Raw genomic sequence first — 72,089 nt, 5'->3', positions numbered from 1 at the left:
GCTTTTCAAAGGGACCAGCGTAGTCCACATTAATTCTCTGCCATGGCTCTGCGGGCCATTCCCATGGGTGGACTGGGACAGGAGCAGGCATGTGAAGGGTTTCCAAACATCCACTACAGTTCTTTGCCATATTTTCTATCTGTTGGTCCAGACCTGGCCACCAGAAGTGGCTCCTTGCGAGCAGCTTCATTTTGACAATTCTAACATGACCTTCATGTAGTTGCTGCAAGACTAGATGTTGGCATTTCTGGGGTATCATGACTCTCATTCCCCACATCAAACATCCTTGGTGCGTTGTAATTTCGTTTCTCCGCTGGAAATACGGAGTCAGCTCCTTTCTGCCAGTAGCTGGCCATCCTGACATGGTGTAGGTGTACACTTTTGACAAGGTCACATCTTTCCTTGTCTCATGTTTGATAACTGTGCTTGTGACCGGTAGTGCCTCGAGCTGAGCGGTATGGAACATGTCCACTGCATCCACCCTCCTTTGCCTTTCTCTTGTACACGGCAGTCTGGATAATCCATCTGCATTTGTGTGGAGGGATGACGGCTTAAACTCAATGTCATACATATGACTGGCAAGGAACAGGGCGTATCGCTGTAACCTGGCTGCTGTCATTGCCGGAATGCCTTTCTTTGGACTGAAAATGGAAAGCAACGGCTGGTGATCTGTAACCAGTGTGAAACGCTTGCCATATAGGTATGCGTGGAATTTCTTGACGCCCCACACTAGTGCCAGTGCTTCTTTGGCGATTTTTGAGTAGTTTTTCTCTGCATCATTCAATGTTCGTGACGCAAATGCAACTGGCCTCTCTGACCCATCTTTCAGTGTGTGTGAAAGGACTGCCCCTAATCCATAAGGGGACGCATCACAAGCCAACTTCACTGGCATTTCAGGGTCGTAATGCATCAGGACCTGTTCAGATGTTATGAGCCGTTTTGCCTCCAGAAATGCATTTTCACACTGCTCTGTCCACCGCCATGTCCTATTCTTTTCCAGGAGCTGATTTAGAGGCTGGAGTACTGCTGAAAGGTTTGGGAGGAATCTTCTGCAGTAATTGATCAGTCCAGTGAAAGACCTCACTTCTGTGATATTTTGTGGTCGTGGTGCCTGTACCACTGCCTCAATTTTGTCCTGTGTTTTGTGCAATCCATTACAGTCAATCTCAGGTCCACATACTCTTTCAGTCTTTTCAGGACCTCTTCCAGGTTAGCCAGGTGCTCTTTGTCGGTGCGTCCTGTTATGATCATGTCATCCAGGATACACTGGGTTCCTGGGATTCCTTGCAAAATCTGGTCAATAGTTCGTTGCCAAATGGCTGGGGCTGATGCAATGCCAAACACCAGGCGGTTATACCTGTATAGACCTTTGTGTGTGTTTATTGTCAGATACTGTTTGGAACTCTCTTCAACCGGTAGCTGCAGGTAAGCCTGTTTCAGATCGATTTTACTGAAGTGTTTCCCACCAGCTAGTGCAGCAAAGATGTCATCCAGGCGTGGTAGGGGTTATTGGTCCACATGCAACATTGGATTCACAGTTACCTTAAAGTCCCCACACATTCTAACAGACCCGTCTTTCTTCACAATAGGAACTATGGGTGTGGCCCATTCGCTTCTGTCCACTTTCGTCAGGATCCCTGGATCCTGCAAGCGATCGATTTCCGCTTCCACCTTTGGTCTCAGGGAGTATGGAACAGATCTGGCTTTGCAGAATTTTGGGGTTGCGTCATCTCTTAGTACAGGTTTTGCTGTGAAGCCTTTTACTGTTCCCATCTGATCACTGAAAACTGTGTTGTATTTATTCCGTGTTCCAGTGTTTGGTCTGTGCCTTTCTCTTTGGACTGGAACATGTGGAGCATTTTCAAGTCACACCAATTCAGCTTTATTTTTGAAAGCCATTCCCTGCCAAATAATGGGGGGCCAGTTCCAGGCACCACATGCAGCTGTAACTGCTGTGTTTGCCCCCCATAATGCACTCTGACCTGCAACGCCCCCATTGGGCTCAATCTCTCTCCTGAGTATGTCTTCAGCGACACATTTGTGTTCTTCAGCTTGATAGCCTTAAAGTGCTCAGTGTAGACAGTAGTGGAAATTATAGACACTGCAGATCCTGTGTCCAGCTCCATTTTGGGGGGTTTGCCTTCGATATCTGGTGTCACCCATATTATGCTACTGCTGGGAGAAGTCACTGTGTTTAACTCCATTGTACCAATTAATCGTTCATCTGAATCACTGCCACTGTTCTCTGCTAGTGCATTCACAGACCCTTTCATTTTCTCAGTTTTCCTTTTGTGACTGAATTTGGCTTTGCATGCTCTTTGAATGTGCCCCCCCTTCTACTGCATTTGTGACAAATTTCGTCTTTGAAACGGCAGTCCTCTGCTCTGTGACCATCTCTGTCACACCTGTTGCATTTTTCGGCCACACGGGGGCGATGTCGACTGCGTGAAAACTTGTGCAGGGAAATTTGTGACAGGTCGGTACTTCTTTTACTTTGCAACTCAAAAGTATCTTTAGTCACGATTTCCATAGCCACAGCAATTTCAACAGCCTTTGCAAACGCAAGCTCTGATTCTGTGAGCAAACGTTTTTGAATGTGTTCATGTTTCAGTCCACAAACAAATCTATCCCTTAATGTGTCATTTAGGTTCTCTCCCAACTGGCAGTGTTCAGACAGTTTCTTCAACACTGCTACATATGTACTAACACCCTCCCCCTCATTCTGATCTCTCTTGTGGAAACAAAAACATTCCGCGATGAGGAGTGGTTTAGGTGATAGGTGATTTTGCAATATCTCCACAATCTCTGTCAATGTTTTATTTGAGGGCTTCAGAGGGGCAGTCAGATCTCTTAGCAAACTGTATGTTTTTGGGCCAATTAAACTCAACAAAGTTGGCACTCTCTTGTTATCAGCAATGTCGTTTGCAATGAAGTACTGTTCCAGTCGTTCAATGTAAGTTGCCCAGTTTTCTTGCGTGTCATCAAACACATCTATTTTCCCGATGCTAGCCATTCTCTTTACCTCCGGCTCCACGGGTCTTTGATCTGCCGCCTCGTTCTCGTCAGCTCTCCCCTCGTCCTCACTGCTTGCTAGCTGTTGTGCTACAGGGTCAAAATCTTCCCCTCTTCCTACGAACTCCATCTGTATTCGTGATGCACACTGCAGGTAATCATCCTCGTTATAACAATCATCCTCGTTTTAACACTTAGTACTTATTTATGTAATAAGAAAGACTCTGAATACAAGCAATTGAACTGGAGCTTCACATTTACTCAAACTAGTTAGTACCAGAATAACATAGAACAATACTTCGCATGACCAAGGGCGCTTCATCCTTAAAAGGGACATCAGTAATTAACAGAACATAACAGAGGTAGTAGCCAACCCTCTCAAACCTAACACCCTGAATTTCTCTCTCACTTCAATCGCCTATCAATCACCCATCACACCTTTTCCAATTTCCAACCAATCGGTGCACATGGATGCACTTCCGGACGCTGTCTCTCCACCTCCATGTTAGAGCATGCTTTCTACCGGCCTGAGAGGTAGAGGACCGCGGTTGGATATGGAGGAAGGCAGGAGGACGTCATCACCCGGAAGGGAGTTTCAAGAGGAGTAATGGCGGCTGGTAGAGCTTGTTGAGTCGATGTGACATTCTTAGCGTTCATAGTCATGGTTATCAACTGCACCACAGAAATGGAACGTAAAATCACTGAAATGTCATGCAGGTGAAAGAGGACCCAAAAGCGACTTAACAGAAACAGAGTTTATTCAAGTCCAAACAGAAAACGACAAATCCTGAATCCTTAACAGGAAATGTCCAAACAGGGAATAACAGAAATCCTCTAGTCTGTAGAGGGGAATAACAGGAGAAGCGGCCACAGACTGCAGGTCGCTTCGGGTAGGCGCAGGCCGTAGCTGACAGAGACACCTGCTCACACGCAGCATCTGATGAAGGCAAAAACACGACAGGACAGGGCGATACACAATCACAGCACGGTGAATTCTAAACAAGGAACCGACAGGACAGGAACGGAACACAAAGGAAGAAATAGGGACTCTAATCAGGGGAAAGGATCGGGAACAGGTGTGGGAAGACTAAATGATGATTAGGGGAATAGGAACAGCTGGGAGCAGGAACGGAACGATAGAGAGAAGAGAGAGCGAGAGAGTGAGAGAGGGAGGGGAGAGAGAGGGATAGAAAGAGGGAAAGAACCTAATAAGACCAGCAGAGGGAAACGAATAGAATGGGGAGCACAGGGACAAGACATGATAATAAATGACAAACATGACAGTACCCCCCACTCACCGAGCGCCTCCTGGCGCACTCGAGGAGGAATCCTGGCGGCAACGGAGGAAATCATCGATGAGTGAACGGTCCAGCACGTCCCGAGACGGAACCCAACTCCTCTCCTCAGGACCGTAACCCTCCCAATCCACTAAGTATTGGTGACCCCGTCCCCGAGAACGCATGTCCATGATCTTATGTACCTTGTAAATAGGTGCGCTCTCGACAAGGACGGGAGGGGGGAGGGAAGACGAACGGGGGTGCGAAGAAAGGGCTTAACACAGGAGACATGGAAGACAGGATGGACGCGACGAAGATGTCGCGGAAGAAGCAGTCGCACAGCGACAGGATTGACGACCTGGGAAACACGGAACGGACCAATGAACCGCGGAGTCAACTTACGAGAAGCTGTCGTAAGAGGAAGGTTGCGAGTGGAAAGCCACACTCTCTGGCCGCAACAATACCTTGGACTCTTAATCCTGCGTTTATTGGCGGCTCTCACCGTCTGTGCCCTGTAACGGCAAAGTGCAGACCTCACCCTCCTCCAGGTGCGCTCACAACGTTGGACAAACGCTTGAGCGGAGGGAACGCTGGACTCGGCAAGCTGGGATGAGAACAGAGGAGGCTGGTAACCCAGACTACTCTGAAACGGAGATAACCCGGTAGCAGACGAAGGAAGCGAATTGTGAGCGTATTCTGCCCAGGGGAGCTGTTCTGCCCAAGACGCAGGGTTTCTGAAAGAAAGGCTGCGTAGTATGCGACCAATCGTCTGATTGGCCCTCTCTGCTTGACCGTTAGACTGGGGATGAAACCCGGAAGAGAGACTGACGGACGCACCAATCAAACGACAGAACTCCCTCCAAAACTGTGACGTGAATTGCGGGCCTCTGTCTGAAACGGCGTCTAACGGGAGGCCATGAATTCTGAATACATTCTCAATAATGATTTGTGCCGTCTCCTTAGCGGAAGGAAGTTTAGCGAGGGGAATGAAATGTGCCGCCTTAGAGAACCTATCGACAACCGTAAGAATCACAGTCTTCCCCGCAGACAAAGGCAGACCGGTAATGAAGTCTAAGGCGATGTGAGACCATGGTCGAGAAGGAATGGGGAGCGGTCTGAGACGACCGGCAGGAGGAGAGTTACCCGACTTAGTCTGCGCGCAGTCCGAACAAGCAGCCACGAAACGGCGCGTGTCACGCTCCTGAGTCGGCCACCAAAAGCGCTGGCGAATAGACGCAAGAGTGCCTCGAACACCGGGATGACCAGCTAACTTGGCAGAGTGAGCCCACTGAAGAACAGCCAGACGAGTGGAAACAGGAACGAAAAGGAGGTTACTAGGACAAGCGCGCGGCGACGCAGTGTGCGTGAGTGCTTGCTTAACCTGTCTTTCAATTCCCCAGACTGTTAACCCGACAACACGCCCATAAGGAAGAATCCCCTCGGGATCAGTAGAAGCCACAGAAGAACTAAACAGACGGGATAAGGCATCAGGCTTGGTGTTCTTGCTACCCGGACGGTAAGAAATCACAAACTCGAAACGAGCGAAAAACAACGCCCAACGAGCTTGACGGGCATTAAGTCGTTTGGCAGAACGGATGTACTCAAGGTTCTTATGGTCTGTCCAAACGACAAAAGGAACGGTCGCCCCTCCAACCACTGTCGCCATTCGCCTAGGGCTAAGCGGATGGCGAGCAGTTCACGGTTACCCACATCATAGTTGCGCTCAGATGGCGACAGGCGATGAGAAAAATAAGCGCAAGGATGAACCTTATCGTCAGACTGGAAGCGCTGGGATAGAATGGCTCCCACGCCTACCTCTGAAGCGTCAACCTCGACAATGAATTGTCTAGTGACGTCAGGAGTAACGAGGATAGGAGCGGACGTAAAACGTTCTTTTAGAAGATCAAAAGCTCCCTGGGCGGAACCGGACCACTTAAAACACGTCTTGACAGAAGTAAGAGCTGTGAGAGGGGCAGCAACTTGACCGAAATTACGAATGAAACGCCGATAGAAATTAGCGAAACCTAAAAAGCGCTGCAACTCGACACGTGACCTTGGAACGGGCCAATCACTGACAGCTTGGACCTTAGCGGAATCCATCTGAATGCCTTCAGCGGAAATAACGGAACCGAGAAAAGTAACGGAGGAGACATGAAAAGAGCACTTCTCAGCCTTTACGTAGAGACAATTCTCTAAAAGGCGCTGTAGAACACGTCGAACGTGCTGAACATGAATCTCGAGTGACGGAGAAAAAAATCAGGATATCGTCAAGATAGACAAAAACAAAGATGTTCAGCATGTCTCTCAGAACATCATTAACTAATGCCTGAAAAACAGCTGGCGCATTGGCGAGACCGAACGGCAGAACCCGGTACTCAAAATGCCCTAACGGAGTGTTAAACGCCGTTTTCCACTCGTCCCCCTCTCTGATGCGCACGAGATGGTAAGCGTTACGAAGGTCCAACTTAGTAAAGCACCTGGCTCCCTGCAGAATCTCGAAGGCTGATGACATAAGGGGAAGCGGATAACGATTCTTAACCGTTATGTCATTCAGCCCTCGATAATCCACGCAGGGGCGCAGAGTACCGTCCTTCTTCTTAACAAAAGAACCCCGCCCCGGCCGGAGAGGAAGAAGGCACTATGGTACCGGCGTCAAGAGACACAGACAAATAATCCTCGAGAGCCTTACGTTCGGGAGCCGACAGAGAGTATAGTCTACCTCGAGGAGGAGTGGTCCCCGGAAGGAGATCAATACTACAATCATACGACCGGTGAGGAGGAAGGGAGTTGGCTCGGGACCGACTGAAGACCGTGCGCAGATCATGATATTCCTCCGGCACTCCTGTCAAATCGCCAGGTTCCTCCTGAGAAGTAGGGACAGAAGAAACGGGAGGGATGGCAGACATTAAACACTTCACATGACAAGAAACGTTCCAGGATAGGATAGAATTACTAGACCAATTAATAGAAGGATTATGACATACTAGCCAGGGATGACCCAAAACAACAGGTGTAAACGGTGAACGGAAAATCAAAAAAGAAATAGTCTCACTGTGGTTACCAGATACTGTGAGGGTTAAAGGTAGTGTCTCAAATCTGATACTGGGAAGATGACTACCATCTAAGGCGAACATGGGCGTAGGCTTCTCTAACTCTCTGAAAGGAATGTCATGTTTCCGAACCCATGCTTCGTCCATGAAACAACCCTCAGCCCCAGAGTCTATCAAGGCACTACATGTAGCACCCGAACCGGTCCAGCGTAGATGGACCGACAAAGTAGTACAGGATTTTGATGGAGAGACTTGAGTAGTTGCGCTCACCTGTAGCCCTCCGCTTACAGATGAGCTCTGGCTTTTACTGGACATGAATTAACAAAATGTCCAGCAACTCCGCAATAGAGGCACAGGCGGTTGGTGATCCTCCGTTCCCTCTCCTTAGTCGAGATGCGAATCCCTCCCAGCTGCATGGGCTCAGTCTCAAAGCCAGAGGAGGGAGATGGTTGCGATGCGGAGCAGGGAAACACCGTTGATGCGAGCTCTCTTCCACGAGCCCGGTGACGAAGATCTACCCGTCGTTCTATGCGGATGGCGAGAGCAATCAAAGAGTCCACATCTGAAGGAACCTCCCGGGAGAGAATCTCATCCTTAACCACTGCGTGGAGTCCCTCCAGAAAACGAGCGAGCAGCGCCGGCTCGTTCCACTCACTAGAGGCAGCAAGAGTGCGAAACTCAATAGAATAATCCGTTATGGACCGTTCACCTTGGCATAAGGAAGCCAGGACCCTAGAAGCCTCCCCACCAAAAACTGAACGGTCAAAAACCCGAATCATCTCCTCTTTAAAGTTCTGGAACTTGTTAGAGCAATCAGCCCTTGCCTCCCAGATAGCTGTGCCCCATTCTCGAGCCCGGCCAGTAAGGAGTGAAATGACGTAAGCAACCCGAGCTCTCTCTCTAGAGTATGTGTTGGGTTGGAGAGAGAACACAATCTCACACTGCGTGAGAAAGGAGCGGCACTCAGTGGGCTGCCCGGAGTAGCAAGGTGGGTTATTAACCCTAGGTTCTGGAGGCTCGGCAGGCCAGGAAGTAACAGGTGGCACGAGACGTAGACTCTGGAACTGTCCAGAGAGGTCGGAAACCTGAGCGGCCAGGTTCTCCACGGCATGGCGAGCAGCAGACAATTCCTGCTCGTGTCTGCCGAGCATGGCTCCTTGGATCTCGACGGCAGTGTAACGAGCGTCTGAAGTCGCTGGGTCCATTCCTTGGTCGGTTCCTTCTGTCATGCAGGTGAAAGAGGACCCAAAAGCGACTTAACAGAAACAGAGTTTATTCAAGTCCAAACAGAAAACGACAAATCCTGAATCCTTAACAGGAAATGTCCAAACAGGGAATAACAGAAATCCTCTAGTCTGTAGAGGGAATAACAGGAGAAGCGGCCACAGACTGCAGGTCGCTTCGGGTAGGCGCAGGCCGTAGCTGACAGAGACACCTGCTCACACGCAGCATCTGATGAAGGCAAAAACACGACAGGACAGGGCGATACACAATCACAGCACGGTGAATTCTAAACAAGGAACCGACAGGACAGGAACGGAACACAAAGGAAGAAATAGGGACTCTAATCAGGGGAAAGGATCGGGAACAGGTGTGGGAAGACTAAATGATGATTAGGGGAATAGGAACAGCTGGGAGCAGGAACGGAACGATAGAGAGAAGAGAGAGCGAGAGAGTGAGAGAGGGAGGGGGAGAGAGAGGGATAGAAAGAGGGAAAGAACCTAATAAGACCAGCAGAGGGAAACGAATAGAATGGGGAGCACAGGGACAAGACATGATAATAAATGACAAACATGACATGAAAATTGATGTTGTGGTGGCAGCTGCAGAGAAGTACTTGGATGTACGAGATTTTGCTGCGGCGGAGTTCGTGTGGGTTTTAAATGATAGTGTCCTGTCCTATAACCAGGCCGCCGGCCTGTTGTACGATCAGTGGAACAGTGGTGAGGTTTTAATGGTGTAGGTTTAGTTGGCAGGACAATTTTTCTTCCCTTTTCCCCCCATCCTGTTTCCCTTCCCTTTTGTGTCACAAAGTGTAATGAATTCCCAGTACAGAACAGTATGTCAAAACCACAGGAGGTTGGTGGCACCTTAATTGGGGAGGACGGGCTCGTGGTAATGGCTGGAGCGGAATAGGTGGAACGGTATCAAACACATGGTTTGATGCCATTCCATTTGTGCCGTTCCAGCCATTATTATGAGCCGTCCTCCCCTCAGAAGCCTCCACTGGTGGAAACATTGAATGCTCGGCATTCAACACCATAGTACCCTTCAAGCTCGTCATCAAGCTCGAGACCATGGGTCTCGACCCCGCCCTGTGCAACTGGGTACTGGACTTCCTGACGGGCCGCCCCCAGGTGGTGAGGGTAGGCAACAACATCTCCACCCCGCTGATCCTCAACACTGGGGCCCCACACAGGTGCGTTCTGAGCCCTCTCCTGTACTCCCTGTTCACCCACGACTGCGTGGCCACGCACGCCTACAACTCAATCATCAAGTTTGCGGACGACACAACAGTGGTAGGCTTGATTACCAACAACGATGAGACGACCTACAGGGAGGAGGTGAGGGCCCTCGGAGTGTGGTGTCAGGAAAATAACCTCACACTCAACGTCAACAAAACTAAGGAGATGATTGTGGCCTTCAGGAAACAGCAGAGGGAACACCCCCCTATCCACATCGATGGAACAGTAGTGGAGAGGGTAGTAAGTTTTAAGTTCCTCGGCGTACACATCACAGACAAACTGAATTGGTCCACCCACACAGACAGCATTGTGAAGAAGGCGCAGCAGCGCCTCTTCAACCTCAGGAGGCTGAAGAAATTCGGCTTGTCACCAAAAGCACTCACAAACTTCTACAGATGCACAATCGAGAGCATCCTGTCGGGCTGTATCACCGCCTGGTACGGCAACTGCTCCGCCCACAACCGTAAGGCTCTCCAGAGGGTAGTGAGGTCTGCACAATGCATCACCGGGGGCAAACTACCTGCCCTCCAGGACACCTACACCACCTGATGTCACAGGAAGGCCAAAAAGATAATCAAGGACAACAACCACCCGAGCCACTGCCTGTTCACCTCGCTATCATCCAGAAGGCGAGGTCAGTACAGGTGCATCAAAGCTGGGACCGAGAGACTGAAAAACAGCTTCTATCTCAAGGCCATCAGACTGTTAAACAGCCACCACTAACATTGAGTGGCTGCTGCCAACACACTGACTCAACTCCAGCCACTTTAATAATGGGAATTGATGGGAAATGATGTAAAATATATCACTAGCCACTTTAAACAATGCTACCTAATATAATGTTTACATACCCTACATTATTCACCTTATATGTATACGTATATACTGTACTCTATATCATCTACTGCATCCTTATGTAATACATGTATCACTAGCCACTTTAACTATGCCACTTTGTTTACATACTCATCTCATATGTATATACTGCACTCAATACCATCTACTGTATCTTGCCTATGCTGCTCTGTACCATCACTCATTCATATATCTTTATGTACATATTCTTTATCCCCTTACACTTGTGTCTGTCTATAAGGTAGTAGATTTGGAATTATTAGCTAGATTACTTGTTGGTTATTACTGCATTGTCGGAACTAGAAGCACAAGCATTTCGCTACACTCACATTAACATCTGCTAACCATGTGTATGTGACAAATGAAATTTGATTTGATTTGATCCTCCAATACCAACATTTTAAGAAGAAGAAGAAGTAGGTGAAGAAGAAGTGAGTTCGGTGAGAGTGAGTGGAAGACAGCAACAACAAAATTGTAAATTGACATCGGTTTCTTGTATGATGCGGTAATAGTGATTTATTCTAGGGAGATCCATTTAAGGTCACAAAGAAGGTAAAAGATTCATTAGGAAAGGTGGAACAAGAGTGAACAGGAGTGTTTTTTAGATGTTTTATTTCCTGTGTCTCGGGAAGAGAATTGTGGAGTGAAGAGCTTTGGTTTTTGGAAGCAGAGGACCAATAAAAGGTGTTGTATCGGGAGTATTGTTGGACATTGAGGCTTCAGAAGCTGAAGATTCCAGCGTCGGTTGGAGCACGTCACCTGAACCCTGTAGTGAATGGAAAGAAGCAGGAAAGGGTGATTCTTCACAAAACTTGAACACGTTTTTTTTCACAACATTTTATTCACATGAGGGTCTTTTGAGGGAAGGATTGTTATTATTATTTGACACTTGTTTAAAGCATAATTGAGAAATAATTCATTTAAGTTGGAATACAGGACGTCGCCTGATGATCCACTGTGCTGGACATTTTTTATGTTTTGAGCTTTTCTAATAACTCATTTCCGTGTTCTACTCATGTGCTTTTCTGTGTTCATGCAAGTGACTGACTGGACGAATCCTCACGATCAGCAGCTGCAATTTGGCAGCATGCCCAGACCTTTGTTTTGAGAACCAAAGATATCTCTGTTTCAAGGCCTCAGCTTAGGGAGAAGAAGCCGCATGAGCTATTGGTCTGTCACATGTTATGAACCAGTATTTGTCGGTCACATGAAAGAACCAAAATGGTAATGATGAATTAATTATGCTAAATCATGTAAATAGAACTTGTCTGTGTATAGCCGTGTACAAGACAACTGCTGGGACTGCCCCAGCAGAGCTCCCGATTGACATGTGTGCTATGGTGCATTGAGTTGGTTGGAACCTCTCCAGCGCTCTGATAAGAAAGGATGATTTATTTCAGATTGACTTCACGTGTCCCTTGTGGTAATTTCCACAGCGTTGGCGGTGAATTTCCACTGATCCATTCACCACTCTTTCACTGTTGCCAAGGTTAGAGATACTCACACACGGTGATTTTAACATACAGTGTTTTCAACATACATATACTAGATTGTGCATGTTCATTTACACAATAATTCATATTCAACAGTCCTCAACTAGGATTTGACCTCCCAACCTCTTTGTTTACGGTACACGAATCTTCCTGCTATGCTACCATGTCCGTGTCATGTGTCAGTTAATCTGACCCTACTCATCATTGATTTGATTGACTTATTTCAGCAATTTAAGGGCTTTCAGTGTAGTTGTCTAATGTTGATGGGGCATGTTAACATGCTTTAATGATACTCCTGAACACGGGTTGGAACCGGCTCAGGGAACAGAAAAGCGGAAAATAACAACATTATTTAAGGAACAGAACCAGAACTAAAAGCCGAACGTGATCTATACTGTTCCGGAACAGAACCGTTATTTTAAAAGCATTGGAACCGGTTAATAACATTCTTTAACATTCTAGGCATTTTTTCCCCATACTTTTTCCAGTCCCACAGTGCAACAGCGCAAAGCCGTCACTCTGTCACTCAGAAACTTATTCCAGCGCCTGCCTGCCAGCTGGAAGTCTTTGCCAGTGGGTGTACGTGTGTGTAAGCTATGACCTGCCCGTCGCCTCTGAAGCATAGGCTACTGTAGCCTACTGACTAAGTAACAAACATTCATTCAGAAATTAGGGAGATGTTTAATTAGAGAATAATGGATTGACTTTTTTCAATGCTAGATAAGGATACTATAGTTAGTTATCACGTGTCACATTGGATTTATTAACTACAAAAAGGTTCATTCTAGTGCTGCTCTGCACACACAAGCTTGTTAGCTGGTAGGCCAGAACTGGTAGGCCAAAGAATTGCCTAATTGCCAGGTGAAAAGCAGCCTTTTTATTCCATTTTTTTACACGAACACCAGAATGAGAAAAGGCTGACCTGAGAACTGGTAAACTAACACTAACTATGGGTGAATAACTGCTTATTGTAAAGTCTACACAATGTCCCCCCCTTGTGGGAGCAAGAATACATTGTTTGTTTTTTGTTGGAGAGGTTAATAACGGGATGGAAATCCTTTTGAGTTACATATCCTTAGGAAAAGCATATATTAGCATAACAAGGTTGTTGGTTGAAATGCATGTCTTTATCTCTTTGTTCAATTAATGTCAGGGGTATTCATAATTTACTCAAACGTAAGGCTATTCTCCTGTAATTGCAAACGATTTAATGCAGACTTTTACTTTCAACAAGAGACTCATGCTTGTTATTCCGATCTAGCGTTTTGGAAAAAAACAGTGGGGTAACGATATCGGGTTATCATATGGCAACAACCACTCTGCAGCTGTAGCAGTTTTAACAGGTGCATTTAAAGGGAAGGTCATCAGTACTATGACTCACCACTCTGCAGGTGTAGCAGTTTTAAGAGGTGCATTTAAAGGGAAGGTCATCAGTACTAAGACTCATTGGATTATTCGATATTTGGAGATCTATATATCCTGATAAAAAGGACTTCACTTGGAGTAACAAGGACATGTCCAGACAGTCAAGAATTGACTTCTGGTTGATTTCTAATTCATTATATAGTACTGTATGTAGTCAAGGTATCCATTGAACCATCGATTCTTACTGATCATAAAGTTATATTCTTATCTTTAAATATTAATGGATCTGAAGTTAATAAAAATAATCGGAGTTATTGGAAACTCAATAGTAGACTGTTGGAAGATGATCAAGATGGACTTTCAAGATGGATGCCAAAGATATTATCCAAGACAATTGGAGGAAAGCCCAACTATTTAAGTCTTATGGGAAATATTAGGAATTAATGAAATAAGACAAACAGCCATGAAGTGAAGTAAAAAAATTGCTGACCTTAAAAGATTGAGGGAAGATAAAGTATTTCCTTTTCCCTCCTTTCCTTAACTTGATCTACTCTCTATGGAGGACCTTGATGAGGAAGGAAAGGGTCAGTTTTTCTCTTTACAACTACAAATGGACTGAATGTATGAAGAGAGAGCAAAAGGAGCATTTGTAAGATCAAGAAGGAGATGGTTGGAGGAAGGTGAAAAGAAAACACAAAATACTTTTACAATTTAGAGAGAAAAAATTTGGAATTTACAAAGAAAATGAAAACCCCAAAGATATTTCAAAATATGTTTCAGAATTCTATGGTAACCTTCATACCAGTAATGCCTGTCATACTAGTGACATATCTGCCTTTCCCGACTCTGTCAAAGACTGTGCAAAATTCATAGATGAAGACTTCCAAAAGTCGTGTGATGAATTTATTTCTATTAATGAAATAAAAAATATGTATCAGCCAGTTAAAAGAGAACAAATCTCCAGGGAATGATGGCATTATCAGTTGAATTCAATAAATACTTCCAGGAGGATATTATTGCATTTATATTTAATGTTTTTAAATGAGGCAATTGATTTAGGGGTCCTGCGTGTTTCTGTCATGCTGGTAAAAGAGGACCCAAAAGCGACTTAACAGAAGCAGAGTTTAATAATGTTCAAAACGGAATAACTGACATCCTCTAGATCTGTAGAGGGGAAAACAACTGGAGAAGCGGCCACAGACTGCAGGTCGCTTCGGGTAGGCGCAGGCCGTAGTCGACTGAGACACCTGCTCACACGCAGCGTCTGATGAAGGCACAAAACACGACAGAACAGGGTGATACACAATCACGGCAAAAAACACGACAGGACAGGGCGAAACGCAATCACAGCATGGTGAATACAATATAAGGAACCGACGGAACAGGAACGGATTACAAAGGAATAAATAGGGAATCTAATCAGGGGAAAGGATCGGGAACAGGTGTGGGAAGACTAAATGATGATTAGGGGAATAGGAACAGCTGGGAGCAGGAACGGAACGACAGAGAGAAGAGAGAGCGAGAGAGTGAGAGAGGGAGGGGGAGAGAGAGGGATAGAACCAAACAAGACCAGCAGAGGGAAACGAATAGCATGGGGAGCACAGGGACAAGACATGACAATAAATGACAAACATGACAGTACCCCCCCACTCACCGAGCGCCTCCTGGCGCACTCGAGGAGGAATCCTGGCGGCAACGGAGGAAATCATCGATGAGCGAACGGTCCAGCACGTCCCGAGACGGAACCCAACTCCTCTCCTCAGGACCGTAACCCTCCCAATCCACTAGGTATTGGTGACCCCGTCCCCGAGAACGCATGTCCATAATTTTATGTACCTTGTAAATAGGTGCGCTCTCGACAAGGACGGGAGGGGGGAGGGAAGACGAACGGGGGTGCGAAGAAAGGGCTTAACACAGGAGACATGGAAGACAGGATGGACGCGACGAAGATGTCGCGGAAGAAGCAGTCGCACAGCGACAGGATTGACGACCTGGGAGACACGGAACGGACCAATGAACCGCGGAGTCAACTTACGAGAAGCTGTCGTAAGAGGAAGGTTGCGAGTGGAAAGCCACACTCTCTGGCCGCAACAATACCTTGGACTCTTAATCCTGCGTTTATTGGCGGCTCTCACCGTCTGTGCCCTGTAACGGCAAAGTGCAGACCTCACCCTCCTCCAGGTGCGCTCACAACGTTGGACAAACGCTTGAGCGGAGGGAACGCTGGACTCGGCAAGCTGGGATGAGAACAGAGGAGGCTGGTAACCCAGACTACTCTGAAACGGAGATAACCCGGTAGCAGACGAAGGAAGCGAATTGTGAGCGTATTCTGCCCAGGGGAGCTGTTCTGCCCAAGACGCAGGGTTTCTGAAAGAAAGGCTGCGTAGTATGCGACCAATCGTCTGATTGGCCCTCTCTGCTTGACCGTTAGACTGGGGATGAAACCCGGAAGAGAGACTGACGGACGCACCAATCAAACGACAGAACTCCCTCCAAAACTGTGACGTGAATTGCGGACCTCTGTCTGAAACGGCGTCTAACGGAGGCCATGAATTCTGAATACATTCTCAATAATGATTTGTGCCGTCTCCTTAGCGGAAGGAAGTTTAGCGAGGGAATGAAATGTGCCGCCTTAGAGAACCTATCGACAACCGTCAGAATCACAGTCTTCCCCGCAGACAAAGGCAGACCGGTAATGAAGTCTAAGGCAATGTGAGACCATGGTCGAGAAGGAATGGGGAGCGGTCTGAGACGACCGGCAGGAGGAGAGTTACCCGACTTAGTCTGCGCGCAGTCCGAACAGGCAGCCACGAAACGGCGCGTGTCACGCTCCTGAGTCGGCCACCAAAAGCGCTGGCGAATAGACGCAAGAGTGCCTCGAACACCGGGATGACCCGCTAACTTGGCAGAGTGAGCCCACTGAAGAACAGCCAGACGAGTGGAAACAGGAACGAAAAGGAGGTTACTAGGACAAGCGCGGCGACGCAGTGTGCGTGAGTGCTTGCTTAACCTGTCTTTCAATTCCCCAGACTGTTAACCCGACAACACGCCCATAAGGAAGAATCCCCTCGGGATCAGTAGAAGCCACAGAAGAACTAAACAGACGGGATAAGGCATCAGGCTTGGTGTTCTTGCTACCCGGACGGTAAGAAATCACAAACTCGAAACGAGCGAAAAACAACGCCCAACGAGCTTGACGGGCATTAAGTCGTTTGGCAGAACGGATGTACTCAAGGTTCTTATGGTCTGTCCAAACGACAAAAGGAACGGTCGCCCCCTCCAACCACTGTCGCCATTCGCCTAGGGCTAAGCGGATGGCGAGCAGTTCACGGTTACCCACATCATAGTTGCGCTCAGATGGCGACAGGCGATGAGAAAAATAAGCGCAAGGATGAACCTTATCGTCAGACTGGAAGCGCTGGGATAGAATGGCTCCCACGCCTACCTCTGAAGCGTCAACCTCGACAATGAATTGTCTAGTGACGTCAGGAGTAACGAGGATAGGAGCGGACGTAAAACGTTCTTTTAGAAGATCAAAAGCTCCCTGGGCGGAACCGGACCACTTAAAACACGTCTTGACAGAAGTAAGAGCTGTGAGAGGGGCAGCAACTTGACCGAAATTACGAATGAAACGCCGATAGAAATTAGCGAAACCTAAAAAGCGCTGCAACTCGACACGTGACCTTGGAACGGGCCAATCACTGACAGCTTGGACCTTAGCGGAATCCATCTGAATGCCTTCAGCGGAAATAACAGAACCGAGAAAAGTAACGGAGGAGACATGAAAGAGCACTTCTCAGCCTTAACGTAGAGACAATTCTCTAAAAGGCGCTGTAGAACACGTCGAACGTGCTGAACATGAATCTCGAGTGACGGAGAAAAAATCAGGATATCGTCAAGATAGACAAAAACAAAAATGTTCAGCATGTCTCTCAGAACATCATTAACTAATGCCTGAAAAACAGCTGGCGCATTGGCGAGACCGAACGGCAGAACCCGGTACTCAAAATGCCCTAACGGAGTATTAAACGCCGTTTTCCACTCGTCCCCCTCTCTGATGCGCACGAGATGGTAAGCGTTACGAAGGTCCAACTTAGTAAAGCACCTGGCTCCCTGCAGAATCTCGAAGGCTGATGACATAAGGGGAAGCGGATAACGATTCTTAACCGTTATGTCATTCAGCCCTCGATAATCCACGCAGGGGCGCAGAGTACCGTCCTTCTTCTTAACAAAAAGAACCCCGCCCCGGCCGGAGAGGAAGAAGGCACTATGGTACCGGCGTCAAGAGACACAGACAAATAATCCTCGAGAGCCTTACGTTCGGGAGCCGACAGAGAGTATAGTCTACCTCGAGGAGGAGTGGTCCCCGGAAGGAGATCAATACTACAATCATACGACCGGTGAGGAGGAAGGGAGTTGGCTCGGGACCGACTGAAGACCGTGCGCAGATCATGATATTCCTCCGGCACTCCTGTCAAATCGCCAGGTTCCTCCTGAGAAGTAGGGACAGAAGAAATGGGAGGGATGGCAGACATTAAACACTTCACATGACAAGAAACGTTCCAGGATATGATAGAATTACTAGACCAATTAATAGAAGGATTATGACATACAAGCCAGGGGTGACCCAAAACAACAGGTGTAAACGGTGAACGGAAAATCAAAAAAGACATAGTCTCACTGTGGTTACCAGATACTGTGAGAGTTAAAGGTAGTGTCTCAAATTTGATACTGGGAAGATGACTACCATCTAAGGCAAACATGGGCGTAGGCCTGTCTAACGGTCTGAAAGGAATGTTATGTTTCCGAGCCCATGCTTCGTCCATGAAACAACCCTCAGCCCCAGAGTCAATCAAAGCACTGCATGTAGCACCCGAACCGGTCCAGCGTAGATGGACCGACATAGTAGTACAAGATCTAGATGAAGGGACCTGAGTAGTAGCGCTCACCAGTAGCCCTCCGCTTACTGATGGGCTCTGGCCTCTTACTGGACATGAAATAACAAAATGTCCAGCAACTCCGCAATAGAGGCACAGGCGGTTGGTGATCCTCTGTTCCCTCTCCTTATTCGAGACGCGAATCCCTCCCAGCTGCATGGGCTCAGTCTCAAAGCCAGAGGAGGGAGATGGTTGCGATGCGGAGCAGGGAAACACCGTTGATGCGAGCTCTCTTCCACGAGCCCGGTGACGAAGATCTACCCGTCGTTCTATGCGGATGGCGAGAGCAATCAAAGAGTCCACATCTGAAGGAACCTCCCGGGAAAGAATCTCATCCTTAACCGCTGCGTGGAGTCCCTCCAGAAAACGAGCGAGCAGCGCCGGCTCGTTCCACTCACTAGAGGCAGCAAGAGTGCGAAACTCAATGGAATAATCCGTTATGGACCGTTCACCTTGGCATAAGGAAGCCAGGGCCCTAGAAGCCTCCTCACCAAAAACTGAACGGTCAAAAACCCGAATCATCTCCTCTTTAAAGTTCTGGAATCTGTTAGAGCAATCAGCCCTTGCCTCCCAGATAGCTGTGCCCCATTCTCGAGCCCGGCCAGTAAGGAGTGAAATGACGTAAGCAACCCGAGCTCTCTCTCTAGAGTATGTGTGGGGTTGGAGAGAGAACACAATCTCACACTGCGTGAGAAAGGAGCGGCACTCAGTGGGCTGCCCGGAGTAGCAAGGTGGGTTATTAACCCTGGGTTCTGGAGGCTCGGCAGGCCAGGGAGTAACAGGTGGCACGAGACGTAGACTCTGGAACTGTCCAGAGAGGTCGGAAACCTGAGCGGCCAGGTTCTCCACGGCATGGCGAGCAGCAGACAATTCCTGCTCGTGTCTGCCGAGCATGGCTCCTTGGAACTCGACGGCAGTGTAACGAGCGTCTGAAGTCGCTGGGTCCATTCCTTGGTCGGTTCCTTCTGTCATGCTGGTAAAAGAGGACCCAAAAGCGACTTAACAGAAGCAGAGTTTAATAATGTTCAAAACGGAATAACTGACATCCTCTAGATCTGTAGAGGGGAAAACAACTGGAGAAGCGGCCACAGACTGCAGGTCGCTTCGGGTAGGCGCAGGCCGTAGTCGACTGAGACACCTGCTCACACGCAGCGTCTGATGAAGGCACAAAACACGACAGAACAGGGTGATACACAATCACGGCAAAAAACACGACAGGACAGGGCGAAACGCAATCACAGCATGGTGAATACAATATAAGGAACCGACGGAACAGGAACGGATTACAAAGGAATAAATAGGGAATCTAATCAGGGGAAAGGATCGGGAACAGGTGTGGGAAGACTAAATGATGATTAGGGGAATAGGAACAGCTGGGAGCAGGAACGGAACGACAGAGAGAAGAGAGAGCGAGAGAGTGAGAGAGGGAGGGGGAGAGAGAGGGATAGAACCAAACAAGACCAGCAGAGGGAAACGAATAGCATGGGGAGCACAGGGACAAGACATGACAATAAATGACAAACATGACAGTTTCTATGACACAAGGCCTCATTTCTGTAATACCCAAACCAAACAAGGATTCTATGATGTTAGAACATTGGAGACCAATCTCATTAATGAACAATGATGGAAAGCTACTTGCATCCATCTTTGCAGAAAGGCTTAAAAAAGGTCTTGACCAAATCATTGATGATACCCAGTCTGGTTTTATGAAGGACAGACATATATGTAATAATATTCAACTAGTATTGGACTTGATGGACTACAATGAGCACATTATGGAAGATGGCTTTATTTTATTTGTCGACTTTTACAAGGCATTTGATTCAGTTGAACATTATTTTCTTTTTGAGACTCTTCAATTTTTTTGGTTTTGGTCAATGTTTTCAAAGTGTAATTAAGAAACTTTACACTAATAGTATGAGCTCTGTTATATTATCCCATGGAAATTCACAGAGATTTGACATTAGGCATGGAATAGACTATTGTAAAGTGGCTGTTCCACTGGATGTCATAAGGTGAATGCACCAATTTGTAAGTCGCTCTGGATAAGAGCGTCTGCTAAATGACTTAAATGTAAATGTAATAGACAAGGATGCCCAATTTCTCCTTTCTTATTTTTATTGGTCACACAAGTTATGGCACTTCATATAAATAAGGATAGTTTTAGGGGTATTCAGATACAAGACAAAGAGATAAAATCTTCACCATTTATTTTGAAAGATCATAATGAAGTCACGAAAGCAATTGCGTGTATTAATGCCTTCACACATGTATCAGGTTTATCTCTGAATATTAGGAAATGTGAATTATTTGTGTTGAAAAGATGTGATTTAAACTCAGTATGTAATATCCCTGTGAAAAATGTGATCACATATCTTGGTATTAAAGTTAGCAAAGATCAGAAAGAAATGGGCAACTTCAATTTCTCTCCTATTGTAGAGAAAATTGGAAAGAGATTGATCTCCTGGTTATTAAGAGATCTTTCTTCATCTGGACGTGTACTTTTATCACAATCTGAATGTCCAGATGAGTTTATATCTCCCTTGCCTTGGATGTTCCTCTGTCAGTAACTCAAATGGTTGATACTCAAATATTTAACTTCCTATGGAGGAATGAACCTCATTATTTAAGAAAAGTGGTAATATGTAGAACCCAAAGTGAGGGAGGGTTGAATGCTCTGGATTTTAACACCTCTAATATAATCTCTTAGATCAAATGGATTCAAAACTACTTAAGAAATAAGGATTGCATTTGGAAAATAATCTCTAATTTAATATTCCAACAGATTTGGTAGTCTAGAATTCTTAATCAAAAGCAACTTTGATATGGGTAAAATCCCTATTGAGCTTGCTAAGTACTTCTAACTTGGAACCTCATGTACACATAGGTATACAATCTGGAATAATAAAGACATAAAATACAAAAGCAAGTCTTCGTTTTTCCAGAACTAATTTGACAACAACATAATCTGGGCTAAACAAGTATTGAATAATGATGGACAACTACATGATTATCCAAAATGTATTAGAACACACAATGTTAATTTCACTCCTGAGGAGTATCACATTGTTGTTAGAGCTGTCCCTAAAGGTGCTATTCTTCTTTTAGGATAATATAACAATACTCCAAGTGCAACTGTTGAGGAATTTGTAGCCTCAATACAATTAGAAGGAATTGATATTTTAAACTATAAATGTAATAACATGTATATAAGGAAACTATGTCAATATGTTACTATTCCCTCTGCTAAAATGTACTGGAATGCAGCCCTAGGACAAGTGACTGGAATGCAGCCCTAGGACAAGAGTTCTGGAATGCAGCCCTAGAACAAGTGTACTGGAATGCAGCCCTAGAACAAGTGTACTGGAATGCAGCCCTAGGACAAGTGTACTGGAATGCAGCCCTAGAACAAGTGTACTGGAATGCAGCCCTAGGACAAGTATACTGGAATGCAGCCCTAGGACAAGTACACTGGAATGCAGCCCTAGGACAAGTGTACTGGAATGCAGCCCTAGGACAAGTGTACTGGAATGCAGCCCTAGGACAAGTGAACTGGAATGCAGCCCTAGGACAAGTGTACTTGAATGCAGCCCTAGGACAAGTGTACTGGAATGCAGCCCTAGGACAAGTGTACTGGAATGCAGCCCTAGGACAAGTGAACTGGAATGCAGCCCTAGGACAAGTGAACTGGAATGCAGCCCTAGGACAAGTGAACTGGAATGCAGCCCTAGGACAAGTGAACTGGAATGCAGCCCTAGGACAAGTGAACTGGAATGCAGCCCTAGGACAAGTGAACTGGAATGCAGCCCTAGGACAAGTGAACTGGAATGCAGCCCTAGGACAAGTGAACTGGAATGCAGCCCTAGGACAAGTGAACTGGAATGCAGCCCTAGGACAAGTGAACTGGAATGCAGCCCTAGGACAAGTGAACTGGAATGCAGCCCTAGGACAAGTGAACTGGAATGCAGCCCTAGGACAAGTGAACTGGAACAAAGTCTTGTTGTTGTCTGGTAACTATTGTATATCTAATAAGGTGAAAGAAGTATCTGTGGAAGGACCACTATAGGGCAGGCTGGGCTCATGGATAGTAGCCCAACAAAGCATGGGAGACAAGGTAACCAGAGTCAATTAAGCACAGCTGACGGTACTGATGAGATACTCTCCTTCCCCTATAAAAGAGAGAATGGAACCAGCAGAGAGGGGGAAACTATCTCTGGAAAATGGCCACCGAGAGAGAGAAGCTGTGCTGGAAGAACCACTAAGACGGTGACAAACCCATTATTTATGGTTGTTGTAGTTTAAAGATAATCCTATTGTGTTCTTGTTTCATCTGGAGAAGAAGATGTGTGTTTTTCCTTGAAAGATTTTTCATTGATTATGTTAGAATGTTTTTGTTGACAAAATGCCCTCAATAGAGAACCTACTCCTGACTCGTTTATTCCACCTTCCCGCTTTAGAGTGATGCCTAATTACTTGGTGCGCTCACATTGGTGGAGGATGCAGGCATTAGGTGGACGAGTGACACAAGGAGAAGTGAGTAAATCAATATTCTTCCAGTAGACCCGGAGAAACCATTCAAGAACGATGGATAACGCCCTACTACAACAATTGATCACGGCACAGCAGACAACCATAGAACTCCTGCAACAACAGCTGAGTCGACGAGAAGAACCTAGAGTTAGGCCAAGAGCGGCTGCTCACGCCATCTTACCTCGTCTCTCCAAGGAGGATGATATTGAGGCCTTCCTCATGACCTTCAAAAGGACGGCCACCTTGGAAGAGTGACCGCCCACAGAATGGGCTAGCGCATTAGCTCCTCTTTTGACCGGGGTGGCTCAGGAAGCCTATTTTGACCTGGATTCCCGCGAAGCTGCGGACTATGGGCGGCTAAAAACCGAGATCCTGTCCCGGTACCAGCTGACTGCCAGCTATAGGGCTGTAAAGTTCCATCGATGGACCTATACAGCTGATCAACCCATCCGTGCCCAGATCTTCGCCTTAATACGACTGACGAAACAGTGGCTAGAACCTGGAAAGGGAGTAGGACATGTGATAGAGACTCTCGTAGTGGACAAGATATTGAGAGAATTACCCAGTGACTTAAAAAGGGTTGTGGGGCAAGCCAACCCGTTGTCAGCCGACGACATAGCCCAGGCGGTGAAAACATATTGGTCTACAGGGGAGTTGTTAAAAAGTGACAAGGAGGAACGGAAGGAGTCTTCCAATCCCGTACCACGACTCACCCTGGCGCGCCCGCCACCGAAACGTCCAAGCCCCCCCCCCCCCGGAGGTGGGAGAAGTCAGGCACCACAGAGCAGGGTCGGTGTTATAAATGTCAGTCTCTCAACCATTATGCCCCACAATGTCCTAGCAAGGATGAGCCCATGGTCACGGAGTCGTCACTGCCTACCCCCACACATCCCGTTTTGAGGGGGCAGGATCAACACTGTTGGTTAGCAGAGATAGCCCCAGCCTCAGAGATTCCGATGCGAGTTGAAGGACAAGATGTGGTAGCTATTCTCGACTCGGGAAGTATGGTTACGTTAGTAGAGGAGCGGATGGTGACCTCCGCAACACTGCTACCAGACAAAGTAGCCGTATCCTGTATCCGTGGAGACACCCACTATTACCCCACTGTGAATCTGCCTATTCTCACTCCAAAAGGAAGGTGTACAGTCAGGGCAGGGAAAGTGCCCCAGCTGAAGGTGCCATTATTGATCGGGAGAGACTGTCCCCTATATAAGGAGCTTCGGCAGATGACGTTATGCATGGGAAGAAGGGGGACAAGAAGGAAGAGAAACTCCAAGCCTGAGGTAGTAGTACTACAAGGAGACGTAGCCGCGTCCTCGTCCTCTACAGCAGAGGAAGAAATAGCGACCCAACGTTTATGACAGATATTCCAGGAAACCACCGATGAAGACACCTGTGAAGGGTTATACACAACGCAGGAAGGAAGGAGCAACCAGGCACTAAGGGATATATTTGAAGCTCCATCCGAGGAGGGAACCTGGAAGGGATTCTCCTCGGTCCCCCCTGATGGGGATGTGGAACAACCTCCACATCCCTCTACTGAGATTGACCTGCCCCAGGAATTAAAGGGACAGTTCGGCACCTCGCAGCATAGAGACCCAGACCTAAGGGAGGCCATGAGGAAGGTGAAGGTGATCGACGGGAGGAACGTCGACGGATCAGGTGAGCCCCCTCTTCCTTACTATGCAATCAGGCTGCGTCTCTTATACTGGGTCGTACGACGAAGGGGGGAAAACCAGGAATTACTAATGGTGCCTAGACCATACAGGGATACAGTTCTACAGTTAGCCCATTCCCACGTCCTAGGAGGACACCTGGCACGAGACAAGACTATTGACAGAATCATGCAGAGATTCTATTGGCCCTGTGTCACCCGAGATGTGGCCAGGTATTGTAAGACGTGTGATCAATGTCAACGTACAGCCCCACGGCCACACCTACGTAACCCTTTGATTCCTCTCCCCATCATAGAGACTCCCTTTGAACGTATAGCTATGGACCTCGTAGGACCCCTCCCAAAATCCGCCAGAGGACACGAGTACATCCTAGTGGTTATAGATTACGCTACCAAGTTCCCGGAGGCCATACCCCTGCGTAACATGTCGTCAAAGGGAATTGCCAAGGAGTTATTCCTGATGTTCTCTCGTGTGGGCCTTCCCAAGACGATCTTAACCGATCAAGGAACCCCGTTCATGTCCCGGTTGATGAAGGACTTGTGTCGGTTATATCAGGTTCAACAGATACGTACAAGCATATTCCATCCTCAAACAGAAGGGTTGTGTGAACGCTTGAACAAAACAATTAAAAGCATGTTGAGAAGAGTGGTGTCCCGAGACGGGAAAAACTGGGACATGCTTCTCCCACACTTAATGTTTGCCCTGCGAGAAGTACCCCAGGCATCCACTGGATTCTCTCCGTTTGAATTGCTCTATGGCAGACCCTGTCGAGGAATCCTCGACTTAGCCAAGGAGACCTGGGAGACCCAACCATGCCCCTTTCGATCCACAATAGAACACGTTACCCTGATGAGAGACCGCCTGTCAGCAGTGTGGCGCATAGTCAAGGAGCATATGGAGAAGGCCCAAAGGACCCAAGGCCGGGCCTATGATAAGTCCGCGACCCCCCCGTGAGTTTACCATGGGAGAGAAAGTGATGGTGCTTGTGCCCACGGCCGAACATCGCTTGCTGGCGCAGTGGAGGGGGCCCTACGAGGTAATGAAAAGGGTCTCACCGGTCAATTACCTCATCAAGCAACCTGACAGGAGGAAGAAGGTCCAACTCTATCACATAAACCTGCTGAAGACGTACCATGGACGAGAGAAGGAGGTGGCTTTGATGGCCCTGGAGGGCAAAGAAAAAAAAGAGGCTCTACCACAGGTGCGCCGTGGCCAAACTCTCCTACTGGAGCAGTCAAGACAGCTAGACAAGCTGATTATGAACTTTGGTCGAATATTCTCTCCATTCCCAGGACAAACAGATGTCCTGTTCCACCATATCCACACTGAACCCGGCAAGAAAGTGCATATCCGCCCTTACAGGATTCCTGAGGCTCGCAGAGTCATCGCTAAGAAAGAGGTGAGGGAGATGTTGAGGATGGGCGTGATCGAGCCCTCGACGAGCGAGTGGTCCAGTCCCATAGTCCTTGGTCCCCAAAGCCGATGGTAGTATGAGACTCTGCAACGACTTTAGGGGCGTGAATGCCATCTCTACATTCGATGCGTACCCCATGCCCCGCGTGGATTAACTCTTGGAGCGCTTAGGAAAGGCCAAGTTCATCACTACCCTGGATTTGACGAAGGGATATTGGCAAGTGCCGGTGGCTCCGGAGGATCGCCCAAAGACGGCCTTCGCCACCCCAGAGGGGCTTTTCCAGTATGTGAGGATGCCCTTCGGACTGCACCGAGCCGCTGCAACCTTCCAACGCCTCATGGATGCCATTCTACGGCCCATCAAGAGTATGCAGCAGCGTACATAGACGATGTGGTCTGGGATAGTCACCTCCTGCGATTACGGGCGGTGCTCGTGAGTTTGGAAGCCACAGGATTGACAGCCAATCCAAATAAATGCTGCCTGGGCCTGTCCGAAGCGGAATACCTGGGGTATACCATGGGGAATGGGAAAATACGCCTGCAGGCAGAGACCAGGGCAATTCGTGACTGGCCTCGACCCCGGACCAAGCGAGACGTTCGGGCCTTCTTAGGGATAACAGGATATTATCGCCGTTTTATCCCGGGATATGCAACCATTGCCAACCCCCTCACAAACCTCATTAGGAAAAACCTGCCAAACCAGGTAGAGTGGAAAGACGAGACGGAAGAGGCCTTTCAATTGCTAAAAGATGGCCTGTGTTCTGATCCCGTTCTACAGGATCCGGACTTCTCACAAGACTTCATTGTGCAGGTCGACACCTCGGATACAGGGCTCGGGGCCGTACTAGCTCAGGGTAAAGGTGAAGCAGAGAAGCCGATTCTCGTCATTAGTAGGAAACTCAGCGATCGGGAACAGAGGTATGCGACCTTAGAGAAAGAGGCCTTAGCCATCAAGTGGGCCCTCGATTATCTCCGGTACTACCTACTGGGTCGGAGGTTTGCATTAGTTACTGACCATGCGCCCCTCACGTGGATGGCTGGTAAGAGAAACAATAACAACAGAATAGCCAGATGGTTTTTGTCTTTACAACCGTTCTCTTTCCATGTCATCCACAGGGCTGGATCGAGGAACGGGAATGCAGACGCGCTGCCCGACGCGACCAAGACGGTGCGTCTGGCGCCCGACCCTCCGGTTCGGTCCTGGGGGGGAAGGTATGTGGAAGGACCACTAGAGGGCAGGCTGGGCTCATGGATAGTAGCCCAACAAAGCATGGGAGACAAGGTAACCAGAGTCAATTAAGCACAGCTGACGGTACTGATGAGATACTCTCCTTCCCCTATAAAAGAGGGAATGGAACCAGCAGAGAGGGGGAAACTATCTCTGGAAGATGGCCACCGAGAGAGAGAAGCTGTGCTGGAAGAACCACTAAGACTGTGACAAACCCGTGATTTATGGTTGTTGTAGTTTAAAGATAATCAATCCTATTGTGTTCTTGTTTCATCTGGAGAAGATGTGTGTTTTTCCTTGGAAGATTTTTCATTGATTATGTTAGAATGTTTTTGTTGACAAAATGCCCTCAATAGAGAACTGTGTTCAATCAAGAAAACCTACTCCTGACTCGTTTATTCCACCTTCCCGCTTTAGAGTGACGCCTAATTACTTGGTACGCTCACATATCATACAGACTCTACGCTGTGAAGACCTTTATTATACACAGATTTAAAATAGCTATTGTTAACAAATGTGTATTTTGTGGTTGTGACCCAGAGACTCTTGACCATTTATTTTGGGACCGTTCTTATGTCAGATGATTTTGGAGTGAGTTAGAAGATTTTATTTGAAAAGAAACGACTATTAATGTTATTTAAGAGACTCTGATATTATGTTTTATGTTGAACCAAATGATATGGACCCTGATTTTTAACTTCCAGTGTTCATTTGTTTATCTTTCATGGAAGATTCTTTATCCATGAAATGAAGTGGGCAGAGAACAAACCCCTCTTCATGTGATTTAAGGTAGATTTGAAATATTATTTTTGAAATGATCAGTAAATGTAAAAACAAACAAGCAATACGCACCATAATAGTTTTTTGACAAATTGAAAATGTATGTCGACATGTAACAGCCACCAGTCGTTTTTATATGGCTGTTTAATGTTATGATTTAATGCTGACCAAGTTGAACTAACCTTATTGCAAGATGAAGCCTCTGGTAAATGTGGATTATTACTGTAACATTAGCAAATACATCAAATATTTCTCCTTTGAGTGGTATTAACCAAGTTCTTACAATGAAGAACAAGTGAACACTGACATGTTTGTAGTGTGTTTGATTTTAAAATATGCTAAGAAATTAATAATTATCATTTATCGCCCTCCAGGTTCCCTCGGAGAGTTCATCAATGAGCTTGATGCCTTGATAAGCTCCTTTCCTGAGGACGGCTCACCTCTCACAGTTCTGGGCGACTTTAACCTCCCCACGTCTACCTTTGACTCATTCCTCTCTGCCTCCTTCTTTCCACTCCTCTCCTCTTTTGACCTCACCCTCTCACCTTCCCCCCCTACTCACAAGGCAGGCAATACGCTCGACCTCATCTTTACTAGATGCTGTTCTTCCACTAACCTCATTGCAACTCCCCTCCAAGTCTCCGACCACTACCTTGTATCCTTTTCCCTCTCGCTCTCATCCAACACCTCCCACACTGCCCCTACTCGGATGGTATCGCGCCGTCCCAACCTTCGCTCTCTCTCCCCCGCTACTCTCTCCTCTTCCATCCTATCATCTCTTCCCTCCGCTCAAACCTTCTCCAACCTATCTCCTGATTCTGCCTCCTCAACCCTCCTCTCCTCCCTCTCTGCATCCTTTGACTCTCTATGTCCCCTATCCTCCAGGCCGGCTCGGTCCTCCCCTCCCGCTCCGTGGCTCAATGACTCATTGCGAGCTCACAGAACAGGGCTCCGGGCAGCCGAGCGGAAATGGAGGAAAACTCGCCTCCCTGCGGACCTGGCATCCTTTCACTCCCTCCTCTCTACATTTTCCTCCTCTGTCTCTGCTGCTAAAGCCACTTTCTACCACGCTAAATTCCAAGCATCTGCCTCTAACCCTAGGAAGCTCTTTGCCACCTTCTCCTCCCTCCTGAATCCTCCTCCCCCCCCCTCCTCCCTCTCTGCAGACGACTTCGTCAACCATTTTGAAAAGGAGGTTGACGACATCCGATCCTCGTTTGCTAAGTCAAATGACACCGCTGGTTCTGCTCACACTGCCCTACCCTGTGCTCTGACCTCTTTCTCCCCTCTCTCTCCAGATGAAATCTTGCGTCTTGTGACGGCCGGCCGCCCAACAACCTGCCCGCTTGACCCTATCCCCTCCCCTCTTCTCCAGACCATTTCCGGAGACCTTCTCCCTTACCTCACCTCGCTCATCAACTCATCACTGACCGCTGGCTACGTCCCTTCCGTCTTCAAGAGAGCGAGAGTTGCACCCCTTCTGAAAAAACCTACACTCGATCCCTCCGATGTCAACAATTACAGACCAGTATCCCTTCTTTCTTTTCTCTCAAACTCTTGAACGTGCCGTCCTTGGCCAGCTCTCCCGCTATCTCTCTCTGAATGACCTTCTTGATCCAAATCAGTCAGGTTTCAAGACTAGTCATTCAACTGAGACTGCTCTCCTCTGTATCACGGAGGCGCTCCACACTGCTAAAGCTAACTCTCTCTCCTCTGCTCTCATCCTTCTAGATCTATCGGCTGCCTTCGATACTGTGAACCATCAGATCCTCCTCTCCACCCTCTCCGAGTTGGGCATCTCCGGCGCGGCCCACGCTTGGATTGCGTCCTACCTGACAGGTCGCTCCTACCAGGTGGCGTGGCGAGAATCTGTCTCCTCACCACGCTCTCTCACCACTGGTGTCCCCAGGGCTCTGTTCTAGGCCCTCTCCTATTCTCGCTATACACCAAGTCACTTGGCTCTGTCATAACCTCACATGGTCTCTCCTATCATTGCTATGCAGACGACACACAACTAATCTTCTCCTTTCCCCCTTCTGATGACCAGGTGGCGAATCGCATCTCTGCATGTCTGGCAGACATATCAGTGTGGATGACGGATCACCACCTCAAGCTGAACCTCGGCAAGACGGAGCTGCTCTTCCTCCCGGGGAAGGACTGCCCGTTCCATGATCTCGCCATCACGGTTGACAACTCCATTGTGTCCTCCTCCCAGAGCGCTAAGAACCTTGGTGTGATCCTGGACAACACCCTGTCGTTCTCAACCAACATCAAGGCGGTGGCCCGTTCCTGTAGGTTCATGCTCTACAACATCCGCAGAGTACGACCCTGCCTCACACAGGAAGCGGCGCAGGTCCTAATCCAGGCACTTGTCATCTCCCGTCTGGATTACTGCAACTCGCTGTTGGCTGGGCTCCCTGCCTGTGCCATTAAACCCCTTCAACTCATCCAGAATGCCGCAGCCCGTCTGGTGTTCAACCTTCCCAAGTTCTCTCACGTCACCCCGCTCCTCCGTTCTCTCCACTGGCTTCCAGTTGAAGCTCGCATCCGCTACAAGACCATGGTGCTTGCCTACGGAGCTGTGAGGGGAACGGCACCTCAGTACCTCCAGGCTCTGATCAGGCCCTACACCCAAACAAGGGCACTGCGTTCATCCACCTCTGGCCTGCTCGCCTCCCTACCACTGAGGAAGTACAGCTCCCGCTCAGCCCAGTCAAAACTGTTCGCTGCTCTGGCCCCCCAATGGTGGAACAAACTCCCTCACGACGCCAGGACAGCGGAGTCAATCACCACCTTCCGGAGACACCTGAAACCCCACCTCTTTAAGGAATACCTAGGATAGGATAAGTATCCCCCCCCCCTTTAAGATTAGATGCACTATTGTAAAGTGACTGTTCCACTGGATGTCATAAGGTGAATGCACCAATTGTAAGTCGCTCTGGATAAGAGCATCTGCTAAATGACTTAAATGTAAATGTAAATAACATTTTACACTGAATTTGATGGCATTCACCACATCTGGTTAAACAAATGTAACAAGGCACAGTCTCTCTCTCTCTCTCTCTCTCTCTCTCTCTCTCTCTCTCTCTCTCTCTCTCTCTCTCACACTTGTCATTTTAGTGTTAGCACACAGTTCGGCAATACACTACCCTCATACATTTCCACATTCTATTTCCAGGGGGCAGCAGCAACCGGTTTAGGGGATGTGCTCCACCAGGAAGCCTTGATAATTACGCAGGTGTGGACAATCAGTATGATGGTCATTCCCGGAGAGAGAGAGGAGGCCAGAAGCCTTTGTTTGTTTCTTTGTGTTAAAGGGGAAGCCTGAAAGAGATTTGGAGGAGAAATTGGGAGAACCTGGAACTTTACCAGAACAAACTGGTGAATAAATCCTCTGACCGTCTGTGGCGAGGGCTTCCCCTGGCACTTTGCATCCTATTAATGTGTTTGTTGGAGGAGCCTGGAAGGTTGCCATAACAAAATGGTGACTAACCTCTCCCCCTGGCCGCATGTGAGCCAGCAGGTGGCAAGGGCTACCCCTGGTTGTTTGTAGACCATTCATAGCCTATGGTGACATGTGCTCTCTGGGAAATAGGGGGAAAGGTTATGCACTAGGTATGTGTTTGTTGAAGGAAATGCAATCACAAATTCACATCCATTGTTCAAAGTTTACCCAGTGCACATCATCACGACAAAAACAACATCACGACATGTTTTTCATGTGAAACCAATAACTGGCCTGCTAATATTGATATGCTTTAAGGCCTAGTTAACTGCTCTTTAACCTAACCTGATTTAAGATGTGCATCTATGTGAGAAATCAGTATATGAGGACCGTGTTGTGTGTGCATGTGCCCAGGAGACAGCTAACTTACAGAGTTCAGGACCAGCTCTGTCTTACTCTTGGTCGACCAGTCCAAGCAGATTATTCACATGTTGTTAGAGGAATTTAATTCCTATTTGTTCACTAACCAATTAAATTATAACAAAGCAAAACACTTTGTCCGTTTCTAAGAATTTGTAAGGTTCTTTTTTGCATAAAATAGACAGATCAGTCTCAATATTAATCAATAGCGTTTATTCCCAAGAGCTCTGGTCATAATACTATGTACATCCTCTCAGATACAATGGCAATATAGTTCACAAGCCTTCTCACATTGTCTGCCACCTGTTAAACAATCTACTACAAGCCCAAGGTCTCTCCCCTCCCTGGGTGGGGACAGAATGTCCTGTAAGGTACACAGTATTCCAGCCCGTCTGACGATAGCTCCATTCGTTTCTAACAAGGAACAGAATGTCCTTGTTCTAATTCTTGACTAAAACTACACACCTTATATTCAGTATTATGATTATAATAAGATTCATATGTTCATACAGTAACAGAAGTATTCTGTTTAGTTCTAATTCTAAGTTAAATGTATACATAATTGACTCATTATTCATAAAAATCCCATAACACATGTTCATGGTGAAATAATGTTTTTGTTAATTTGCCTGATTTGCATGTTATTTTGGCATTAATTCATGTCACATATCAGTTTGCAAACATTATAAAAACACACTAATTGAGTGAATAAAGCTGCATAATTGGGAGATAGACACTTTCTTGAGTAAGGCACCTCTTAAACGCAGGGTTTTCAGCCTAGCTCAGTACTTTCTGTGATGCTGGGGCAGCCAGCGAAAAAAAACAGAGCGTAGGCGTTGGCAATCTTCTCTAGTTGCGTCGTGATTGGCTCAATGTTCTGTCACTCATGTGGACACTAAGTCACCGCAGAATCTACAGGGAGAGCTAGGCAGTTCAAGCCCCCTTAGGTGCAGTTATAGATTTACATTAGAAGTGCCCATCCAAGAAGGCTCAAGTTCATTGGCCACAGATAAAAATCACGTTTTATCCACCGTAGCTTTGATTGGACTGATCATGTCCGGGAGATGACACTTAATTGGATGACCTGAAGTATTCTGTTTTTAGAAAATGTTTAGCTGTTTTCAAATGAAACACAATATCTTGCTCTTGTTAAAGCTTTTATGATTGGATGACAATATGTTGTGAAATCTGTTGTGAATGTATTGTAATGTTTAAAAAAATGTATAATTGCCTTAATGTTGCTGAACCCCAGGAAGAGTAGCCTTGGTAGCAGCTAATGGGGATCCATAATAAACACAAATACAAATGTCGACATCATACTTTCAAAATCTTAGCTAGCAAGCTAGACAAGCAGTCATCATCATGAATCACATTGACAATCTTGGCAAATCCCTTTCAATGCTTGTCATATGAAGAGAAATTATATACAAAACGTATCGGTGCTCATCGGCAATTGGACATAAACATTACACAACATGTCAGAAATCGCAAATTCAACAGTAAGTGGTTTGGAAGGAATCAGGGGCTAACTGCCAGCGTTGCAAAGGATTCACTATTTTGCTTCCTCTGTCTGCTATTCGGTGGAAAGGGTGTGTGATCCAAGTCTGGGTTTAAGGATTTAAAACATATGTCAGAAAGAGTCTCTTTTCCAAGCTTAAAATGATAAACATTGACACATAACACTATGGGCCAGAAAATGGTTAATACAATGGTCATGCTGTCAAACCAGCATGACTTCTGCCGCTTTCAAAACAACTGGAATCTCCGACTGGGAAAATACACTTTGAACGTTCATCCAACTCTGAATTCCAAGTTGAGAACTCGGGCCTCTTTCTAGAGCTCCGACCTGAAGAGCTCAGACGTCGAGATTCAACCTCGTTTTTTCTGAGTTCCCAGTTGTCTTGAAAGCACCATAAATCCAGAGAATGCCAGACTTTGATGACAAACTTGGATGACAAAATTTGCCCACAAGAAGGACCGCCACGCCACCTTCCTGTTCAAGTGATCACAGCACAACAACGGTGAGTCCAATGTCTTGTATGCTTCCGCATAAATGATGTAATATGCCAGGGAGATATGTATGCTGTAGCTAATAAAGTAATACTAAGTGTATGTGGTGTGGTAAACTGTTAGTAGCCCATGTGCATCACCCTAATAATGTCACGCCCTTGATCTGTTTCACCTGTTCCTGTTATTGTCTCCAACCCTCCAGGTGTCGCTTATTTTCCCCTGTGTATTTATTCCTGTGTTTCCTGTCTCTCTGAGCCAGTTTGTCTTGTATGTTTAGTCAAGTCAACCAGCGTGTTTTTCCCCATACTCCTTTTCTATTCTCTTTTCATAGTCCTCCTGGTTCTGACCCCAGCCTGACTCTGGACTACTTTCCTGCCTGCCCTTCGGTACCTATTGGACTCTGATCTGGTTTTGACCTTCTTGCCTGTCCACGACCATTCTCTTGCCTACCCCTTTGGATTAATAAACATTGTAAGACTCAAACCATCTGCCTCCTGTGTCTGCATCTGGGTCTCGCCTTGATAAATAATTTGGTCCCTTTACCCCTCAGAACTTCGCCTACTGTTCTGACTTGGCGGTGCACATGTAGCCTATAGCCTGTTTTAGAGAAATGTCATCATTGAATATTGTAAGAGCTTTCTTTGTCTGCTTATATATCCCCTTTATTTATCCTACAGTTCTGACTTGGAGTAGAGGCAGAATACTGTAAGAACGGCCCATGTTCTGAATTCTGTCGCTGTACTTTTACAAAAGTGCTGAACATATAGTTATATGGACTACGTCCATCTTAGCCACTCATTAATGTCTTAATCGAAATTACGGATTGCCTCTTATCTGCTCATTGTTCCCTTATGCCCTAGTTTGTACATCTCAATTGTTACAGGCCAATTGTTTATAGAGGTCCATCTCATTGGTATCTTATTCATCATTTTAGGCAATGTTGGAATGATTTCATTGTTTTGCTTACTTTGTGTATTATAATTAGCTCATGTGCTTTTCTTGACAAGGAGGATATACTATATAATGTTGTTGGGTCTGTAACCATGTTTACCAGTGTCTGTCTCTTCTCATTGAAATATTTGTATTCAAAAAAATGTTCAGTAAAGTTCTTATTGACTTACACAAATCCACAAGAAGTCAGTAGTAGTCCACATTTGTTTAAGCAAGTCAGCCATATCAGCTATGGTTTTTGAAAAGGCAGTACATGAGGATGAATGAACTGTTTCTCTGCCAGACAAGGCTCCGCTGATAGCCAGGTGTAGCGGTGGTAAGGGTTCACTCCGTGGTGCTGAGAGGAAAGCTGTATGTAGGACCTAACAGTTTGTCTGCACCATTTGTCACTGCCATAGTACAATTCATGTATTGTTTAGTGTTGTGATGTGTAGTGGCTTTGCTGGCACTTTAAATCTTGTTGCCCCACCAAGATTTAAGGAGCATTTGGAAAGTATTCAGACCCCATAACTTTTTCCACATATTGTTACGTTACAGCCTTATTCTAAAATTGATGAATTAAAACATGTTCCTCATCAATCTACACACAATAAATCAAATCAAACTGAGATGTTATTGCGGGGTGTAGCAAAATGCCTGTGTTTCTAGCTCCAACAGTGCTGTAATATCTAACATTTATATCTAACAATTTCACAAAAATACACACATCTAAAGGAATGGAATGAATGATATACAGTATAAATATTGGGTGCGAGGCCACGCAGTCATGGGTGAACAGGGAGTACACAATATCCCATAATGACAAAACAAAAACAGGTTTTAGACATTTTTTGCATTTGTGTTAAAAAATAAAAAACAGAAATACCTGATTTCCACAAGCATCCACATTTTGTCATTATGGGGTATTGTGTGTCGATTGATGGGGAGTAAAACAAATGTGATCCATTTTAGAATAAGGCTGTAATGCAACAGAATTTGGAAAAAGTCAAGGGGTTTAAATACTTTCTCGAATGCACTGTACATGCTAAAATCGCCACTGGGTAGAGCAGATATTTTTGGGATGCCGATTGCTCCTTATTCTGGGAGCGCTGCTTGTCTAGGTAACATGCTGTTACTTTAGCTCTGCCAGGGCCATTGACAGTATGTAGATGCACGAGTTTAAGCGTAGTTTGACCCACTTTTGTTTGTTTGTTGTAAATACAATCTCTAGATACGGTTTTCATCATCACCTGGACTGTTAAATCAAAAATGTGCACCTTGACCTCTGACTCCATCTCAACTGTTGATCCTCCACACCAACTAAATAGGCACACAAAAAGTCACAGAAACGTTCAAATTTTATTTTAGTTGGTTTATAAAGGAACAGTATTACCCTAAAAGATGCTTATAAAAACCAAAGCGAATAAAGAACAAACAAATACAATTTCCAATAATGGCTGTGTGGTTAATACTCATTAAATCATTGCTTTATTCTATTAAAAAAACTTTATTACAACACAAAGCTTTTCATAGAACTGTGTCAGTAAAATGTCGGGCATCTATCAGAGGGAAGAGTGGACAGTAATTAAAACATACTTTGAGACAAAATTAATATCATTGATGAGTACAGTAGTGGCATCATATCCATGGTCAAATCTTTTGCATGCTACTCACTCACTCTCGCCGCTTTCATCCCAAAAGAGTTATGACCACTGTGAGAAATGTAAATTCTACTTCGATAATGGTATTGACTTTTAGAAACCAGCTTGTTTGGAGTTGTTTTATTTTTCCGAACATCCTGCTGCACAAACCTTGCCCTTTCGATTCTTAAGGATGAACATTTCTTAACGTACTTCATGCAGGTATCATACGCAAGGGTGTTAGCACCATGTTTCATATAAAGTCTGTCGATGACAAAAGTCTAAGAAGGCGTATGGTTGTGAGATGGTGGAGATGGACATAAATGCTGAGTTCACGAGTTGATATGGGTTCCTAAGAGCACAGGGATTTTTTGTTGTTGCCCCAATTCCAAACCAACCATTCCTTCCATTCCGAAGACTTTGTTAAGTCACCTCGTGCGTCTGAAATATTTGTATTGGTATCAGCAATGTGGTAATAGCCACACCTAGCCCTCTGGTAGGTTTGGTGGAGTTTCCATCATATTGCGTACACCTATGCCGTCCATTGTGCTTTATGAAGGGGACTCATAAAGGACATAGGGGTAGTGGTGTGGGACAGGTTACGTTGGACCACAGAGTCGACACTCAGCCAGACATCCCTACAAGGACTCACCTGTCCTGCAGTGTACTCAATAAGATGAACAGTTCAAATCATTGCAGGCAGAAATATTACTAACAGAACTACAGTCGTTCCCGAGTCCCGAGTCTACAGGCAATCCAATGTGGTGTCAGGGCAATTGGTGTGAATCTGTACGGAATTCTGTGACACTCAAATCAGGATGATACATTACGCTACGTTGAATAAAATAGTGGTCATACAATATCATACGAGTTGGAGGACGTACAGTATCATACGTCTTGGAGGACATTTTGCATTGCAAAGTCTTTGTCTGAGACCACGTTGCTTGTTGCACTGTAACAACAAAGGACAATTACGGGGACAATTTAAGTTGGCGGTTACGGGAACTAACTACAAAGGTTAGGAGGACTAAAATGACAAAGGTTAGGTGAATTTACATTGCAGGTGAATTGGGTTAACGTTAGAATAAGGGTTAGGGGAAAGATTAGCTAAAATGCTACAGATATCCCCGAGGCGACTCGAACATGCAACCTTTGGATTGCTAGACTGTAGGGATCATACCTCTTGGAGGTGCTCAGAACTACACAATTATATTTTGTGCGGTTCTGAGGCCAGGCTGGGCAATCATGTCTATTCTACACAATACATTTCTATCTGAACGTCCTGTAACGTTTGCACCCTCCTGAACAGACCCCAGGTAGTCCTCAGCTGATGGAATATGAATGGAATTGCAAACAGACCAGCTGTTGTTGAAAATATTATGGGTGGATTTATAAAGTTGATTTGCCAATAATAGTCAATAAACAATGATTGAGAACTGACATGATAAATTGCGGAGATGAGATCGCTGAACACCATTAGCCTGCTGAGGCCTGTTTAAAACCAACAAGAGACCTGGGCTTACAGATGACCCCGCACATTGAATGCAATGGCATCCTAGATAGCTACGGAGTCCGGAACATATCTGGCGAGAAGTCCATAGGTTTCCAGTAATCCTTTTACTGAATTCACATCTACTATCCAGACCTCCTTGTCCATCCTTCTGGATTGTCCAATGTGATATCTTTAAAGAAACCGTCTGAACCAAACCGGCACCAGACTTCACCTGTGATAGACAGTGCTCAAGACGAGCTACTGCATATCCTACCACTGCCTGTCTACCACGCCTGGGGTTATGTGCCGGTTTGGAGAAAAGGTTTGGATCCACACATTATACAATCTGGATGAACGGACAGGGAGTTACTGATTATAGATATGCCTCAGTGATAGGATTTTCACAGAACATGTTCTGGGTCCTGTATTATAGCGTTCTAGGACACTATTGCAATTCATTGCATCCTATGTAGGGCGACAAGAGACCTTCAAGCCCAGGCTATCCCAACAACAGATTCAGATCGATGTGCTTTTTTTGGGGAGGACAGTAGGAATGTAAGAGGTTATGCTTGACTGACCGGGTGTCCCAGTACTCTTTCCCTGTCTCCTATCCTTCAAGATCACCCTATTGCCTTTACCTGTTCGGCCATTTCAGATCTCTGGTCAATGAGGAAAGGAAACTCTTGAAGTGTACCGGGACATGTTATGACATTTAAAAGTTCCACTTGATGTCCCAGTATTGAAGCGTTTCCTTTGTTGTTTGTGATTCCTCTTCAGCCAGCTCCTGGCTTCCTGTGGTTATTGATGTTACTCCTACTGTCTGTGCTGTGCTTCCTGCCCCTGAAAGGAAACCCCCAGCACAAAGTTAAAAATAAAGACTTCTGACAAATCTGTTGGATAAAAATGTAGTGTCATTTGTTCACCACTTTCATACATCTATCTTGTTCTTCCCACATCATCTCCGGAGTGAGAACACCGTCTGATTTAGACACTAGTTTTCTGGGTTGGCTTTGCCTGCTCCTATGGCATTGCCTTGACTTAGGACGGGACTCAGTGAAAGGCACATTTCGACAAGGGCACAACACTGTCAACATTGCGCTTTCTACAGGCAATTCCCTGACTGTCGTGTAGACTGCACTCACAGTAAACGCTGCGAATGTTGGCTCAAGCGTAAACTACCTTTCAAGTGCAGTGTGCTTGTCGACAATGCAACTTTTGATTGAATCCCAATGACAGATCTTATTTTCCAGAGCTAAAGCAGATTTGGCAACTCCCCACTACAGAACAACAACTAACGTTCCGGTTAAAATCCCCGTCTCCACTCTTAAGCATCTCCTTAATTAATCGAAAGAATCAGTAACATTCGTGTACTAAATCATGATTCTTTCAGTACTTCATTCTTGCTGACAGCCTGTACGAGAAATGAGCTGCATCTCAATAACTGTTCTTGAGTCATATTTAGCCATATCAGAACTGCAATGGAACATGGTCGCGAATTAGAGATAAGTGGGTGGGTCATAGTACTGTTCATACCAGGGATGCAGAGGATCTGGGGCTCCTCCCACTTGCCACCCGGCAGGCACAGGACCAGAGGGTTTCTTCTCTGCTGGAAGCCCTGGGCACAGTAGTAGCGCACAACGGCGCCCGTCTCGTACCTCTGGCGAATTTTGCCAAACGCGAGTGCGTTTCGGACTTTGGGGGGAGGGCCACATGAAGCTGTGGGAGGAGTTATGAAGACTGCAGGTGATAATGTATTTTAAATCGAAAACAAATTCATGAAAAGTTGAAAGACTATTTGTCTGTTGTACACATTCAATACAGTTTCGGGCAGGACAAAAGTTTGGGACTGTATTGAATGTGTGCATTAAACATCTACGACTACTTCTATAGACCTCTAAGTTACGTCAATGTAATCTAGTGCATAGAGGTAGTTACAGGTACAGTAGGTAAAGGAACTGGTCGATTGGTGCTTGTTTGTAGTAACATCATGTCCATTACTCACAGGTGCCTTTCTTGCAGGTGTAGGCCAGGTGGTAGTTGCAGGGCACGTCACTCCAGTGCCCAGAATCATGCCATACCATCACCACACAGTCCTCTCCAGACAGGAAGTAACTGTCAGGCTGGCCCCTGTACCAGTTCTCATAGAGCTGTGAAGACAAGTCTTTTCCTTTAGTCTTTGTAGCTGCATGTCATCCTGTGGACAGGTTTTGACCCAGTACTTTTTCTCCGTCAAACGAATCTGTCTGGACTCACCAGTGGGTTGCCATCAGACCAGTGGAAATCCCCCTCGATGGTCTTGTCGTTTAGTCCAGTCCACTGATACTCCTTAAAGTTATCTGAGGATAGAATAACACATTTTATTTGCTTTTCAAGCAGTAGTCATATCGCTTCTATAACAAGTTATACAGTAGGTCTTTGTCTTTGTGCTTCCACTGCTAATATCAACAACTCTGCCAGGGTTTGCATTGCCAAATGACTGGGGCGGCAGTGTAGCCTAGTGGTTAGAGCGTTGGACTAGTAACCGGAAGGTTGCAAGTTCAAACCTGTCGTTCTGCCCCTGAACAGGCAGTTAACCCACTGTTCCTAGGCCGTCTTTAAAAATAAGAATTTGTTCTTAACTGACTTGCCTATTTAAATAAAGGTAAAAAATAAAATAAAATTGGAGGTAATATGGCCTGTAGTTTAGAACACGCTGAAGCTGCCCACAGCACTTCCATTGTTTTTTTTGTTAATATCAGAAGTTGGTGACAGTGGCTGAGTACAGTTTGTCATTCTGGTTAAAAGTAAGACTCACCAGTAAGACTCACCGTGCATCTAACTTATTTTGTCATTTTGGCGAACTACCTCACCCAGATTACCATTAGCATGTAGCACTTCCGCCCAGCAGGGTCAATGGCATGACATTTGTCCTTCCTATGCTAATAAATAGCACACATAAAACCTTGAGAGCTAGCTATTGTCTTTCCGATGTATTAATGTGCAGTAAACTGGTACACTATGCAAACAAATGAATTAGCCTATCAATGGAAGGGGAAAGGTGGTGTATGAAGTTTGGTGGCTTGCTGTCACTATTCCCAGCGTACTGTTAATGAAGTCCTTCTCTTCGGGTGTCATGATTGATGCCAGGTGGCCCCCCACCATGCGACAGTGCTGCTCTGCCACCTCCCAGCTCAGCCGCTGGTTGAAGTGCTTGTAGCAGTTCCCGTGGAACTTCTGCCAGCCCACCTCACACTGCTCCAGATCTAAGAGACAGAACAGGAGGGAGGGAGGGAGGGAGGGAGGGAGGGAGGGAGGGAGGGAGGGAGGGAGGGAGGGAGGGAGGGAGGGAGGGAGGGAGGGAGGGAGGGAGGGAGGGAAGGAGGGAGGGAGGGAGAGAGAGAGAGAGATTTTTAAAATTCATTTGAATGATTGAGAGGGAAAGGTAAGATTTGTTGAGATTTTCTGACCATTGAGCAAGAAAGAAAGAGAACGGTTGGTTTTGAGAAACAATGAGGCGATCCAAACGAAACTACCTTAAAGACCGTGGCCGGGATCCAATCTAAGACGCATTGTCGACAAGTGCAACGGAGATTGTTTACGCTTGAGCCAACATTCAAGGTGTTGACATGAATGTGATCGCCGCGAAAGTCAGGAAAATGGCCTTTTGATTGAATCCTTGCCGTACATTTTCCCTGATTCACAGAGCAGATGGATCCATGAGGTTCATCCATCTAAATAACACTTCTCATCTCACCTTCTTTCCATTTCTATTTTCTCATCCCTAAATCTGTGTGACAGGAACACAGCAGCTTAGCAAGCAGGTCTCAGAGAGACCTACATCAGACAGAACTGAAGGGGGACAATTGTTCCAAAAGCAAGGTTTTGTCCTCTTTGAACAAGGCGGCTCTTTGAGTTTGACAGGCTCCTAAAACCACAGTGTGTAAGATTTCCCTTTTGATTGATTTTGAGTTAGTTATCAATAGACTAGTTCTACAAAACTAGACTAGCACCACTGTCTTACCTCATCATAACAAAACAATGAAGGACCTCTCACTTCCTTTGACTTCTCTTATTTGTGAAGATGACTGGAACGTGGCTGACTTATTCTGCTTCAGTACATACAAACCCCAAAGTATTTTTTTTTACTGAATGTGGTAATGCATTACTGGGGGATTTACAACAAGCACTCTTACAATTACGGAGATACTGTAACAGCCGAATGAGGAGCTCACCTGTCTGACAGAGGTCACCTCCATAGCTGGGCAAACAGAGGCACTTGGTGCTCCCGGCCATCTCAGCGCAGGTGCCGCCGTTGGCACAGGGGTCCTCCAGACAGGCATCTGAAACACAGCAAGAGTTGTACAAATAATAGGATGATAACATCATACAATTATAGCCTAGTGTGTAGAAGGCAGTGACGGAAGCAGCGGCCAAGAGGAGAAAGAAAACAAAGGTGGTTAAAATATGAATCTGATGATAAAAGAGTTGAAGACAGAGGAGTTTAGAGATTAGGTGAAGAAAAAGCGAGGTTGGTCAAGGTCTGTAAGGCTGCCCGAATAAGGTGCTTTATCTCCTGCCCGAATGACCTTCCATTAACTCAGTTTGACCACAGTCCTTGTCATGTTCGTTGAAGATATCCCCTGTAGCCTTGAATGATTCCCACACTATTCTCCAGGTCAAGTACTTGTTAACCCTCAGGGTAATTTCGCCCTCTTCTGGTGAGGATGAGTCATTTCTATCACATCTACAGTTATGCTGATTTCAGTGTTGTACTCATTAGAAATGCAGTGATGGTGATGATGATGTGATATAGAGGGCAAGGGAATTTGTAGTACTGTCTTTATCTGCAATTGATTGCCTAAAATGAACCTGTCGTGATGTTTTCCATTGGTTATACTTTTGCATGTATCTCTGTGTAGATGTAGTTATATTTTGGTCCGGAACATATTTCCAAAGTACGGTGTTACGTTTGCTGACAATTGTAAAAAAGAACTAAGACACATTATGGATGCCTCATTCCTTATAGTGGTATTTCTGCAATCTACTGTAAATGTAACCTGGGCTGGAACCAGAAGTGAGAGAGTGAGACTTAGACCATCAGACCATTTGGTATGAAAATACAAGAACACCAAATATAATGTAATTGAAAGTATCACTTTGCCTCTTGTGTCAGACTGGATGGAGCGCACACATGTATCAGACAAGAATACCTCCCTGTTCTCCTTTCCTTTAGTACCCTCCAAGCTAATCATTCAATTCGGGGCCCTGGTTCTGAACCCCGCCCTGTGTAACTGGGTTCTGGACTTCCTGGCGGACTGCCCCCAGGTGGTGAAAGGGGAAACAACACCTCCGCTTCGCTGATCCTCAACACAGGGGCCCCACAAGGGTGCATGCTCAGCCCTCCTGTACTCCGTTAACCCATGACTGCGTGGCCACACACGCCTCCAACTCAATCATCAAGTTTGCAGACGATACAACAGTAGTAGACCTGACGAGGCAGCCTACAGGAAGGAGGTGAGGGTCTTGGGAGAGTGGTGCCAGGAAAATAACCTTTCACTCAACGTCAACAAAACAAAGGAGTTGATCGTGTACTGCAGGAAACAACAGAAGGAAAAGGAGGAAAGCTGCAAGTCCCTCGGCGTACAAATCAATGACGCAACAGCACCTCTTCAACCTCCTGAGGCCCCTAAAACCCTCCCAAACTTTTACAGATGCACAATTTACAGCACTCTGTCGGGCTGTATCACCGCCTGGTACGGCAACTGCACTGCCCGCAATGGCTGGGCTCTCCAGAGGGTGGTGCGGTCTGCACAACGCATCACTGGGAGCAAACTACCTGCCCTCCAGGACACTTACAGCATGCCACAGGAAGGCCAAAAAGATCATCAAGGACATCCACCACCCGAGCCACGGCCTGTTCACTCCGTTATCATCCAGAAGGTGAGGTCAGTACAGGTCCATCAAAGCTGGGACCGAGAGACTGAAAAACAACTTATATCAAACTGTTAAATAGCCATCACTAGCCGGCTTCCACCTGGTTACTCAACCCTGCACCTTAGAGGCTGCTGCCCTATAGACATAGACTTGGAATCACTGACCATTGTAATGATGGAACACTATTCACTTTAAAAAATAATGTTTACATACTGCTTTACTCATCTCATATGTATATACTGTCTTCTGTTATACTGTATTTTAGTCAGTGCCACTTCGACATTGTTAGATCTAATATTTATATATTTCTTAATTCCATTCTTAAACTTACATTTCTGTGTATTGTTGTGAATTGTTTTTATATACTACCGTACCGTTAGATACTACTGCACTGTTGGAGCTAGGAACACAAGCAGTTCGCTACACCAGCAATAACATCTGTTAAATATGTGAATGTGACCAAGGAAATTTGATTTTATTTAGCTTAACATGCAACCAGCCAGTAGGTGGCACCAAAGTTCACATATTGAGTTGATACAACACTCACAAGGCCTGTACAGTGCCTTCAGGCCCCTTGGCTTTTTCCACATTTTGTTACGTTACAGCCTTATTCTAAAATGGATTTAAAAATATATCCTCAGCAATCTACACACAATACCCCATAATGACATGTTTTTTAGAAATACCTTATTTACGTAAGTATTCAGACCCTTTACTATGAGACTCGATATTGCATCCTGTTTCCATTCATCATCCTTGAGATGTTTCTACAACTTGATTGGAGTCCACCTGTGGTAAATTCATTTGATTGGACATGATTTGGAAAGGCACATGCCTGTCTATGTAAGGTCCCACAGTTGACAGTACATGTCAGAGGAACAAAAAAACAAGCCAGGAGGTCGGAGGAAATGTCTGTGGAGCTCCGAGACAGGATTGTGTTGAAACACAGATCTGGGGAAGGGTAGCAAAAAATGTCTGCAGCATTGAAGGTCCCCAAGCACATGGAAGAAGTTTGGAACCACCAAGACTCTTCCTAGAGCTGGCTGCCCGGCCAAAATGAGCAATTGGGGGAGAAAGGCCTTGGTCAGGGAGGTGAGCAAGAACCCGATGGTCACTCTGACAGAGGTCCAGAGTTCCTCTGTGGAGATGGGAGAACCTTCCAGAAGGACAACCATCTCTGCAGCACACCACTAATCTGACCTTCATGGTATAATGGTCAGATGGAAGCCACTCCTCAGTGAAAGGCAATTGACAGCCCGCTTGGAGTTTGCCAAAAGGCACCTAAAGACTCTCAGACCATGATAAACTAGATTCTCTGGTCTAATGAAACCAAGATTGAACTCTTTGGCCTGAATTTCAAGCATCACTTCTGGAGTAAACCTGGCACCATCCCTATGGTGAAGCATGGTCATGCTGTGGGGATGTTTTTCAGCAGCAGGGACTGGCAGACTAGTCAGGATCGAGGCAAAGATGTACGGGGCAAAGTATAGATAGTTTCTTGATGAAAACCTGCTCCAGAGCGCTCAGAACTTCAGACTGGAGCAAAGATTCACCTTCCAACAGGACAACGACCCTAAGCACACAGCCAATGTCCTTGAGAGGTCCAGCCAGAGACCATTTTTTATTTATTTTATTTTACCCCCTTTTTCGTGGTATCCAATTGTTAGTAGTTACTGTCTTGTCTCATCGCTACAACTCCCATACGGGCTCGGGAGAGACAAAGGTCGAGAGCCATGCGTCCTCTGAAACACAACCCAACCAAGCCGCACTGCTTCTTAACTTGGGCGCGCATTCAACCTGGAAGCCAGCTGCACCAATGTGTCGGAGGAAACACTGTACACCTAGCGACCTGGTCAGCATGCAATGTGCCCGGCCCGCCACAGGAGTCGCTAGTGCGCGAGCAGACAAGGATATCCCTACCGGCCAAACCCTCCCTAACCCGGACGATGCTAGGCCAATTGTGCGTCGCCACATGGACCTCACGGTCGCGGACGGCTGCGACAGAGCCTGGGCTCGAACCCAGAGTCTCTGGTGGCACAGCTAGCACTGCGCCACCCAGGAGGCCCAGAGCCCGGTTTTGAACCCAATCGAACATCTCTGGAGAGACCTGAAAATAACTAACTGTACAGCAACGCTTCCCATCCAAGCTGACAGAGCTTGAGAGGATCTGCAGAGAAGAATGGGAGAAACTCCCCAAATACAGGTGAGCCAAGCTTGTAGCATCATACCCAAGAAGTCCCGAGACTGTAATCACTGCCAAAGGTGCTTCAAGACAGTACTGAGTCAAGGGTCTGAATAATAATACATGTAATATTTCAGTTTTTAATTTTTTATAAATTTGCAACATTTCTAAAATTGTGTTTTTGCTTTGTCATTATGGGGTATTGGGTGTAGATTGATTAGGGGGAGAAAAAAACAATTTAACACATTTTAGAAGAAGGCATTAACCTACCCAAATGTGGAGAATGTCAACCGGTCTGAATTCTTTCCGAAGGCTCTGTATCTGGCTTCACCTGTGTCGAGAAAGCTCGAGGTAGAAATGGTCCTTAACTACAATTGTAGGAACAGATTACCCAACCCCCGATTTTAACCATTGGGCGGATGAAAAAATATAAGATGCTGTGTCAGTGGTTCGGGCAACTTCTACCTAATCTGTCAGGAAAGTAAAGCACCAGCGATTAAACCAAAACTTAAAGGTCATGTCCTCTAATTTAGATGTTCACTTTAATGGTTACGCCTCTGTGTAAAAAGCACATGACCTAAAATGAGACAGCAAATGTAGCATTTTATACAATTCAGTTCAAGTTATCCAACAGGCTGGTTCATGGTCTGTTGGTTTAGTGGTTTTATGAATGGTCCCGTCCGGTATGAGTTCATTCCTTAGAGGAGAAAGCACACATGTTTAAAGAACAACCAATGCTGTTAGCTGTGCTTGTGAGATGCTGCTTCTGACTCTCCATCTACACAATCACAATCTGCAAAGACCCCTTTTACATGAGATGACACGGAACTAATCATGTCCCACTGATGTCACTTTAGTGTCAAACAATAAACCAGCCTCAATAGTTTCCCCTTTTCCATGAACCAACTCTTACTCATTACAAATGTTTAGTAACATTTTCCGGGGATAAAAACTATGATCAGACTGCCATCTAGGAGGTCATTGTCATTCTTCAAATGATACGTCCTGTTACACTGGGAGATTGGTGGCATTACAGACATTTGCACCTCAATTAAACATTACAAGTATTCTGATAGATGTCATTTAGATATCGACAAGAAACATTCCATTATTGTGGTTATAAAAGTGACATTCTGTGCTATTACAATCTACTATAGACTAACTCAATAGCTGCTGAGTTAGTTTAAAAAAAGGTGCTGATGTTTTGTAACCGGGATGCTATCCCTCTATGGAATCAATATTATCTGTGATCTTTTCCAATAAAATGTCAGCGGTGTTGCATTTGGGAGTCAGTGCTGTTACATTCAGAGTTAGTGGCGCTACAATGCAAGGACAAATGTTTGTCCGGTTGAATAACGCTGTTTTTTTTTTCTCCGTTTGGAATTGTGCTCAAATTAATACGGGCCCCTGGTAAGAGGAGATTGACTGTCTGAATGCTGAAACATTCAAGACGGTGAAGTTGCAAGTTGGACATCAGTCTTGCAGGAAGAATAGGAGGAGACAAACAAGCATTGCAATTCTCTTTCACAGAAATGGTGTGTCCGGGCAATACAGTACTTCATAGAAGTCAATCTTTGAGTGAAAAAAAAACATGATGCACAGCAAGACTGGTTTGTTGGACAAATGGTAAAAGGGAGTTGTCCCATATATCTGTCAATGACGAGAAGCAGGGTGCTCTTTATTTGGGAGGGAAGGGAAGGAGGGTGAGTGGCTGCTGAGACAAACAGTGAGACAGACGAAGAGGAGCCGTTGGGAGGCTGGTGGTTTGCAGAAAGTAGAGCAAGGCAGCTTGGGGTGGGAGTGGCCAGGGTTTAGTGCATCATGGTGCCGAGCAGCAAGAGGAGGGCGGTTAGGCTGGTTAGGGTGGCTCTAGGGTTACCTGAAATCTTCCTGGCACTGCCCACGGCAGCCCTCTCATTGGGCAACATGAGCAAGGTGGGTGGCTGGGTGAGGCCGAATTCCAGATCCAACCGGCCCTGATCCACGGGGGGCATAAGAGCCGTCACCCTCTCCGGCTCAGATGTTTCTGGGGGACCTTGTGTCGTGGAGGTGGTGGGGCTCCAGGTCCGTGTGGCCCACTCTGTGGAGGTGTACATGGTGGATGTGGACATGGTGGCTGCGGTGGGATCCATACTTGAGATGGACAGGGAGTCTGACCCAAACAGATCAGGTTCTTCTGAGGAGTCTGGAAGATCTGTCTGGGAAGAGGTGGAAAGGGGTTCCCCGCTGTATTCAAGGTCTTCCTGAGACTCTTGGGGTGCAGAGGTGGTGCGGTGCAGATCCCAGCTGGATGTTTGCGACTCAAGGGGGAAGACAGTCACTTTTTCTCCCAGGGATGGTTCATCAGTGCTTGGCTCATGTCCACTTCCGTCTTCTTCAGGGTCCGTGGTTGTGGGATCCATCTCTATTCTGGACATGGTCGTTGTTTGATAGCCCAGAGTGGTAAACTCGACCGGCAGCTGGGAGGTGGTGGAGAGGTCTGGAGACTCGGTAGTGGCTATGCCCTCTCCAGACCCCAGGTGCTCCTCATCAGACTCCCCTGGTGCCAGCTCTACTTCTCTAGAAGGTACCAATCTCTCTGGAATGACGATACCCTCAAAATCTAGACTGGTGCTGCCCTCCAGCCTAGCGGAGGAAGTTCCCTGCGAGGTTACTTTTGGATGGCCTACTGTGGAGTACACATCCAGTCCTAGCTCCTCCGAATGATCCAGTCCAGATAAGATGCTGCTTGAATGCGTAACTCCTGTCTGCCCCTCACTGGGAATGCTGGTGGCTCCAGGGGAGGCAGACATGTGAGTGGTGAAGGAGGAGGAGGAGGAGGATGAAGAGGAGGAGGAGGTGGGGAATCTGTCTGTGTGGATTCCCTGGTGGACAACTAGTTCTATCTCTGTAAAGAAAGTACAATAAACATTTTTTGTTGCATGATAATCAAGTTCTACACGGCTCTACAATGACAAATTAAATAGAGTTAGGAGTAACTTCATGTATCATAAAGCTATAGGCCTAAGTATATTAGGAATTGGCTGCCACATTGGCCATACCTTGGGACACATCTCCAGATCCATCCAGGGGCGACCACACTGAGGTTGCCTTTGCGTGGGGGGAGAGGGTAGACCATGCTGGGCGGGGATCAAGCTCTCCCGGGGACTTGGTAGAGATGGATGTCTCCTCAGGCTCTCCCACAATCACCTCTTTGTGTCTTCTCTCTGCGGCATGGTCACGTGCCTCGGTAGCATTCTCTATGGGTTCAAAGGCCATTGTGGTAGTCTCTTTTGTATTCTCCCGATGACTCTGGTTACCTCCTGTTGTGCTGTAGTTGGCTTCCACTTGATCCAACTCGAGATTGGTCTCTGGCATTGGCTGGAAGTGCTTGGAAGATCCTGACTGTTGGTAGTCTGTTTCCTCCGGGTTCATCTCTGGCATCGGCTGATAATGTCTGTGGGGCTCGTAGGATGGCTCAGGGAATTCTGGGGTTGTTCCCAGCACTAGCTGGTAGAGACTGGAATTGCCTTCGTGGAGAGAGTCTAGAACACTAGAGGTTCTGGGTAGTGAAGTAGAATTTTGTGAGTGATCGTCTCCTTCGTGGAGGGAGTCTGGCTCACTGGAGGTGTTGGGTAGTGAAGTAGAATTTTGTGAGTGATAGTCTCCTTCTTGGAGGGAGTCTGGCTCACTGGAGGTGCTGGGTAGTGAAGTAGAATTGTGTGAGTGATAGTCTCCTTCTTGGAGGGAGTCTGGCTCACTGGAGGTGCTGGGTAGTGAAGTAGAATTCTGGGAGTGATAGTCTCCTTCGTGGAGGGAGTCTGGCTCACTGGAGGTGTTAGGTAGTGAAGTATAATTTTGTGAGTGATCGTCTCCTTCGTGAAGGGAGTCTGGCTCACTGGAGGTGTGGGGTAGTGAAGTAGAATTGTGTGAGTGATAGTCTCCTTCGTGGAGGGAGTCTTGCTCACTGGAGGTGCTGGGTAGTGAAGTAGAATTCAGGGAGTGATAGTCTCCTTCGTGGAGGGAGTCTGGCTCACTGGAGGTGTGGGGTAGTGAAGTAGAATTCTGGGAGTGATTGTCTCCTTCGTGGAAGGAGACTGGCTCACTGGAGGTGCTGGGTAGTGAAGTAGAATTCTGGGAGTGATAGTCTCCTTCGTGGAGGGAGTCTGGCTCACTGGAGGTGCTGGGTAGTGAAGTAGAATTGTGTGAGTGATAGTCTCCTTCGTGGAGGGAGTCTGGCTCACTGGAGGTGCTGGGTAGTGAAGTAGAATTCTGGGAGTGATAGTCTCCTTCGTGGAGGGAGTCTGGCTCACTGGAGGTGTTAGGTAGTGAAGTAGAATTCTGGGAGTAATTGTCTCCTTCGTGGAGGGAGACTGGCTCACTGGAGGTGCTGGGTAGTGAAGTAGAATTCTGGGAGTGATAGTCTCCTTCGTGGAGGGAGTGTGGCTTACTGGAGGTGCTGGGTAGTGAACTAGAATTCTGGGAGTGATAGTCTCTTTCGTGGAGGGAGTCTGGCACACTGGAGGTGCTTGGTATGTAAATAGAATTCTGGGAGTGATAATCTCCTTCGTGGAGGGAGTCTGGCTCACTGGAGGTGTTAGGTAGTGAAGTAGAATTCTGGGAGTGATTGTCTCCTTTGTGGAGGGAGTGTGGCTTACTGGAGGTGCTGGGTAGTGAACTAGAATTATGGGAGTGATAGTCTCTTTCGTTGAGGGAGTCTGGCACACTGGAGGTGCTGGGTATGTAAATAGAATTCTGGGAGTGATAATCTCCTTCGTGGAGGGAGTCTGGCTTCGTGGAGGTGCTGGGTATGGAACTAGAATTCTGGGAGTGATAGTCTCTTTCGTGGAGAGATTCTGGCTCACTGGAGGTGCTGGGTAGTGAAGTAGAATGCTGGGAGTGATAGTCTCCTTCGTGGAGGGAGTCTGGCTCACTGGAGGTGTTGGGTAGTGAAGTAGCATGCTGGGAGTGGTAGTTTTCCTCTACAGGAAGTGAAGTATCATCAAAGTGCTGGAGAAGGTCATGGGAAGAGGCTGTATGGGTGAGAGGGACCTCTGTGCTTGACAGGGCAGTAGGGGGAGTCCCCTGCAGATCCTCCTGAGCAGGAGCCGACTGGAAGACGGGGAGGGATCCCAGGACACTCTGGGCCTCTCGCTCCACTTGCTTGCTATCCTGGCTGAGATAGAGCTCCTCAGCAGGCTCCATAAGAACGACAATATCTTGTCCGATGTCCTCTGGCTCAGTGGCCATGTAGTCCATGGGGGCATCAGTGTGAGGATTCCCAACACCTGAGAAGAACAGGGGTTAGACAGGAGAGTCAGGGAGATAGTTTTATCTCTGTTCATATGACAAACACCTTCTCTGCATAACGTCACAACAGAATCGCCGGAAGCATGCAATCCGAAACAATCTCTGGCAATACTAAAACCTATATGATCTGTTTTAGAATGAATTAGCCCAGTACAATACCCAGACCTCTGAAACAGTAAACATCATGGCGGCTGGAGGATTCAGGGAAGCCTGTCTGGTTGCTGTAGCGATACAGGGTCTTGACCCCTGCCTGAGGCCCTCCACAGCGCTCCCTAGGGATGATGATGGGGTACCGCACACTGCCATCAGACAGCCAGCCAGGGTTGCAGCTGTCCAAACCCTTGCTCCACGCCACGTACAGCTGCCCTGTGGTAGCCAGCTCTGCCCCTTCCTTCTCGCAGTAAGCCCGAGCCTCGTCCAATGACAGCTGCTGAGGGGCAGAGCCATGGAACACCTCCCCTACATAAAAAGGGTCACGTGTTAGACTCCTAATGGGAATTAGATTCCAGATGCATGTCCCAGATCCTTCATTTCCCTGCAGTAACTGGAAAAACACAAAAGGCTGAACACATGGGAGAATGAGACCTTGGTTGGGAAATTGACTTTGAATATGTTACACATAAAAAAAGGTATTGTAACTGTCCTTGGAGGGAAAGTACTGTCAATGTCTAAAGTGTATGCTGTTTAAATACTAATGATCTGACTCATCTAAAGTGAGTACTCTGTCCACTAGCTAAAAACCCTCCATGCCTGTAACTTAAAGGGATAGTTATATATTATAAATTATATATAGGTTTCCTTGCACTGTAAGTAGTCTATTTTCAAGGTATGACAGCAATCCATGCTTTGGTTTAGTTTCCCTGGGACTGTTACCACATGCTAATATTTTAGCATTTGTGGCACAAATCCCATTCAATAAATGGGACTGATATTAGCATTTTTTGCACATCATGTCCAAATAATACGAAAGTATCTAAAATTGTGAAGCTCACAAAGTAATTTATAGATGATTTGAACATGATGCGTGAAAAATGCTAATATCGGTCCCATGACTTGAATGGTGCCACAAATGCTGAATGCTAAAATGTTAGCATGTGGAAACAGTACCAGGGAAACTAAATAAAAACATGGATTGCTGTCTTACCTTGTTCATAGACTGTTTGCAGGGTAAGGAACCAATATGTAATTTTGTAATTTGGGTGAACTATCCCTTTAAGGACACACAGTAATTTGATAGAGTGCCTTCAGAACACATGATAATATATAACGACAAAGCATCTGAATTGACAAATTTACATAGAAGACGACACTGAGTGTACAAAACATTAAGAGCACCTTCCTAATATTGAGTTGCACCATCCTTTTGCCCTCAGAAGAGACTCAATTTGTCAGGGCATGGACTCTACAAGGAGTTGAACACGTTCCACAGGGATGCTGGCTCATGTTGACTCCAATAATTCCTACAGTTGTGTCAAGTCAGCTGGATGTCCTTTGGGTGGTGGACCATATCTTGATGCACAGGGGAAACTGTTCAGCATGAAAAACCCAGCAGCATTGCAGTTCTTGACACACTCAAACTGGTGTGCCTGGCACCTACTACGATTTTCCATTCAGGTGCACTTACATCTTTAGTCTTGTCCATTCACCCTCAGAATGGCACACATACACAATCCATGCCTCAATTGCCTCAAGGCCTTAAAATCCTTATTTAACCTGTCTCCTCCCCTTCATCTACACTGATTTAAGTGGATTTATCAAATTATATCAATAAGGGGATCATAGCTTTCACCTTGTTTCACCTGGTCAGTCTATGTCATGGAAAGAGCAGGTGTCCTTAATAGTTTGTACTTTATGATTTTTGACGCAACGTCACAGACTTACAAACATACGTTATTGCTCTGTAGAATCACATTTACATCCTTTTTTTACTGGGAGCTATTCACACTGACTTTTTACGATAAGCTATTCACACTGACTTTTTACAATAAGCTATTCACACTGACTTTTTACGATAAGCTATTCACACTGACTTTTTACGATAAGCTATTCACAAGTTGTTGTTTATTACCATCAATATGCTCCACATAACAATACACATCAAACAGCTCCTCTGATTCCAGCGTCCCATAGTTCCTCAATCCCGGGCGGCCATCCATGTCACCATAGCAACCTTCCCGGGGAACTTGGATTGGATATCTGCAGAATAGGTGCAAGAACTGAAAATATTAGTATTTCCTGTGAATAGAAAGCATTGTAAAGACTAACGCTGATGGGCGAGGGGCCTCAGTCGTTGTTGAATAATCTGTTAGCAGGATTTCTTTGTGTGTTGGAAACATAGACCAAATGCAGTCCCTATTTTACACATGTAAGCCATGACAATACACATGAGGAAATCTAGCATATTTAACACCAGGACTAGAGTGAGCAGGAGGAGGATTCAGCTCCCGTCAGGTCAACACACATTCTGCCAGAAAAGAGCAACAGCTTCTGCGTGAAATAGTATCACATACCACACAGTGGGCCAAATTCAAAGCCCCGGTAGCCTATTAGACCTGTGAATAAGCTCACTGCTGTGGGTCGTCATTCTATAATCTTGGCACCTGAGCACTTTCTCGTTAATAACTCAGGTAGTCAAAACAAAGTCTAGCACCTTTAAGAAATGTGTCTTTGTATTATAGGTCATGTTGTGGATACTGGGGTTTACCTGACAGATTGGTCAGCGAGCCAGCCGGCGTCACACTGCTCATAGCCATCGTAATAGGCTGCCAGAAGCTGGTCGGGAGTGGCGATGTGTGCCCCAATGCCCTCGCACGACCTCTGGGCCTCACTGAACGAAAACGCATATCGGCCAGAGGCGTGTCTGTAGTGGAAGACCACACCTATATGCACACGCGTGTGCACAAACACAAACATAGGCACAGAGAAATACAGACAGGCTTAAATACACAATATGTGGTAAAAACTGCAAGACAAATTAAAAAAACTCAAAAAAATTCACAACGACTCCTACAACCTCTGTTACCTTTGACTTTTATCTGTGTGAAATCACTGGCATCATCCAGGCCTTGCTGCACCTCACAGCGGTAGTGCCCCGTGTCGCTTGAGCGCAGCTCCCCCAACCAGAGGGAGAGGTCCTCAGGCGAGTTTGCAAAGTTGACCAGGGAGGCTCGTTCTCTGTAGGCCTCATTGACCTTCACCCTTTGACCCCGCGCCACCAGGATCTCTGTCTCCTCCTGCTCCCCCTCATGCAACACGCTCCACTTGACCCGGGGTGGGATCGGGGGCGAGGAGGATGAGGGGGGCCCAGGTGACAGGGACACCAGGCAGGTGATTGTGATGGAGCTCCCCAGGTGTGCAGTGAAGATGGGGGTTGTCTTGGAGATGGTGACCTGGAGTTGACGCTTGTCATCTAGGTCAGGAAGGAGAGGCACAGTCAGTAAACGATGCTACTGAGTAAGTGACCGACTATTGACCTCTAGTGGTGGTGATGAATAATGTATTTTGGGGACAATCTTCAAGATTTTGCAGCGATTCCATGATCTCGGAATGGCGGAAAACCAAATACTTTAATCAGGTACATGTTGAATATATAGAAATATAAATTATACACAATTTATGTTTATCTTAACTATCTCCAAACTCAAGCATAACAGCAACAATTATGCAGCAATTACTACACAGCAACTGAGGCTTTAAATTCTAGTTCATGAGGACCACAGAGCTGCTAAGGTTATTTTTATGTCTCTGCGTCCAGTATGAAGGAAGTTAGAGGTAGTTTCGCATGCCAATGCTAACTAGCATTAGCACAATGACTGGAAGTCTACAGGTATGCTTTGACTCTAAGTCTACAGGAACAGTTAGCATACTGCTAGTTAGCAATCAGGCTAACGCTAGTTAGCAACTTCTTTCAAACTGCACACAGAGACATAAAAATGGTCCCCACAAGTTAATTTGACTCTGGGGAAGTACATAAAGGAGAAAAACCGCTTTGAAATAATAATCTGATCTCAAAATAAATGCTTTAATATAATGCATTGCCATCCCATATAATGATAGTCCGTCAAAAGAGACATTTAGAAGATTTGTACCTTCTGAGTATCCTGTTTGGGCGGGGAAAGCCATGGTCAGGTGGCAAACTGTGCACAGAAGGGGGAGGAACCTTACTGGTCTGTGGAGGAGATGTAGTGAGAGTGAGATAGGGGGAAAAATGGGACATATTCCATATACACCCTATGGCAAATGCACCCTGTTTGTACCGCATCGAAGAAACAATCTCTACTCCGCCAATTGGTTACAACATTCTTTTTAAAGCTTATTTTACTCCTACATTATTGACCCTCTATGATTTGAGTGTACATAAGGACAGAGGGGTCAAAATGTAATGAATGATGAGTATTAAAATGTTAGATCAATACCAGAGGGTAAACAAGTAGATTGAAGGAGATAAACAGGGTCAAACAGATCGATGGAGAGCTGAGAGCGAGAAGGAGCAGAGAGAGGGATATGTGGTGAAACAGAGGATGATGAGATTGAAAGTGGAGTTGATGAAGAGATTAGGGGAAAGCACACATGATGAGAAAAATGTGTGGGGGAGGACAGAACATTTACCATTTATGGGAATAAAGTAAAGACTAAACGGTCACAATTAAATCAAATAAAAAAGATCAGAGGCTTTGAAAGCCTAATACAGGACACAGAGGCAGCTCCGCCCCCAAAAAGGGGTAAATCCACATTTGACCGGAAGAGGTTCATCACCTCCACGAGCAAATTACATGTCTGTATAGCCCAGGGCTGCCTGCCAGTGCTCCTTCGCCAGTCTGGCCCTGTTATTAGCTCAGCAGTCATGGCAGGCCGCTCTCACTGACCTCACACGAACTCACAGAGTCAGCCACGATGGAAAAGGGAGGGACCATAAACGTCTACATCACACAAATAAGGGTAGAAGCATTTCTGAGAGAGTACGTTTCAGGAAAGTTAACTGAACAAAGCTTGTACTTTTACCTCACACAAAAGACAGCAGAAGAAGCCTACTTTTTGCCTTCATTTAATGTTTTTTAAAATACTTTTCTGGTCCTTTTCAAAAAAGGACAGGGCAACAAACTTTACTTCATACTTTTGAGTACTTTCCAGATCCTTCTCCAAAAGGGTAGGATTTGACCTTTTGCCTCACATAAATTAAAACATTTCAATTTTGTGTGCCTTGACCACCAGTTTAATCACCTATAAAATGATGATTTCACTCATTATAACATCATCATGCCATCCCCGTTTTTCCTAGATGCACTTTCACAAAATTCTGTAGACCTAAATGACCATTTACAGCAAATAAATATATATTTTTTAAATGTATTACCTATCAACCCGATATGTTGCCTAGTTTGCTGTCGTTTAGCTTAGCTAGTCGTAAAAACCTATCTTCCTCCATCAATGATGAAAATAGAATCTCAATTGGTTTTGCTCAACTCCTTGCGACCTCTCCTCCGTCATCCCCTCTTTTTAAAAAAGGTCAAAAGTAATCAAGGAGACAATGGGAGGAAATGTGGAAAACAAATCACTTCTTTGAAATGAGATCTTCTTCACTAGCGCTTGACGTTTAAAGGTGTGGTAACCCAAAATAAACAAACAAATACATTCAGCTAGTTGTGCTAGAGATTTTATAGATAGAAGGATATCTTTTAAAAAAGCAGATCATTTTTTAAATATGTACATGTGCAACAGCTTATTCAAAGGGGGTGTGACAGATTATTTTTTGAAGTTCAGCGGAGAATATGTAGAGGATGGGAGGCTACTGAGGTGAGGAGGACACCTGTGTTCGCCTACTAACGAACTGACACTCCTCGACCACTCAACAACCACTTAACGGGTTTCCTGGTCACGGAGGAGAGGAGGGCGGAGGAATCTCCCTGAATGTTTTGTCTGGTAGCCTGCGTGGAGTTGCCAACAAGGTAACACTTATCAAGGTAACACTCCACCTCCACATTTACTGGATTGGTTGAACAGCGCAGAAGATAACCTCGCCCGACAGTTTTTTAAATGATTATCGTCAAGACCAGAATGTGGGGGATCTTGTTTCAGGCGTTTCTTTTATGCCTGGCTACTTTAGGTTAGCTCAGGGTTTCTCAAACTCCATCCTGCCCCCCAGACACAGTAGACTATTAACAAACACAGTAGACAATTAAGTTACTTTAACTGCAGACACTGTTTTAGAGACAAGCAGAGTCTGTGAGCTGCCCCCCAAAACACAGCCCTGCTCACATTAAATGAAGGTCTTCTCATCAAAATACACACAAATACTCTTGTGTGTGTGTGTGTGTGTGTGTGTGTGTGTGTGTGTGTGTGTGTGTGTGTGTGTGTGTGTGTGTGTGTGTGTGTGTGTGTGTGTGTGTGTGTGTGTGTGTGTGTGTGTGTGTGTGTGTGTGTGTGTGTTCATGTTGGGGGAGTTCACTCCTATCCAGCTGGCTTGACTCAGGCTTTTTTTTTTGTCATATTCTATGTGACTGAAATTCTAATAGTCAAGCACCAATCCACCTCCAACTCAGTTTCACAGAGCTTACTACTAGCCTACTAAATGAGCCCCAGACACCCTCAAAACAGAGCTATGTTCATTCACTTGACCAACGGCGACCTAGTACATACAGTGCATTCGGAAAGTATTCAGACCCCTTGACATTTTTCACATTTTATTCATTAAGTTACAGCCTTATTCTAAAATTGATTTTTTTTTAAATTCCCTCATCAATTTACACACCATAATGACAAAGCAAAACAGAAAAATGACGTTTACATAAGTATCCAGACCCTTTACTCAGTACTTTGTTGAAGCACCTTTGACAGTGATTACAGCCTCGAGTCTTTTTGGGTTAGACGCTACAAGCTTGGCACACCTGTATTTGGGGAGTTTCTTCCATTCTTCTCTGCAGATCCTCTCAAGCTCTGTCAGGTTGGATGGGGAGCATCGCTGCACAGTTATTTTCAGGTCTCTCCAGAGATGTTTGATTGTGTTCAAGTCCGGGCTCTGACTGGGCCACTCAAGGACATTCAGAAAACTTGTCCCGAAGCCACTCCTGCGTTGTCTTGGATCGGTGCTTAGAGTCGTTGTCCTGTTGGAAGGGGAACTTTCGCCCCAGTCTGAGGTTCTGAGCACTCTGGAGGATGTTTTCATCAAAGATCTCTCTGTACTTTGCTCCGTTCATCTTTCCCTCGATCCTGACTAGTCTCCCAGTCCCTGCCAATGAAAAACATCCCAACAGCATGATGCTCCCAGTTCTGGCCTTTCTGCCTGTCCTGAGCCTGATCCTGCCATCCTGTACCTGCCTGACTCTGATTTGGATTGCAACTCTTTGCCTGCCTTGATCTACTTATAGCCTGCCGTCCTGTGCCTTCTTGACTTACCTTTTCCCTGCCCCTGTACTTTAATAAACTCTGAGACTCATACTATCCGCCTCCTGTGTCTACATCTGGGTCTTAGCCTGAACCGTTATAGTAGAAACATCTCAAGGATGATCAATGGAAACAGGATGCACCTGAGCTCTAGTCTCATAGCAAAGGGTCTGAATACTTATGTAAATAAGGTATTTCTGTTTTTATTTTTGAAGACATTTGCTAAATTTTCCAAATACCTGTTTTCATTTTGTCATTGTGGGGTATTGTGTGTAGATTGATGAGGGAAAACACTTATTTAATACATTTTAGAATAAGGCTGTAACATAACAAAATGTGGAAAAAGTTAAGGGGTCTGAATACTTTCCAAATGCACTGTATGTTGTACATGGACACTTCTCTGGATACCTAAGGTCACCATACATCAGGGATCATCAACTAGATTCAGCCACGGGACGATTTTATTTCTGGAGTGGATGGTCGGGGGGCCGGAACATAATTACAAATCATTTATAGACTGCAAATTGAACACAAGAAGCCCAAACAGATATAATGTTTGACTAAAACAATAATTTCAAACCTTCCTTACATTTGTATACAATCATGCGTCTCTCTGTTATGCATTGAATGCTTGGCAACAGATTTCTTCAATTAAAATCACTTGGAGCTGATTTCCTGGTGTTTTTACAGTCTTTTATGTCCAACAATGAAAATTCCACCCAAATTTGTCTTAATAATTTGTTGTTGTTTTTTGTTCAGAAAACTTGGGGGTACAAATAAAACCTGGCCCGCGGGCCACCAGTTGGGGAACCCTGCCTTACATCATGATACAAGTAATGGTACTGAAGAGATAAGTGCAGGAGATACCACATTGCCTACTCTGAGCTGTTTGTGTTAAAGGGCTTGTACAGTAGCTACTCTGGTGCGGGTTGTAGCTACATACAGTGGGGAGAACAAGTATTTGATACACTGCCGGTTTTGCAGGTTTTCATACTTACAAAGCATGTAGAGGTCTGTAATTTTTTATCATAGCTATACTTCAACTGTGAGAGACAGAATCTAAAACAAAAATCCAGAAAATCACATTGTATGATTTTTAAGTAATTAATTTTCATGTTATTGTATGACATAAGTATTTGATACATCAGAAAAGCAGAACTTAATATTTGGTACAGAAACCTTTGTTTGCAATTACAGAGATCATACGTTTCCTGTAGTTCTTGACCGGGTTTGCACACACTGCAACAGGGATTTTGGCCCACTCCTCCATACAGACCTTCTCCAGATCCTTCAGGTTTTGGGGATGTCGCTGGGAAATACGGACTTTCAGCTCCCTCCAAAGATTTTCTATTGGGTTCAGGTCTGGAGACTGGCTAGGCCACTCCAGGACCTTGAGATGCTTCTTACGGAGCCACTCCTTAGTTGCCCTGGCTGTGTGTTTTGGGTCATTGTCATGCTGGAAGACCCAGCCACGACCCATCTTCAATGCTCTTACTGAGGGAAGGATGTTGTTGGCCAAGATCTCGCGATACATGGCCCCATCCATCCTCCCCTCAATACGGTGCAGTCGTCCTGTCCCCTTTGCAGAAAAGCATCCCCAAGGAATGATGTTTCCACCTCCATGCTTCACGGTTGGGATGGTGTTCTTGGGGTTGTACTCATCCTTCTTCCTCCAAACACGGCGAGTGGAGTTTAGACTAAAAAGCTCTATTTTTGTCTCATCAGACCACCTTCTCCCATTCCTCTTCTGGATCATCCAGATGGTCATTGTCAAACTTCAGACGGGCCTGGACGTGTGCTGGCTTGAACAGGGGGATCTTGCATTGCGCTGCAGGATTTTAATCCATGACGGCGTAGTGTGTTACTAATGGTTTTCTTTGAGACTGTGGTCCCAGCTCTCTTCAGGTCATTTACCAGGTCCTGCCGTGTAGTTCTGGGCTGATCCCTCACCTTCCTCATGATCATTGATGCCCCACGAGGTGAGATCTTGCATGGAGCCCCAGACCGAGGGTGATCGACCGTCATCTTGAACTTCTTCCATTTTCTAATAATTGCGCCAACAGTTGTTGCTTTATCACCAAGCTTCTTGCCTATTGTCCTGTAGCCCATCCCAGCCTTGTGCAGGTCTACAATTTTACCCCTGATGTCCCTCCACAGCTCTCTGGTCTTGGCCATTGTGGAGCGGTTGGAGTCTGTTTGATTGAGTGTGTGGACAGGTGTCTTTTATACAGGTAACGAGTTCAAACAGGTGCAGTTAATACAGGTAATGAGTGGAGAACAGGAGGGCTTCTTAAAGAAAAACTAACAGGTCTGTGAGAGCCGGAATTCTTACTGGTTGGTAGGTGATCAAATACTTATGTCATGCAATAAAATGCAAATTAATTAAAATCATACAATGTGATTTTCTGGATTTTTGTTTTAGATTCTGTCTCTCACAGTTGAAGTGTACCTATGATTATAGACCTCTACATGCTTTGTAAGTAGGAAACCTGCAGCATCGGCAGTGTATCCAATACTTGTTCTCCCCACTGTATGTATGGTTGTTGCACGATCTGTTTGAGGCTTTAAGTACGAAGAATATTGTAGTCCAGACCTATACTCACGTCATTCATATTCTTAATTGATGCTTGTTTTGCTTTTCATGTGCTTTGAGATTTGTTTACTTGTATGTGTTGTGTGCAATTCAGCTTTTAGCTGCCAAGTACGACCTACATGTAAAATGTAATAAACTACTACTGCTCACTCTGATGAGTTAAGTGAAACTGAAAGTCATGTTCCAATATGTCCCTTTGACTATGAGCATTTCGGGACCACTTCAAAGCATGTGTTTAAAACTGTGTCTTTACAAAGTAATTACATGGACAGAGACAGTTGAACTATCAATAAATATGATTCTATATGACTTCAAGGTAGTCTCTGCATTATGACGTTGGCATGAGCAGCACTGCAGAAATTGAGATGAGAACGATGCAAAACTTTGCTCTCACACGGTCACACATACAGTTGAAGTCTGAAGTTTACATACACCTTAGCCAAATACATTTAAACTCAGTTTTTCACAATTCCTGACATTTAATCCTAATTACAATTCCCTGTCTTATGTCACTTAGGATCACTTTACTTTAAGAATGTGAAATGTCAGAATAATAGTAGAGAGTGATTAATTTCAGTTTTTATTTCTTTCAGCACATTCCCAGTTGGTCAGGAGTTTACATACACTCAATTAGTATTTGGTAGCATTGCCTTTAAATTGTTTAACTTCGGTCAAATGTTTTGGGTAGCCCTCTACAAGCTTCCCACAATAAGTTGGGTGAATTTGGGCCCATTCCCCCTGACTGATTTGGTGTAATTGAGTCAGGTTTGTAGGCCTTCTTGCTCGCACACACTTTTTCAGTTCTGCCCAAAGAAATTATATGGGATTGAGGTCAGGGCTTTGTGATGGCCACTCCAATACCTTGACTTTGTTGTCCTTAAGCCATTTTGCCACAACTTTGGAAGTATGCTTGGGGTCATTGTCCATTGGGAAGACCCATTTGCGACCAAGCTTTAACCTCCTGATGTCTTGAGATGTTGCTTCAATATATACACATCATTTTCCATCCTCATGTTGCCAACTAGTGCACCAGTCCCTCCTGCAGCAAAGCACCATCACAACATGATGCTGCCACCATCGTGCTTCACGGTTGGGATGGTTTTCTTCAGTTTGCAAGCGTCCCCCTTTTTCCTCCAAACATAACGGTGGTCCCATGGTGTTTATACTCGCGTACTATTGTTTGTACAGATGAACCTGGTACCTTCAGGCATTTGTAAATTGCTCCCAAGGATGAACCAGACTCGTGGAGGTTTACAATTCTTTGTCTGAGGTCTTGGCTGATTTCTTTTGACTTTCCAATGATGTCAAGCAAGGAGGCACTGAGTTTGAAGGTAGGCCTTGAAATACATCCACAGGTACACCTCCAATTGACTCAAATGATGTCAATTTGTCACGACTTCCGCCAAAGTTGGTCCCTCTCCTTGTTCGGGCGGCGTTCGGCGGTCAAAGTCACCGACTTTCTAGCCATCGCTGATCCTCTTTTTCTTTTTCTTTTGTTTTTTTCTTGTCTTGTCTGAATCAGATCACTGTGAGGTATAGTTACCCGCTACCGCTCATAGCCACAGCGATAGAGTCAATGCACGGGGCACGCTTCTTCACCAAACTAGACCTCAGGAGCACTTACAACCTGGTGCGTATCCGAGAGGGAGACGAGTGGAAGACTGTTTTCAGTACCACCTCAGGGCACTAGGAGTACCTCGTCATGCCGTATGGGTTAATAAATGCGGCATCAGTCTTCCAAGCCTTTGTAGATGAGATTTTCAGGGACCAGGGTGCAGGGTGTAGTGGTGTATATTGATGACATTTTGACATACTCCGCTACACACGCTGAGCATGTGTCCCTTGTGCACAGAGTGCTTGGTCGCCTGTTGGTGCATGACCTGTACGTTAAGGCTGAGAAATGCCTGTTCTTCCAATGGTCTGTCTGCTTTCTAGGATATCGCATTTCCACCTCAGGTGTGGAGATGGAGAGTGACCGCATTGCAGCTGTGCGTAATTGGCCGACTCCCACCACGGTAAAGGAGGTGCAGCGTTTCTTAGGGTTTGCCAACTACTACCGGAGGTTTATCCGGGGTTTGATCAGGTAGCGGGTGGGGGGGTCCCAGTTCACGTCTAGGGTCCGGAAGGCATTCATGGAACGTCTGGGGGTCTCGATCAGCCTTACTTCAGGTTTTCACCATGAGAGTAATGGGCAGGTGGGGAGAGTTAACCAGGATGTGGGCAGGTTTCTGCGGTCTAATTGCCAGGACCGGCCGGGGGAGTGGGCAGAGTTTGTGCCCTGGGCCGAGATGGCACAGAACTCGCTTCACCACTCCTCCACTAACATCTCTCCCTTCCAGTGCGTACTGGGGCACCAGCCGGTTCTGGCGCCTTGGCATCAGGGTCAGACCGAGGTTCCTGTGTCCTTCAGCAGGATGTGACGCGCCAGAAGAATAATGCAGATCACCACCGCAGTGAGACACCGGGGAACTGGGTCTGGCTCTCGCCCCGAAACCTGCCTCCGTGCCTGCCCTGCCGGAAGCTGGGTCCGCGGTTTTTGGGGCCATTTAAAGACCTGAGGAGAGTGAACAAGGTATGTTATAGGTTACAGCTTCCCCCCGATTACCGCATTAACCCCTCGTTCCATGTGTCTCTCCTCAGGCCGGTGGTGGCTGGCCCGCTCCAGGAGTCTGAGGTGCGGGAGGTTCCTCTGCACCCTCTGGACATCGGGGGGGCCCGGCGTATTCTGTTCGCTCCATACTGGATTCAAGGCGCCTGGCGAGGGGCCGTCAGTATCTCATGGAGTGGGAGGGGTACAGCCCGGAGGAGAGGAACTGAGTTCCGGTCGAGGACGGGTTTGACCCATCTATGCTGCAGGAGTTCCACCGTCTTCATCCGGATCGCCCTGCGCCTCACCCATTCGACACCGTCCCCGAGGTCGGTGTCGACGCTCTGCTGGGGCCGCGCGTCGGGGTGGAGTACTGTCACGACCTCTGCCGAAGTTGGTCCTTCTCCTTGTTCGGGCGGCGTTCGAAGTCACCAACTTTCTAGCCATTGCTGATCCTATTTTCATTTTCCTTTGGTTTTGTCTTGTCTTGTATCACACCGGGTTTCAATCCCATCGATTACATTTTGTGTATTTAACCCTCTGTTCCCCCTCATGTGTTTGTCGGTGAATGTTATTTGTAAGTGTTTGTGCACATTTGTCCTGGCGTGCATAGGGTGTTGTACCCATTTGTTATATTTGTTATGTTTCCCAGTGAGTTTTTGTTTAATAAACCTGCTCCGATGGGAAACACAGTTTTCTCTCCTGCGTCTGACTTCTCTGCCGCCAGTATGCGCCCCCTTACACAATTAGCCAATCAGAAGCTTCTAAAGCCATGACATCATTTTCTGGAATTTCCCAAGCTGTTTGAAGGCACAGTAAACTTAGTGTATGTAAGCTTTTGACCCACTGAAATTGTGATACAGTGAATTGTAAGTGAAATAATCTGTCTGTAAACAATTGTTAGAAAAATTACTTGTGTTGTGCACAAAGTAGATGTTCTAACCGACTTGCCAAAACTATAGTTTGTTAACAAGAAATTTGTGCAGTGGTTGAAAATTGACTCCAACCTAAGTGTATGTAAACATCTGACTTCAACTGTAGTGTCTGCGTAGGTACGGGTGTGCTTCACGCAGCTACAAAGTGGTAGCTACAGGACCAAAACAGCAGATAAATTCAACCTCACGCTTCAACTCTGAAGTCGCTCGCAATTGAGTCAATTGCAGCACACAGATCATTAATCTATGTTTTTTTTAAATCCCACCCTTATTCTCATCATTGCTGTTACTGTATATCAAATCCAGTCAAAGGAATCCAAACACAGAGCAGACAAACAGACACAAGTGTCGTATAAACCGACACTGCCTTGTGGTTGAATAAATGTTGTTTGTATTCGTGCCAGCTGGGTTAGCTCCACAGACAGGCAGCCATTAATATTCTTGACTGGAAAACGTCGGACAAAAGGCGAGCGGCGCGCGAGTGGACAGCTGCACACTGTGTTTCACTTTATACCCATTCTCTTACAAACGTCCACATTGGAAAATTACAGGACAAGAGATACTGGCCCGTTTTCTTTATTTCATGGAAAAAGAAGCCAAAAGCTACTGGGAATCACTTAAAACAGGACTTGAAGAAAAGCAATGACCACATGAAGAGAACACTAACCAAGGGCCTCTCAAACTGAACCATTGTTACCAAGTATCCGTAAACACAGGTTTGTGTTCATCCTGATGGCGACAGACTGATGACGGTGAATAAAATGTCAGTCAGGCCTGATTTGTTGGGTGCCTCTTGGCCACATCTTTCAGAAAGAACGTCCTTGGCCAGTTATTTTGCAGTCAGCTTTTCTGTTCTTTTTAATTAAGAAAACAGGGAATAGAACTCAAGCGTGGCCCAGAGACGCCACCAACAGCACTGCCATGTCCAGAAAAAGCTGCCTGTGCAATATCCTCAAGTACATTGTACACACAGTACAAAATAGGGCTCTTTCCACCAGCTCTTTCATCCACAGACGCTGAGACGTGATAGTACTGCGTCCCATTGTGACATAGCTACGCCGGACGCACAGTCCGAATGCGCACCTTCCTAAAACTCCCAACAAACGTGGCTCCATGTACACGTCCTTTTTTCATTTGAATGTGTTGACAGTTGAAGAGAATTGCTTGAGCCGCGCTGAAAATTTGAAAGCCAAAGGTCCATTATTGTAGAACACATGGTTTGGACCATGATGGACGCTTTATGCAGACACAAAAAGACAGGCACAATGCAAGCAGACCGCTTATGTAGCTGTCGAGGAGGTATTGCGGGGACTTCGAAAATAGGTTATCGCAACCCATGCTGCACTTTATTATGATGTCAAACACTTGTACTGTACTGTACTGTACTGTACTGTACTGTACTGTACTGTACTGTACTGTACTGTACTGTACTGTACTGTACTGTACTGTACTGTACAAGAGCATATCAAGGTGAAATCACACAAACAGCTACACGCTCTGGGTAAGACAGTACTGACTCTGGAAACCATTTTAGTGAGGTTACGTTTTCCGTCACTTCATTTCAAGGTTGCTTAATGGAGCGTTTTTGTTTAGAAATAATCTTACTCTCCCTCCTTACCTCCTGCTCTCCACTTCCATCAGTACTTGTTCAGGCCCATTCACTTATATGTATGGACACCTCTCACTTTTCTGCTTATGCCCCCCCCCCCCTATATACCGTGTCCATTACTGAGTTGAACTAAAGAAGCCCACAGTCCCCGAGGCTGTGTGGTGAAAGCCAGAGAAACAGAGTGCACTCAGAGCGTCCTGCTCTCGCCTCCTGCAGGGTGGGATGAAAGACAAGAAAGGTGCATGATGTCCTGATTTCCCTGGATGAGGAGACTGAGGAGACTGTGTCACGGGGGAAGCAGAGGATTTTAGCAGTCTCTGCACGGTCTAGCAAGGGCACAACATCCACATGTTGTTTTATAGAAAATTGCAAAAAGAAATGTTCTGGCCCAGATACACACAAGAGAATGTTCGCCCCTTGTTTTTATTTCTCTCTGCTCTTAGTCTCTTCATCACTGGTCTAACCCACGTAACCCTAGTTCATTTGTCTAACTTCCCCTTGTTCAATGAACACAGAAGGCTAGTTCAAGTTCCCTTTTTTTAAGTACTACATCTGAATCTCCCCTACAACCTTGTCTGTTAAATGGATACTTCACCCACATGACATATTTGTTTCCTTACTCTGAAACGAAAATCCACACTTTGGATTGAAAGGAAATAATGTCATTTGGGTGAAATATCCCCTTAACAACCATGTAGACCTTAGATACTTTTTTTTGCTTGTTCCTCAAACCTGCTTCCTCAAATTCATAAATCACTCGTATCTTTTAACATAAAAAAAAGTCCCTTCGGGAAAATTACTCTCCCAACTCCCCCAACTTACGGCCGCATCGTAACTTGAGAAATGTGTGTGTGCTGTAATTCGAACTTCCATCTAAATCAGGAATTGATTTCAATGGGAGATTGATGTCATTGACTTGGAAATCTCTAGTCAGGATTATTCTATATTCTTTGGGCTGGACTGGAGATTCCATAGAGATTGTAAATGCTAATATATCTATTAAGTTTATCCATCCATCCTTCCATTTCATTTAGCCATCAAAAAGTGTGTGAATCACACAACCACCCCACTATTGAAATGTCAGCTTCTTGAGTGTGAAACGGTTGGTTGAAAATGTCATTTGATTGCACCCAGAGTCTATCAGAAAGTGTCTTCAAATAAACTAAAAAAAGCATTGAAATTGAATTGACCCCAACTCTGGTTTCAACATAGTTGTACAACCTACCAGTGGTTGATGAACTCTTCAGAAGTTCACATTCACAACCAATAGTGGCAATAACATTTGTTTTTCAAGACCGTATCTCTCAAAAATATCTTGGGGGTGGGTGTTCTACTGTAATATGGGATATAGACAACAACCTTTGTAGCAACAAAGTACACAAGCTAATGATAGTAACAAGTAATATATGCCCACCGTGTCACCAGCAATTTGAAACCATATCTGGCATCATAGGTTGGTTAAAATGAGCCCTGAAGTTCAATATTGATAATAGTTTGGTAGTTATTAGCTAGAATCCTATTGGTGCCACTAGATTAAAGTGCCTAAGCAGTGCCGCAGGGGTCAAAATCCATCATGTGAATAAGCAACGACTCTCTTTAGAAAATAGTTCATGCTAAAATGAAATATCACCACGGTTTCGTCCCACCACAGTTGCTACTTATTAGGCTGTAATGTCCAAAGCAGCATTTTTTTTATTTCTGGGTAAGAATAAAGTACCTTACTGTGATTGTTTTCTATAAAAATTCTCAAAAAGAAACAAAAATAATTTTGCTAAGACTGTCTGGGAGTGGTCTGAGTGGGGAGTGGAAAACTGAAAACTAGCTGTTATTGGCAGAGAGGTTTGGAACTCTCCACCTTATTGTTCTATTGATGATGTCACCAGGCAGGCCAAAACTCCATCCTACCAAATAATGCTACAATTTCAGGCTGTCTTTTCAAACAGCTCTTATACTAAAAGGGCATTATCATCCTTTTCACAATTTCACAGTATTATTCCAACCTCAGAGTGTGGAAATCTATATATAAAACACAGCAAAATCACGTTTTTGGCTGCACCAAAGACTGACGCTTATAGCCTGTGATGCCAAAGGCAACATGTCCACTAAGAGACTACATTAGAGAGGGGGACAGAGAGAGGGACAGAGAGGGGGGGAATAGAGAGCTTGCAGGGAGGAGAAAACTCACTGGGCACAGACGTCAATTCAACATCTATTCCTTCAATTTCATTGAAGTTACGTGGAAACTAAGTTGATTCAACCAGTGTGTGCCCAGTGGGAATAGACAGAGTGGGAGAAAGAGAAAAGGACAAGTAAAGACTAAAGACAGTGAGAGAGGTGTTATTTATGACCCTGTGGAAACTGAGAAGTACTAGGAGTGGTACTGTACTAGAGGACAGCAAAGAAACGAGTGGTGAAGGAAAATTATTTTGTGCTTAAATGGATGGAGGGAATAGAGAGAGAGTTTAATGGTGTTTAGGTTTCTACATTACAAAAAGAGCTAAGACCTAAAAGTCTAAGCCTTGATTTTTAATTTTAGTACCCCTTTAGGTATATATATATATATATATGTATATATATATATATATATATATATATATATATATATATATATATATATATATATATATATATATATATATATATATATATATATATATATACAAAACTACACTCATACTTACATTAATTTGTATGAACACCATAGTATTCCTGAGATTCTCATCTTTCCATAGAGTGGTCACTTTAGTTTGTAGGCCGAACCCTTTTGGATGCTACACATTTTATTTGTGAGAAGATTGATTTTTGGACATCTCATGGTTTGACAAACACCACTGTAGCTTGGCCACCTTCCACCACAGATGTAGAAGGCTGACATATGTGGATGTGGTCATTGAGACGCAGCCCATGTACACAAAAAAAAACATATCTCTAGTTTAAACTGATGGATTATTATGGGGATTGTTTTAAATGATGTTACTTAGATGACGCACGGGTTAAGCCAACCATGGGCGGAAGGTGTCTCTTACTAAATAATACTGCTGATGAAAGTGCGTATTGATGTGGAAATACAGTTTGTGGAACATCTTGCAAAACTCTGTAGTATTCAACTTTAAGCTGCAAAGTTAAAGATGCATCCGTCAAAGGACAATGCAGAGACATTGTGAAATTAAAAGTTATGCTACTGGATTTATTCTCAATCTGATGAAAATATGTTCAAATTACGCATCCGATTTTCACTGTAGAATAAGAAACGTGGAACATTATTCTTAAGAAAAAAACATTCTGAGGGCGCAGGTGAGTTTAAAAGAAATTACGACCCCTAAACGGTCTAATCCTGCTTGTAGCCCAATTATAGCCCATGTAAATAAGAGTAGGCTAAATTCAGGACCACCGGGGAAGGAAAGCAATGAGAGGAAAAAAATAAAAATTCATGTCACACATAAGTGCAGGCTATATATATATATATATATAACTTTCTGCCCTCATTTAAACGCCATCGGTCCAAACTTGTTAGGCTAAATTATGAATAAAACGACACCTACCGCATTATTTCGACAAACATTTCGATTAATGGTTGTCCAATCCTGGATTTTCTAATATTTTGGCGGTTGAAAGGATGGGAAGTCTTTTCGGCATCGGCTCCCTCACTTGGTGCAGTGCGCGCGGGATATTGCGACGTTCAATACTGTACCCAAGAATACTGGGAACTCTATGCAGGTATGGGACGCGTACGTCCGACCGGCTGCAAAGGCGAGGAAGAAAAGAGAGAGTTTGAGACAGTGAGGGCAAATATGAAATCTTGAACTGCCCACTTTTGTCATTCAACTAAGAGGATATAGAGGAGAATGTGTCCGTGTAAAGGGATGGGGTAAAAGTGGGATGGGATGACATACATGGCAATGCAGTTGAACTGTTTGAGCGACGTCTCAACGTAGGCTTATTCGTGACGATTGATGACGTTTTAATGGAAAGGATCAGACATGGTTTTATTGCAAGGGGGAATATAAGAGAAATGTGGTGGGTAGAGAGGAGAGACGAAGGGGGAGAGTGCGTCAGTCAGTGCAGCATTCGGGCAAATTGCTGATGCTGCAGGTAAGCAACGAGAGAGAATAGACCAGAGTCGCAGAGAGCATGCAAAGGCGATGGGATGATGCAGCCTATGAAAAAGTATTTATTGAATATAACGTACGCCTGCAGGTAACCATGAATAATGCATTTACAATAAGTTTATAATCCATTTCAATTGGTTTATTCTGGTCAATGAACACTATACCAATCATTTCGAAATTCCAGATGTGAATATTTAATTTATGTGAATGTGGGATTATTTCAATCAGAGTGAGTACACGCAATTTTTCTGTACACAAAAGTTGACGAAGACTTTTGAACTTCACAAAGTTCCTCTTCTGCTAATGATTTCTGAAAGTCTATCAATGACAACATTGTCTTCTTAACCCCAAAGAGCAGTATGCAAAGCAAGCACACATAGTGAGGCATCCCATCCTTGGGGTTAAACTGTGAGTGAATGGTGCTTTGTAGATGTCCTCTGCCTTGGCAGAAGTGGCAAGACCCAGAGGAATTTGACACTGATGAGACATTGCTGGGACTGTTTAGGCGGGAAATGGCAAAGCAGAAAGGGCTAGGTCGTGTTCATTATGCTTCAAACAGAAGAAAACAGACTGGAACAGGGAGAGAATACCTGGAATTGTCCACTAAAAAACATTGCAAAACATTTTAGGCTGTTTTGCTGGCTATGTATGGGATTTATTTTAAAAGCCACCATTTCCGTGGTAAAATTTCAGCCTCTCTCACTTTTAATCACACAACCTGCCCAACCCAGCATTATCCTGAGTGGAGTCACACTTTTCCCCCATCCTTTGCCAACCACAGCTGATTAACCACTAGGGTACCTACAAAAATAAGCGGTAAACTACAAGGTACTCCCCGGGGACCATGATTGTCAATCATCAGGTAATCTAGAGATGACATGTTAGAGAACGGTGGAGTGATTGGTTTATCTGTTTCATAGAAGAAAGCATTACGTATATATCAGAGTTTCGTAAGCTTCTAGTCCTGTGAACATAGCATATAATACTGATTTGATGACAGTATTGTAAGACAAGATGTATGTGGCAGGGTTTACAGACAATCCCAAATTACAAAAAGAAAACCAGCCCCGTCGCTGATGTCGACGTCTTGCTTCCAGACAAATTAAACAATTTCTTTGAGCGCTTTGAGGACAATACAGTGCCACTGACGTGGTCCGTTACCAAAGACTGTGGGCTCTCCTTCTCTGTGGCCGACGTGAGTAAAACATGTAAACATGTTAACCCTCGCAAGGCTGCCGGCCCAGACGACATCCCGAGCCGCGTCCTCAGAGCATGCGCAGACCAGCTGGCTGGTGTGTTTACGGACATATTCAATTAATCCCTATCCCAGTCTGCTGTCCCCACATGCTTCAAGATGGCCACCATGGTTCCTGTTCCCAAGAAAGCTAAGGTATCTAAACTAACGCCCCGTAGCACTCACTTCTGTCATCATGAAGTACTTTGAGAGACTAGTCAAGAATCCTATCACCTC

The 72,089-nt window shown here is 45.5% G+C and overlaps 1 protein-coding gene across 1 annotated transcript; it reads right to left on the bottom strand.

The window, feature by feature from the left end:
• Positions 1-36,256: 36,256 nt before the first annotated feature.
• Positions 36,257-70,357, bottom strand: LOC124013284 (brevican core protein-like). The gene is made up of 14 exons (XM_046327549.1): positions 70,052-70,357; positions 55,494-55,573; positions 54,428-54,814; positions 54,110-54,284; positions 53,474-53,601; positions 51,571-51,864; positions 49,158-51,383; positions 47,996-49,003; positions 42,233-42,340; positions 41,105-41,263; positions 40,275-40,357; positions 40,024-40,168; positions 39,555-39,737; positions 36,257-38,861 (listed from the first exon to the last, which is right to left on the bottom strand). Exons 1-14 carry the CDS (start codon positions 70,069-70,071, stop codon positions 38,734-38,736), a joined length of 5,124 nt encoding a protein of 1,707 aa, XP_046183505.1. The 5' UTR covers positions 70,072-70,357; the 3' UTR covers positions 36,257-38,733.
• Between the last annotated feature and the right edge of the window lie 1,732 nt (positions 70,358-72,089).

The sequence above is a fragment of the Oncorhynchus gorbuscha genome, linkage group LG24, assembly GCF_021184085.1.
Source record: "Oncorhynchus gorbuscha isolate QuinsamMale2020 ecotype Even-year linkage group LG24, OgorEven_v1.0, whole genome shotgun sequence".
Lineage (NCBI taxonomy): Eukaryota > Metazoa > Chordata > Actinopteri > Salmoniformes > Salmonidae > Oncorhynchus > Oncorhynchus gorbuscha.
The sequence above is the reverse complement of the archived record's forward strand: the minus strand, read 5'-3'. Positions and strand labels throughout refer to the sequence as shown.

What these genes read in the sequence shown, in the direction of transcription:
- LOC124013284 (XM_046327549.1), bottom strand. Translation starts at nt 70,071, where the DNA reads ATGTTTGTCGAAATAATGCG. An exon ending in TTATGTGGAGCATATTGATG is followed by an intron (nt 51,865 to 53,473) that starts GTAATAAACAAC and finishes CTTTTTATGTAG; the next exon opens with GGGAGGTGTTCCATGGCTCT. An exon ending in AGAGAAGGACTTCATTAACA is followed by an intron (nt 40,358 to 41,104) that starts GTACGCTGGGAA and finishes TTCTATCCTCAG; the next exon opens with ATAACTTTAAGGAGTATCAG.